The sequence below is a fragment of the Zootoca vivipara genome, chromosome 5 (assembly GCF_963506605.1).
Source record: "Zootoca vivipara chromosome 5, rZooViv1.1, whole genome shotgun sequence".
In the NCBI taxonomy this organism is placed as follows: Eukaryota; Metazoa; Chordata; class Lepidosauria; order Squamata; family Lacertidae; genus Zootoca; species Zootoca vivipara.
Genome location: NC_083280.1, coordinates 3216115 through 3286788, shown reverse-complemented (window position 1 = coordinate 3286788; position 70674 = coordinate 3216115). Strand labels below are relative to the sequence as shown.

At 50.2% G+C, this 70674-nt stretch overlaps 2 protein-coding genes across 3 annotated transcripts; both read left to right on the top strand.

Moving 5' to 3' along the window:
* The first annotated feature begins 20695 nt into the window (after nucleotides 1-20695).
* Nucleotides 20696-49284, top strand: LOC118077440 (protocadherin-16-like). Its single transcript, XM_060274211.1, has 18 exons — nucleotides 20696-20785; nucleotides 32498-32574; nucleotides 34169-35229; nucleotides 35347-35534; nucleotides 35712-35808; nucleotides 35955-36112; nucleotides 36202-37039; nucleotides 38153-38392; nucleotides 39319-39444; nucleotides 39954-40163; nucleotides 40791-41654; nucleotides 42567-42680; nucleotides 43188-43399; nucleotides 43547-43701; nucleotides 44555-44685; nucleotides 44988-45274; nucleotides 45803-45941; nucleotides 46215-49284. The coding sequence occupies exons 1-18, from the start codon at nucleotides 20696-20698 to the stop codon at nucleotides 48779-48781; spliced, it is 7554 nt and encodes a 2517-aa protein (XP_060130194.1). The 3' UTR covers nucleotides 48782-49284.
* A 4356-nt stretch (nucleotides 49285-53640) lies between these two features.
* On the top strand, nucleotides 53641-60885 carry LOC118077831 (leucine-rich repeat-containing protein 15-like). Of its 2 annotated transcripts, none has more exons than XM_060274267.1 (2): nucleotides 53641-53717; nucleotides 57895-60885. In XM_060274267.1, the coding sequence occupies exons 1-2, from the start codon at nucleotides 53698-53700 to the stop codon at nucleotides 60608-60610; spliced, it is 2736 nt and encodes a 911-aa protein (XP_060130250.1). In that variant the 5' UTR covers nucleotides 53641-53697; the 3' UTR covers nucleotides 60611-60885. The 2 variants fall into 2 exon arrangements, with proteins under 2 accessions (XP_060130250.1, XP_060130251.1); XM_060274268.1 differs by lacking the exon at nucleotides 53641-53717 and adding an exon at nucleotides 57396-57627.
* The last annotated feature ends 9789 nt before the right edge of the window (nucleotides 60886-70674 follow it).

The following is a 70674-nucleotide window of genomic DNA, read 5'->3' as shown; positions in this document are numbered from 1 at the left end:
GTTTGAATTCCTCTCTGGTGATTTCCCTTTTCCATTTTTTGTACATATCCCTTATGATATGATATGATCGTGAAGCTGAGGCTCCAATACTTTGGCCACCTCATGAGAAGAGAAGAATCCTTGGAAAAGACCCTGATGTTGGGAAAGATTGAGGGCACTAGGAGAAGGGGACGACAGAGGACAAGATGGTTGGACAGTGTTCTCGAAGCTACGAACATGAGTTTGACCAAACTGCGGGAGGCAGTGCAAGACAGGAGTGCCTGGCGTGCTATGGTCCATGGGGTCACGAAGAGTCGGACACGACTAAACGACTAAACAAATCCCTTATGAATCTTAACTCAGTTAAAAGTTCTTTAGACAGCCACCCTGGCTTCTTTAGGCACCTTCCATGTTTCCATCTCATTGGTATTGCCTGAAGTTGTGCTTTTAATATCTCCCTTTTAACAAACCCCCAACCATCATGAACTCCCTTCCCTTTTAGTATTTCTGTCCATGGGATCTCACCCAGCGTTTCCCTAAGTTTTCTGAAGTCGGCTTTCTTAAAGTCTAGGATTTGAGTCTTAGTATGCTTGGTTGCTCCTTTCCGCTGAACAATAAACTCCAGAAGAGCATGATCCTGCCACTTCTACCCCACTAACCAGGTCATCACTATTGGTTAGGACCAGATCTAAAATGGCTGATCCTCTCGTTGCTTCTCCCACTTTCTGGACAATGAAATTGTCGGCAAGGCCTGTGAGGAATCTGTTCGACCTTATGCTCTTGGCTGAGTTTGACATCCAACAAATATCAGGATAGTTGAAATCCCCAATTACTACTATCTCACTTCCTTTTGAATGCTTGGCCATTTGTTCCAGGAAGGCATCATCTGTGTCCTCAGTTTGGCTTGGGGATCTATAGAAAACTCCCACAATGTGTATCTGAAGAAGTGTGCATGCACACGAAAGCTCATACCAATAACAAACTTAGTTGGTCTCTAAGGTGCTACTGGAAGGAATTGTTTTATTTTGTTTTTGACTACGTCAGACCAATACGGCTACCTACCTGTAACTTCCCACAATGAGATCACTGTTATTTTTCTCTCCCTTAATTTTGACCCAGATACTCTCAACTTGGCTTTGAAGTTTTAAATCCTGGATCTCTTCACAGGTATACACATCCTTGACATATAATGCTACTCCTCCTCCTTTCCTGTTTGGTCTATTTCTCTGAAATAGATTGTATCCCTCTATTTCTACATTCCAATCATGAGACTCATCTCACCAGGTTTCAGTGATGCCTATTATGTCGTATTTAGTTTGATGTACCAAGAGTTCAAGTTCATCTTGTTTATTTCCCATGCTCTGTGCATTAGTATACAGACACTGAAGACCATTGATCATTCCCCCATGTCTCTTATTTAAGGATTTTTTCCTCCCACCACTAGGTCTGCGTGCTGTTTGCTCCATTTGGTCCTTGACAATCCAAGAGGCAGAAGCCCTTCTGCTCCCTCCTCAGTTGCTGCACTCCAAGCACTCCAAGATAATAAACTTCATGTAAAATTGCTGTTTTAGGGGTTGTTTTTAAAAGTCTGAAACAGATTAATCCATTTTGCATTGCTTTCTATGGGTAAGCATGCCTTGGTTTTGGAACGCTTTGGTTTTAGAACGGGCTTCCAAAACGGATTAAGTTTGAGAACCAAGGTACCACTCTAATACCCCATTTGTGGAGTCAGTATACACCCCAGTCTACATCCCTTTTCTGGATGAAGCCAGAGACTCTGCCCTAGGGCACAGTCTGAAGGCATGTGGTGCAAGGACCTTGACGGAGCTCAGGAGGTCTGCTCAGTGCCGGGATGGGGACCACTTGGGAAACAGTGGCACACCTCCTGGAGTCCTTTGACAGGAGAAAGGCAGGGTATACCGTATTTTTTCGTGTATAAGACACCCCCTATTTTTGGGGAGTCCAAATTAAGAAAATGAGGGGAGGATTGCCCAAAGTTGCTGAGCTTTCGGGGGGGGATTACCCACAGTTGTTCAATTATTTGGGGGGGTTTTCAAAAAATGGCTCACCCGCTGGACTTATGCTGCCGCAAATGTGTCGCAAAACCCACCTATTGTCTGTCCCCTCGCCGGCAGAAACCACCAATCACCTTCCCAATTGCTGCAGCAACAGCCAATCAACCCCGCCCCTTGCTGCAGCCACCAGTAACACGCACAAGAGCCGCTGACAATCTCCGGCTTGCAGCGGCAACCAATCTCACGTTCCCCCTATGCACTATCTGTGTATAAGATGATCCTCATTTTGAAACATCCTTTTTTTAATTCCAAAAACACCTCGTCTTTTACATGGAAAAGTACGGTATAGCCGAGAGAACGAACAACAGGAATCTGTGGGGAAAGGAGAGCCCTACCTTCCTGGTGTTCTGGAATTGGAAGAGGAGCTCCTCCACGATGACCTCGATGAAGCACAGCAGGTCTTCTGGCCGTGCCCCAAGAGCCATCTGGCCATAGCAAAGCATGACGGTGAGACCGCCATTCCTCTCCCCTGTCTTCTGGAAGGAAAGGGAGGCGAAAGTGAGTTTTGGAAACTCACTTTCGCAATAGGAGGCAAACCACCACTTAGTTGGGACCTCTTAGCAGCTGGGAAAATCTGAGTAGTCAGTAAGTTGCTGTGCATCGGGATCTTCCTGCCTAAATGTGGAACCTGACATTTGACCCTCTTGAATTTCATTTTGTGAGTTTGGGCCCAGTAATCCAATCTGTGAAGGTTATCTTGAATCCCAATTCTGTCTTCTGCAGCACTGGCTACCCTTCCCAGTTTGGTGTCATCTGCAAATTTGTTGAGCACACCCTCGATTCCTTTGTCCAGGTCATTTGTTAAAAAAAAGTTGGACAACAACGGGCCCAGGACAGAACCCCGTGACACCCCACTGGTCACTTTTCCCCCAGGATGATGAGGAACCATGAAGGAGTTCTCTTTGGGTTCGGTCAGTCAACCAGTGAGAAAGTGCAGGACAGTGTAGTGTAGACTGACCACCAGTGCTCTCTTCCACGGGAGCTGCTTTTTTAAAATTAAAATGAACCAGGTGGATCTGCACCTCTTCTCCATAGGGAGGGTTGGAAAATTTCCTTTGTCATTTCCCAACTCACAGAAAAAATCCAGGGGCAAGACACTCCTGGGTTTCATTTCTCTTGGATGGCAGAGCACAAGAGAGTTCAGGGCTGCATTCCGATGTTTTGGACTCTAGCTCCCATTGGCCTCAGCCAGCATGGCCACTGGTCAGGAGGGATGGGAGCTGCAGTCTGTAGCATCTGGAGGGCACCATTTTGGTCACCTCCCCTGTGATAAACTATGGTTGATTATTGTGTGAATGAGCCTTGGACTCATCGGCTCCTGCTCCCTTCTCCTCTAGCACAGTTGCAAAAAGGAGGCTGGAAGCTTTTTCCTCCATGTTTAACTAACCACAGTTTAGTGATGCCCGGATCAGGACACACTGCGGTTAATCTTAACAAAGGCTAACTGAAACAAGCCAACTTCTAACCATGGATTAGGAAACTGGCTCCTTTGAACAAATCACAGTGAATATTAACCATAGTTTGGGGCGTTTGAAGTAACACTAGATGGAAGTTAACAGAAAATGGAAGGAAAAGGTTCTGATCTCCTTCCAGCTGGCTTGGAGAATTGGAGAGTCAGGGGCACATGACTCCAAGGCCCGCTTAGGTTATGGAACTGTAATAATAATAATAGTAATAATAATAATAATAATAATAATAATAATAATAATAATAATTTATTTACACCCCGCCCATCTGGCTGGGTTTCCCCAGCCACTCTGGGCGGCTTCCAATAAAAAGATAAAATAAAATAATCTATTAAACATTAAAATCCTCCCTAAACAGCGCTGCCTTCAGATGTCCTCTAAAAGTCTGGCAGTTGTTTTTCTCTTTGACATCTGGTGGGAGGGCATTCCACAGGGCGAGCACCACTACCGAGAAGGCCCTCTGCCTGGTTCCCTGCAACTTGGCTTCTCGCAACGAGGGAACCGCCAGAAGGCCCTCGGCACTGGACCTCAGTGTCCGGGCAGAACGATGTTAGATCTCCACGCAGTTACTATGCCTTTGTAATAATTCACTTAATTATTATATGGAGGTGAACACAGAGAGTGATACTCAACTATGCTTTCCTCCAAGGAGACCTATGGAAATGAATGGGCCTAACTTAGTCATGTTCATTCAATTCAATGGGTCTACTCTAAAGCACACTTGAATGTGGCCAGCAGGCACTCCCAGAAGGCAGAAGAACCCTTACACGAGAGCAACTTGGGCAGCTCGCCTGCCCCCGAAATGCACCCCTTTTTTAAAAAAAAAGCTACTTGCAGCTGAAACCTCTCCCCTCTTTCTTTCTCTCTGCCTCTCCCAACCTGCCGGCTGCCTTCTCTCTTGGGTTTGGCTCCCTCCCCTCTTCCAAACTCTAAGAGGCTCTTCATTCAAAACCACAGAGAACCCCTGCAACTTCCTGACAGCAGAGCACTCTCCCTTGGGAGGTTGTGGATGACCATCTGTCAGGGATGCTTTAGTTGAGATTCCTGCATTGCAGGGGGTTGGACTAGATGACCCTTGGGGGTCATCGTCCCCATTAGCTTCCACTATTGAAGAAATGCCAACCAGCCATCTGACAACCAACCTAAAAACATGAGTCACTCTACTTTTGTATTGCTTGTACTTTTGTGATGACCAATGAAGAAGAAAAAGAAGAGTATGGATTTGATATCCCGCTTTATCACTACCCGAAGGAGTCTCATACCGGCTAACAATCTCCTTTCCCTTCCTCCCCCACAACAAACACTCTGTGAGGTGAGGGGGGCTGAGAGACTTCAGAGAAGTGGGACTAGCCCAAGGTCACTGTTATGTACTGAGCTGAATCCTAGAACAATAGGATCCAAAATGCAGCAGTCTGCTTGGTCCGCAGGAGCCGCCCAATCCAGCTCCAGGTGGAAGTGAATCAGAAACCTGAATGGCCTGCAGGAGCAGCCCTGAAGTAGGCAATCACGCAAGGCCCATTGTGTATATAGGAGACGTTTTGGTGAAAGAGCCATTCTTCCCTTCTTCTTGCTACTACAAGCCGAATAAAGAGCATGAAATTCACTCTCGACTCCGAGGATATTTCAGTCACCCAGCAGCTGCATGTGGAGCAGCGGGGACCTGAACCCGGTTCACCAGATTACGAGTCCACCGCTCTTGACCACTACACCACACTGGCTGATGAATCCCTTTGACTGACTGACTGACTGATTGACTGAGCAAAGGGATCAAATCAGATCTAGGGTCCGGCTCTAGGTGCAGTCCCGGTGGCCTGCACAAGACGGCCCTGAGGATGAATGAGACATACCCCCCAGAGGAAGTTTTCTGGCCTTCCATACTGAGAGGATGAGCAGATCCAATTGCCTTTTGGGAATGGTAAGGATCCCATCCCTTGAAAAAGAGCATATTTTGAAATGGAGCAGGATGAATTCTCTTCCAAGGCAGCTCTGTTTTTCTAGATCAGAGGAACCCAGGGTCTGTTTCATATACTTTGGCTATGAAAGATTGGGATGGGTCCTTAGTGGCTATTTACATCCACGCCAATTCAAAACACATGGATGGGGAAGGGGCACCAGGCTGGGGGCGGCTAACCTACACGCTTGCTCTGCTCCTTCCTCACTTGACACCCTTACCTCCGACATCTCAGCCTTGCTTGTGTGCCCGAACTCCCGAACTCCCCTGAAAATCTGCGCGAGATGTCCGTACGCTGCCACGCTAATGGCCTCCGAAATTCCCTAGGGAGAATGATGCACGTCAAACGTCAAAGATGCACAATCTAAAGCAGGGTGCTCCAATTTTTCATAGCAAGTGGGCCGCAAGAGTAGATCAGCACAGAACCTGTGGGCCGCACACTGACTTGTTGTGTGGGAGAGGGGAGCAAGGCCAAAATTTGACACCCACACACCCACCTGACCCACATGCTGCCTTCCCAAAGGTAGGCAGGTGAGGCTCTGGGTTTGGGGAAGGAGGCACGAGGCTCTGGCAGGACCTAGAGCCTTCCCACCGTCTTCTTCCCAAAGCTGGGAAAGAGCTAACTAGGCTTTGGGAAGGAAGCTGGAGGACTCCAGGACCCTGGCAGGTCACACATGCCTCCTTCCCAAAGCCCAGGGCAAGGCCTACAGGTGTGTATGGGTGCCTCAAAGGTTGCTGAGGGCCGCCCAGAAAGGCATTGAGGGCCACATGTTGGCTGCTCTGAGCTAACCCCAAATTAAACCAATCTGCCCCAGATGTATAGAATGCTGAAAAGCGGTTCCTACTATGTATAAGGGGCTTTGAGGGTGTGACTGGGGGGGGGCACGAAAAACTTGGAGGGTGGTGTAGTTGGAGGAACGAAGGTCACGAGCAGAGACAATTCAGGAAAGAAGGACAGAGGGCTGGTGGGGACTGGCTGGCGGAGTAAGAGTGGTGGGCACCTAGAGCCTGGATCGTGGTGGTGGGACACTGGGGAGCAGCCTGGGGGAGGGACGAGCTGGGAGGCGCTTGAAGCAGAAGGTTGGAGCCATCAAGGAGGGTTCTGAGGAAGGAGGCTCTTCCAGGAGAAGGCTGGAGGTCGAGAGTCTCGGTGGGACCCCCCGGACATCCCCCACATTCACTCACCTGTCTGTCTGCCTCCTCTTCCAGAGGCAACGTCAGAAGTAACTGCAAGTACTGGCGGACTGTCTCTGTGCTCCTGGAATCCCGCAGTTTGAGTCCATAGTATCGATAGAGGGCATTCTAAGGGTTGGGGAAGGTTTGGGTGAGTCACAGTGAGGAGACCCCACCAATAGAATTTCCATTTTACCTTCTGAAAATGTCAGGCAAGACTAAATAATAATAATAGATTGCAAGTACTAGACAATTGTTTGAATGATTTGTATGCAATTTTACACGTTTACACATAGTTTTCTTACCACGCAAAACTACATTCTATTAATTTAACCACATCTTCTGAATTCCGAGTCATATTACAACTCTTTAAAGGTAAAGGTAAAGGGACCCCTGACAATTAAGTCCAGTCGCGGACGACTCTGGGCTTGCAGCGCTCATTTGGCTTTAGAGGCCAAGGGAACCAGCGTTTGTCTGCTTTCGCAGACAGTTTTTCCGGGTCATGTGGCCAGCATGACTAAGCCACTTCTGGCCAAACCAGAGCAGCGCACAGAAACACTGTTTACCTTCCCACCAGAGCGGTACTTATTTATCTACTTGCACTGTGTGCTTTCGAACTGCTAGGTTGGCAGGAGCTGGGACAAAACAAAGGGAGCTCACCCCGTCGAGGGGATTCGAACCACCGACCTTCCGACCGGCAAGCCCAAGCAGCACAGTGGTTTAACCCACAGCGCCACCCGCACCCCTATTACAAGAATTTGTTGTTGTTTAGTTGTTTAGTCGTGTCCGACTCTTTGTGACCCCATGGACCAGAGCACGCCAGGCACTCCTGTCTTCCACTGCCTCCTGCAGTTTGGTCAGACTCATGTTGGCAGCTTCAAGAACAAGAAGGCCGATTGCCGGAGAACTGATGCTTTTGAATTATGGTGCTGGAGGAGACTCTTGAGAGTCTCATGGACTGCAAGAAGATCATAGAATCATAGAATCATAGAGTTGGAAGAGACCACAAGGGCCATCCAGTCCAACCCCCTGCCGAGCAGGAAATACCATCAAAGCATTCCTGACAGCTGGCTGTCAAGTCTCTGCTTAAAGACCTCCAAAGAAGGAGACTCCACCACACTCCTTGGTAGCAATTTCCACTGCCAAATAGCTCTTACTGTCAGGAAGTTCTTCCTAATGTTTAGGTGGAATCTTCTTTCTTGTAGTTTGAATCGGTTGCTCCGTGTCCGCTTCTCTGGAGCAGCAGAAAACAATCTTTCTCCCTCCTCTATATGACATCCTTTTATATATTTGAACATGGCTATCATATCACCCCTTAACCTTCTCTTCTCCAGGCTAAACATACCCAGCTCCCTAAGCCGTTCCTCATAAGGTATCGTTTCCAGGCCTTTGACCATTTTGGTTGCCCTCTTCTGGACACGTTCCAGCTTGTCAGTATCCTTCTTGAACTGTGGTGCCCAGAACTGGACACAGTACTCCAGGTGAGGTCTGACCAGATCAGAATACAGTGGTACTATTTCTTCCCTTGATCTAGATGCTATACTCCTATTGATGCAGCCCAGAATTGCATTGGCTTTTTGAGCTGCTGCATCACACTGCTGACTCATGTCAAGTTTGTGGTCTACCAAGACTCCTAGATCCTTTTCACATGTACTGCTCTCAAGCCAGGTGTCTCCCATCCTGTATTTGTGCCTTTCATTTTTTTTGCCTAAGTGTAGTACTTTACATTTCTCCTTGTTAAAATTCATCTTGTTTGCTTTGGCCCAGTTGTCTAATCTGTTAAGGTCATTTTGAGGTGTGATCCTGTCCTCTGGGGTATTAGCCACCCCTCCCAATTTGGTGTCATCTGCAAACTTGCCCTCAAGCCCATCATTCAAGTCATTGATAATGATGTTGAACAAGACTGGGCCCAAGACAGAACCCTGTGGCACCCCACTAGTCACTACTCTCCAGGATGAGAAGGAGCCATTGATGAGCACCCTTTGGGTTCGGTCAGTAAGCCAGTTACAAATCCACTGAATGGTAGCATTGTCTAGCCTGCATTTTACCAGCTTCTTTACAAGAATAGCATGGGGCACCTTGTCAAAGGCCATGCTGAAATCAAGATAGGCTACATCCACAGCGTTCCCTTCATCTACCAGGCTTGTAATTCTGTCAAAAAATGAGATCAGATTCGTCTGACATGACTTATTTATGAGAAACCCATGCTGACTTTCAGTGATCACAGAGTTTCTTTCTAGGTGCTCACAGACTGTTTGCTTAATGATCTGCTCTAGAATCTTTCCTGGTATTGATGTCAGGCTGACTGGGCGGTAATTGTTTGGGTCCTCTCTTTCCCCCTTTTTGAAAATAGGGACAACATTTGCCCTCCTCCAGTCTGCTGGAACTTCACCTGTTCTCCAGGAATTTTCAAAGATTATTCCCAGTGGTTCTGAAATCACCTCTGCCAGTTCTTTTAATACTCTTGGATGTAGTTCATCTGGCCCTGGAGACTTGAATACTAAACTAGCCAAGTATTCTTGTACTACCTCCTTACTTATTCTGGGCTGTGTTTCCCCTGCAAACCTATCCAGATCAAAACTATCCAGTCTTAAGGAAATCAGCCTTGAGTGCTCACTGGAAGGACAGATCCTGAAGCTGAAGCTCCAATACTTTGGCCACCTCATGAGAAGAGAAGACTCCCTGGAAAAGACCCTGATGTTGGGAAAGATGGAGGGCACAAGGAGAACGGGAGAACAGAGGACGAGATGGTTGGACAGTGTTCTTGAAGCTACAAACATGAGTGGAGCTTGCTCTGCTTGATATGAGACAAAAATCCAATGTCCTTAGAATAAGAGATTTGCCAGAAAAGGAGGGAGAACAGGATTTTACAACGTACGGTACATAGCCAAGACATTGGCAGACTAGATGGGGGAGAGTCAGGAATTTTTGATGGAATCAATAGAGAGTTACAGCATTCGATCTAATAGATCACGAGAAACTGGTCAGGCTGCAAACTGCTTGGTGGTAACATTTACTTCTAAGAAAATTAAAGATGCTATCCTGCAGAAAAGCTATGAAAGCAGTCTCTCGGATGATGGGTCTCAAGTGACTATGTACAAGGAAACCCCCCAATCGTAAGGCAACAACATCACAGATACCAGTTCATAACAAATGGTCTGAAAAAAGCCAACCTAAGATTCAGATGGGAATTTCCAGAAGGACTTTCCTCTAAATTTAAAGGTAAAAAACACAGGTTGGCAACTGAAGACCAAGCACATGAATACTGTCGCATATACGGCAAAGATTTTGAATTTGATCAGCCATAATAAAGGACAAAAGTGGTAAGGACCTAACAGAAGCAGAAGACATCAAGAAGAGGTGGCAAGAATACACAGAGGAATTATACCAGAAAGATATGGAGGTCTCGTACACCCCAGGTAGTGTGGTTGCTGACCTTGAGCCAGACATCTTGGAGAGTGAAGTCAAATGGGCCTTAGAACGCACTGCTAATAACAAGGCCAGTGGAAGTGAAGATATTCCAGCTGAACTATTTAAAATTTTAAAAGATGATGCTGTTAAGGTGCTACACCCAATATGCCAGCAAGTTTGGAAAACTCAGCAATGGCCAGAAGATTGGAGAAGATCAGTCTACATCCCAATTCCAAAGAAGGGCAGTGCCAAAGAATGCTCCAACTACCGCACAATTGCGCTCATTTCACATGCTAGCAAGGTTAGGCTTAAAATTCTACAAGGCAGGCTTAAGCAGTATGTGGACCGAGAACTCCCAGAAGTGCAAGCTGGATTTCGAAAGGGCAGAGGAACCAGAGACCAAATAGCAAACATGCGCTGGATTATGGAGAAAGCTAGAGAGTTCCAGAAAAACATCTACTTCTGCTTCATTGACTATGCAAAAGCCTTTGACTGTGTCGACCACAGCAAACTATGGCAAGTTCTTAAAGAAATGGGAGTGCCTGATCACCTAATCTGTCTCCTGAGAAATCTCTATGTGGGACAAGAAGCTACAGTTAGAACTTGATACAAAACAACTGATTGGTTCAAAATTGGGAAAGGAGTACGACAAGGTTGTATATTGTACGACAAGGTTGTACATATTAACTTATATGCAGAATTCATCATGCGAAAGGCTGGACTAGATGAATCCCAAGACGGAATTAAGATTGCCGGAAGAAATATCAACAACCTCAGATATGCAGATGACACAACCTTGATGGCAGAAAGCGAGGAGGAATTAAAGAACCTTTTAATGAGGGTGAAAGAGGAGAGCGCAAAATATGGTCTGAAGCTCAACATCAAAAAAACCAAGATCATGGCCACTGGTCCCATCACCTCCTGGCAAATAGAAGGGGAAGAAATGGAGGCAGTGAGAGATTTTACTTTCTTGGGCTCCTTGATCACTGCAGATGGTGACAGCAGTCACGAAATTAAAAGACGCCTGCTTCTTGGGAGAAAAGCAATGACAAACCTAGACAGCATCTTAAAAAGCAGAGACATCACCTTGCCGACAAAGGTCCTTATTGTTAAAGCTATGGTTTTCCCAGTAGTGATGTATGGAAGTGAGAGCTGGACCATAAAGAAGGCTGATCGCCGAAGAATTGATGCTTTTGAATTATGGTGCTGGAGGAGACTCTTGAGAGTCCCATGGACTGCAAGAAGACCAAACCTCTTCATTCTGAAGGAAATCGGCCCTGAGTGCTCACTGGAAGGACGGATCCTGAAGCTGAGACTCCAAGACTTTGGCCACCTCATGAGAAGAGAAGACTACCTGGAAAAGACCCTGATGTTGGGAAAGATGGAGGGCACTAGGAGAAGGGGACGACAGAGGACGAGATGGTTGGACAGTGTTCTCGAAGCTACGAACATGAGTTTGACCAAACTGCGGGAGGCAGTGGAAGACAGGAGTGCCTGGCGTGCTCTGGTCCATGGGGTCATGAAGAGTCGGACACAACTAAACGACTAAACAACAACAACATTCAGGCCCAAATCTCCAAAGGGAGCAGAAGGAGGGGCAGGCGGTGCCATGGGGGGTGGGGGACATAGATAATTTAAATAATCAGGAAAGAGGAGAAGTTAGGCTAAACATCATCATCTACAATACTCAGGACTTACCCTGTTATATCCAGCCTGGGATGTCTTCTGCTGTGCAGGGACAGCAGCTCTGAGGCTGGAGGCAGGTGTAACCTGGGACAAGGCAGAAGAAAATGGTCATGTTTCTTGCCTAGAGAACAGTTGCCATTTATTTGCCACTTATCTTCTCTAAAAAAAACCCCACATGCCTAGAAACAGACTTCTTGCAAAAATCATTTGGAGTAAAATCTATTGCAATCAATTCTTTTTTTTTAAGTAACACTCCTTTTTTAAGTAATAATTTTTATTGATTTTATGCACTAGTAACAAAACAGACAAACAAGCAAACAAACAAACAAAAGAAAAGAAAAAAACAGCAAAAAATTAACACCTATAATTTTACCATTCCTTACATTGTCCTTTTCAATATATGGGGACTTGCCTCATTCTCCCCCTCTGAGCTACATTGTCCATTTTTTAACATTCAGCAGGTTCCTCTTCTAAAACCATACATTTCAAAAAAGAATTTCTTTAATCATATTTTCCTTTTTTAAAAAACAAAACAAAAACCATTTATTAAATTTTCCAATTACAAACCAATTATATCACATCAATTATTTCAGATTATACAATTACATATCAATTAAACCAAATATTATGCCAAATCATAAATATTTTGACTTCCCATGCTTCAAAGTCTGGGGATTCCTCTAGTTATTACCTCCTCTTTTGTCGCAGCTTTTGAGATAAACATCCTAATTTCTCATTTGTTCCAAATATTTAGGACCGTCCGTCAGGGAAGGTGTTAAGTACATCTTAAGGTATAGAAAATAAAAAGTTCTCCTCCCTTTTCGTTCCGTCCAAATCATTCTTTTTTCCTTGATGTGGTATTCCCTCGATTCTCTTATCACTCAGCAGCTGGAATTCCTGGCAGTATCTTCTCCCCCGTCTTTTGAAGCATGTCCATGAATTTAAATCCAATTATTTCTCTTAAATCATGGAACTTGCGCTCGAACAGGGTGGCCTCCAGGAGTTCCGGCCCCCATGGGTGCTCGGCCCAGCCCCCCCCCTCATAGAATCATAGAGTTGGAAGAGACCACAAGGGCCATCCAGTCCAACCCCCTGCCAAGCAGGAAACACCATCAAAGCATTCTTCACATATGCCTGTCAAGCCTCAAAGCATTCAAAGCATTATTGACATATGCCTGTCAAAGACCTCCAAAGGAGGAGACTCCACCACACTCCTTGGTAGCAAATTCCACTGCCGAACAGCTCTTACTGTCAGGAAGTTCTTCCTAATGTTTAGGTGGAATCTTTTTTCTTGTAGTTTAAATCCATTGCTCCGTGTCAGCTTCTCTGGAGCAACAGAAAACAGTCTTTCTCCCTCCTCTATATGACATCCTCTTATATATTTGAACATGGCTATCATATCACCCCTTAACCTTCTCTTCTCCAGGCTAAACATACCCAGCTCCCTAAGCCGTTCCTCATAAGGCTTTGTTTCCAGGCCTTTGACCATTTTGGTTGCCCTCTTCTGGACACGTTCCAGCTTGTCAATATCCTTCTTGAACTGTGGTGCCCAGAACTGGACACAGTACTCCAGGTGAGGTCTGACCAGAGCAGAATACAGTGGTACTATTCCTTCCCTTGATCTAGATGTTATACTCCTATTCAGGGCTGGCTCTATGGCCAGGCTGGGTGGCGCAGGGTGCCACGGCGCTGGCCCGCCAGGGGGGCGCCACGCAGCTGCGCTGCCCATCCGCCGGCCGCTCCGCCGCGCAGCAAGCCTGCCCGTTGCGCAGCAGTGTCCTTGACGACCGCGCTGCACGCTGAGCCCGCCCGCCCGCCCGTCGCGCTGGAAAACGGGGCGGCGGTGGGCGGCGGTGGGCGGCGGTGGGCGGCGGTGGGCGGCGGAGGGATCCGTCACACCATGGCGCCAGGGCGCCAAAGGTGCTTGAGACGGCCCTGCTCCTATTGATGCAGCCCATAATTGCATTGCCTTTTTTAGCTGCTGCATCACACTGCTGACTCATGTCAAGTTTGTGGTCTACCAAGACTCCCAGATCCTTTTCACATGTACTGCTCTCAAGCCAGGTGTCTCCCATCCTGTAAATGTGCCTCTCATTTTTTTTGCCCATTTACATTTCTCCTTGTTAAAATTCATCTTGTTTGCTTTGGCCCAGTTGTCTAATCTGTTAAGGTCATTTTGAAGTGTGATCCTGTCCTCTGGGGTATTAGCCACCCCTCCCAATTTGGTGTAGTCTGCAAACTTGCTCAGGATGCCCTCAAGCCCATCATCCAAGTCATTGATAAAGATGTTAAATAAGACTGGGCCCAAGACAGAACCCTGTGGCACCCCACTAGTCACTACTCTCCAGGATGAGGAGGAGCCATTGATGAGCACCCTTTGGGTTCGGTCAGTAAGCCAGTTACAAATCCACTGAATGGTAGCATTGTCTAGCCCGCATTTTACCAGCTTCTTTACAAGAATATCATGGGGCACCTTGTCAAAGGCCTTGCTAAAATCAAGATAGGCTACATCCACAGCGTTCCCTTCATCTACCAGGCTTGTAATTCTGTCAAAAAAATGAGATCAGATTCGTCTGACATGACTTATTTTTCAGAAACCCATGCTGACTTTTAGTGATCACAGAGTTTCTTTCTAGGTGCTCACAGACCGTTTGCTTAATGATCTGCTCTAGAATCTTTCCTGGTATTGATGTCAGGCTGACTGGGCGGTAATTGTTTGGGTCCTCTCTTTTCCCCTTTTTGAAAATAGGGACAACATTTGCCCTCCTCCAGTCTGCTGGAACTTCCCGTTCTCCAGGAATTTTCAAAGATTATTGCCAGTGGTTCTGTAATCACCTCTGCCAGTTCTTTTAATTCTCTTGGATGTAGTTCATCTGGCCCTGGAGACTTGAATACTAAACTAGCCAAGTATTCTTGTACTACCTCTTTACTTATTCTGGGCTGTGCTTCCCCTGCTGCTCCATATTCTTCAGGTCGGGCATTGTTTTCTTTTTTGGAGAAGACTGAGGCAAAGAAGGCATTGAGGAGTTCTGCCCTTTCTCTCCAGCACCATATGCCTGTTGTCTATGGTGCTGGAGGAGACTCTTGAGAGTCCCATGGACTGCAAGAAGATCAAACCTATCCATTCTTAAGGAAATCAGCCCTGAGTGCTCCCTGGAAGGACAGATCGTTAAGCTGAGGCTCCAATACTTTGGCCACCTCATGAGAAGAGAAGAATCCTTGGAAAAGACCCTGATGTTGGGAAAGATTGAGGGCACTAGGAGAAGGGGACGACAGAGGACAAGATGGTTGGACAGTGTTCTCGAAGCTACGAACATGAGTTTGACCAAACTGCGGGAGGCAGTGCAAGACAGGAGTGCCTGGCGTGCTATGGTCCATGGGGTCACGAAGAGTCGGACACGACTAAATGACTAAACAACAACAAGCCCTTTCTCTGCCCCCTGTTTGCATTTCACCATCTTCTCCTCTAAGTGACCCCACTGTTTCCTTGTTCTTCCTTTTGCTACGGACATACCCATAAAAGCCCCTTTTGTTGCTTTTAACCTCTCTAGCAAGCCTGAGTTCATTCTGTGCTTTAGCTTTTCTGACTTTGTCTCTACATGTGCTTTGTCTCTACATGTGCCCCAAAAGATCGGGGTGGGTTAGGGGGCATCCGCGGGCCAGCAGCCCCTCCCATCAAACCCGGGAGGGTGGGGAGACTGCTTTACTCCCCTAGCAGCCGCCAAATTCCCCATGGAGGTCGGGGATGATGGTACGGGTCAGCCATAACTCCTGACGAGCACGAGCGGAAGTCTTATCTTTCTAACCTAAATACAATTTCTGTTATATTGCCTAAAGCCTATACACTGCTTCCTTAAAGATTAATTAGATCTTGCAATATTTCTTTAAATAGTCTCTAAATTTATTCCAGTCTTCTTTGACCGTCTCCTCCTTCTGGTCGCGGATCCTTCCGGTCATCTTGGCAAGTTCCATATAGTCCATCATCTTCATCTGCCATTCATCAATGGTGGGTATTTCTTGAGATTTCCAAGATTTAGCTATTAATAATCTAGCTGCAGTTGTGGCATACAAAAAGAATATACCATCTTTTGGGGGGATCTCATCTCCAACTATTTCAAACAAAAAGGCCTCAGGGTTTTTTTTTTAAAGGTATTCTTGAAAACCTTTTCATTATAGATTAGTAACACTCCAAACAAGATGGAATAAAGCCTCTGGACTGAGAAACACCCCATTCATTTAAAGCACTTTGTTTCCTGCCATGAACCGACAGAACCTAGGCATTGTGGCTATTCCTATTCTTTATTAAATTCCTGTACTGCCCTTCTTCCAAAGATCACAGGACGGTTTACAATATAAAAGCACCAAAATACATACCATAATGACAAACAGAAAAAAGACCACCCCCAGTCTTCTGATTGATTCAGTTTTCTGTTGCCTAAAGTATTTGCTTGCCTGTTCTGCCAAATGCACATGCCTCACATGCCTGGCAAAGAAACTGCTCTTGAGAGCCTGAACTGTCGGGCTCCCGACAGTTCAGGCAGAGGCAAACTCGGCCCTCCAGCTGTTTTGGGACTACAATGCCCATCATTCCTGACCACTTGTCCTATTAGCTAGGGATGATGGGACTTGTAGTCCCCAAACAGCTGGAGGGCCGAGTTTGCCTATCCCTGTGATAGTTCATGGCAGTTCCCCTCAACTTGAACCCTTCTACATGCTCTCACCAGCCCCAGCCAGCATATGGTCCAGAACATTTAGAGGGCACCAGGTTGGGGGATCCTGGTTCACGCTGCGTAACATCAGACCAGGGTGAATAAAAATCAATGATAAAAAAAATCAGATTTCTTTGATTTAAATTTTTTTTATAAAACAACAACAATAAATTGGATTTCTATAATAACATGCTTTTGGAGGAAAAATCTTTCGAAAGATAGTTTTCTGTTTAAGTTGCATTATAGTCCAAAGGCTATTCACTGGGAAATAAGGATTTGTTTTAAGTTTTTCATATGTGCTAAAATTCAGTCTCCCCTTCATGGATCAATACCTTGTCGCGGCGAAGGGGCTTGAATAACTCAGAGAAGCTATGAGCTATGCCATGCAGGGCCACCCAAGAGGGACAGGTCATAGTGGAGAGTTTTGACTAAACGTGATCCACCTGGAGAAGGAACTGGCAAGCCACTCCAGTATCCCTGCCAAGAAAACTCCATGGACAAAGACAACAGGCATATAAAAGTTATGACGCTGGAAGATGAGCCCCTCAGGTCGGAAGGCGTCCAACATGCTACTGAGGAAGAGCGGAGGACAAGTACAAGTAGATTCAGAGCTGATGAAGCGGCTGGGCCAAAGCCGAAAGGTCGCTCAGTTGCGGATATGCCTGGAAGCGAAAGGAAAGTCCGATGCTGTAAAGAAAAGTATTGCATAGGAACCTGGAATGTAAGAACCGTGGATAATGGTAAGCTGGATGTGGTGAAAAATGAGATGGCAAGAATAAATATTGACATCCTGGGCATCAGTGAACTAAAATGGAAGGGAATGGGTGAATTCAGTTCGGGTGACTATCATATCTACTACTGTGGGCAAGAATCCCGTAAAAGAAATGGAGTGGCCCTTATAGTCAACAAAAGAGTGGCGAAAGCTGTAATGGGATGCAATCTCAAAAATGACAGAATGATCTCAATACGAATCCTAGGCAGACCTTTTAACATCACAGTAATCCAAGTTTATGCACCAACTACCGGTGCTGAAGAAAGTGAAATTGACCAATTCTATGAAGACTTACAACACCTTCTAGAAATGACACCAAAGAAGGATGTTCTTCTCATTACAGGGGATTGGAATGCTAAAGTAGGGAATCAAGAGATAAAAGGAACAACTGGCAAGTTTGGCCTTGGAGTTCAAAATGAAGCAGGGCAAACACCTGGAGCTGACTGTAACTCAGATCATCAGCTTCTTATAGCAAAATTCCAGCTTAAACTGAAGAAAGTAGGAAAAACCACTGGGCCAGTAAGATACAATCTAAATCAAATCCCTTATGAATACACAGTGGAAGCGAGGAACAGGTTTAAGGATTTAGATTTGGTGGACAGAGTGCCGGAAGAACTATGGATGGAGGCTCGTAACATTATACAGGAGGCAGCAACGAAAACCATCCCAAGGAAAAGGAAATGCAAGAAAGCAAAATGGCTGTCCAACGAGGCATTACAAATAGCGGAGGAGAGGAGGCAAGCAAAATGCAAGGGAGATAGGGAAAGATACAGGAAACTGAATGCAGATTTCCAAAAAATAGCAAGGAGAGACAAGAGGGTCTTTTTAAATGAGCAATGCAAAGAAATAGAGGAAAACAACAGAATGGGGAAAACCAGAGATCTGTTCAAGAAAATTGGAGATATGAAAGGAACATTTCGTACAAAGATTACCGTAATAAAGGACAAATCAAGACAAATGGGTTACACCTGCCATCATTGGTAAATTGCTAATTGGAGCCTTATTTCCATTGGTGGGAAAACGGAACCCCACCTGACCCTTTCCCCATAACTTGGGAGTTCTAGCATTAGAACTTCGCATTTTGCCACTTGCAATTTTGCCAGAGCTTCTGCCAGTATGAAGCTGTGAGAAGAGAAGGGGGGCCTGCGGGCTGCGCCTTCTGAAAGCTTTACAACAAGATATATCTGCGTAACCGTATGTATCCTTTAGTTAGAGCAATTTGTATGCTTATGTTTATTATTTGCTATCTCTGTAACCTCACAAGAAATGTGCACTGCTATTTTTAAGTTGTATGTTTTACACTTTTTAATAAAGCCTTGAAAAGGTATGTTTTGGTTTGGACCTTGAGTATTGTTCAGGGTGGGGCAACTAGTCCGGTCCCTTGACCATTTGGTCGCATACTGAGTGTTGGGCTGCACAAGTGAGTGTGCCTGGGTTTGAGTAAAGAAACCGAACCAATTGAATTTCTGCCTGCTCTACTAAGAGTAGTCAGAGGCTTGCAACCTTGTAACAAGGCAGAGAGCTATCCCTTTTAGACTCTCTGGCCAGGTGCAAGTGAGAAAGGGTGGTGGTAGCGAACTACTGGGAAATTGTTTTGACTACGGCTCACAAGAGAAGCGCCGAGTTGTGTGTTTCCCACAAGCTGCTCAAGTCAGGAGATTGGCTGGGACGGGCAAGTGAGAGCCACCGACCATTACAGTCTCCCTGCTTATTTAACTTATATGCAGAATTCATCATGCGAAAGGCTGGACTAGATGAATCCCAAGCCGGAATTAAGATTGCCGGAAGAAATATCAACAACCTCAGATATGCAGATGACATAACCTGCAAGAAGATCAAATCTATCCATTCTTAAGGAAATCAGCCCTGAGTGCTCCCTGGAAGGACAGATCGTGAAGCTGAGGCTCCAATACTTTGGCCACCTCATGAGAAGAGAAGAATCCTTGGAAAAGACAACAACAACAACAACAAAATTCCGTCTATTTTTTTTTAAAAAAAGTTTAATCACATCAGTTAACAAACATGAATACATATGCTATAATCTTATTGTTTTAGTTAAATAAATTGTTTAAATTGTTATTAAGGAAATGATTGTTCATCTCCTTCCAATAAAGTATAGCAGAAAAGTTGCCCAAATATACACAGTTAACTTATTAAACCTCACAATAATTTCATGATTATCTGTCTATGCATTTCTAACAGTATAACCAAAGCAGAAATAATAATTTAAATAATAATTTATTATTTATACCCCACCCATCCGGCTGGGCTTCCCCAGCCACTCCGGGCTGCTTCCAACAGAAATATTAAAATACAATAATCTATTAAACATTAAAAGCTTCCCTAAAGAGGGCTGCCTTCAGATGTCCTCCAAAAGTCTGGTAGTTGTTTTTCTCTTTGACATCTGATGGGAGGGCGTTCCACAAGGCGGGTGCCACTACTGAGAAGGCCCTCTGCCGGTTTCCATGTAACTTGGCTTCTCGCAGCGAGGGAACCGCCAAAAGGCCCTCGGCACTGGACCTCAGTGTCCGGGCAGAACGATGGGGGTGGAGACGCTCCTTCAGGTATACTGGACTGAGGCCGTTTAGGACTTTAAAGGTCAGCACCAACACTTTGAATTGTGCTCAGAAACGTACTGGGAAATTTTTGGTATAACTGTAAAAACTACTCTGAAAATTTATTATTCCCAAAATGAAACCTTCATCTGGTTGTAAATATTAAGCAAGAATGTAAAATCAAGTCTTACTGACTAGTGATTTGAATCACACACACCTGGGGAGGTTGCCGGAGGTGTTGGAGGATGGTGTCCAAAATTTCCCTCTCACCCATCTCTTCCGGCATCTTCTTCCCCGCCCACAAATACTCGAAGTTTTCATCTGAGAGTTCTTGAGAAAGAGAGAGAGAGAGAGGTGAGTAAATGAAGCGGACGAGAGGGAAAGGTACCATATTTCCCCGTGTATTTGCCCAGAGTTGTTGAGCTTTTTCTGGGGGGGGGGTAGCCATTAACCGCTCACCCGCAAACCAATCTCATGCATCAACCAAGTCACCTATCGTCTGCCCCATTGCCACAGCAACAGCCCTTCGACAACAGCCAAGAAACAGCAGACAAATCACCGCTGGAAATCTCCTCCTGGCGGTTACAACCAACCGCCGCCCGTCCCCCCTCAGCACTACCCATGTAGAAGAGGAACCCCCATTTGGGGGATAAAAAACCTCGTCTTCTACACGAAAAAAGAGGGCCAGTTCTTTGTCAGGGGGCTTCTCGACTGTTGCAATGAGTGGGTGCATGCCACATGTGAACAGGGATCATAGAACTGTAGCGCCTGAAGGGACCTGTGGGGTCACCTAGTCCAACCCCCAGCAACGCAGAACAGGGTCAGCCACCCGGAAGTCCCTGCTCCATGTGACACGCCTCTTCCAAAGGAGGGGGGGGGCAAGAGAGTGTTGCAAAGAAGAGGAGGAAGAAGATTGGAATGCTCCACAAGTGTGAGATGTGGGAACAGGATTCAGAAGTGGACCAAGGGCGCCTCGAGGGAGAACCAGAGGATATTGTTGCTCTCCTAGTGAGAGAGGGAGGGCAATGTACACTCTGGGAAAATGGGAAGGGAGGTGGAGGATGTTGGGAAACAGGTGGAAAAGGGAAGAAACAGCAAAGCTGTCTTTAAAAAGTCTGGGGAAAGGGTGGGAGTGGGTTAAAAAATTTAAATGCTTGATGTTAGGACGGATTGATTGGAAAGGTCCGAGACTGGAATGAATTACGGAATTCGCTGAGCCACCTGGGAAATCTAGATCCAGGAGAGGGGGGGGGATGAAATTATTTTTAGTTTGTTTAAAGGTATTATGAGAGAAGTGGTAATATTATAAATTGTGAATCATTGTTGGTAAAAAGTATAAGCTAAGGGGAGAAATAATAGCAAGATTAGATATTGGAATTTTTTTAGAGATATGAATTAATTGTTTGGATGTTAATAATATAAATTGGGGGTTTGTAGATTGGTATTGAATTGAAAGGTATAGAGAGAATTGTAATAAGAGGTTTAAAATATTGTGAAAACTGCTGAAAGGTTAATTTTAATAGGGACCCAATGAGGGTCCACAATGCAATGAAAAAGTTAAGAGTAATATTCTTTTCTTCTTCTTTTGTCTTTCTTGCATTTTTGCTGTTGTTGTTTGTTTTTGTGTTTCTTTTTATGTGTTGATGAACTATTTTGTATGGGTGGATTATTAATGTGAATTGACTGTTTTTGTTCTTTTTATAAAATTAATAAATATATTTCCCCAAAAAAAGAGGGGGGGGGACCAAGAGAGACCCTGGCCTCGTAGGATGGAGGCATTGCCAAGGGGAACCCAAAAGGGATCTGGTTCTGTCTACTCACCTGGCAATGCTGGCCCAGAGGTCTCGGCTTTCCTACCGGTAGGAGCCTCTGCTGCCGATGTTGAAGGCAATGCCAGTGTGGACGGGCACTGCCCCTCCTGCTGCTGCCGCCGCTGCTGCCCCTCCTGCTGCCGTTGCTGCCCCTCCTGCTGCTGCTGCTGTTGCTGCAGCTGCTGCCCCTCCTGCTGCTGCTGCTGCTCCTCCTGCAGCTGCTGCTCCTCCTCCTGCTGCTCTTGCTGCAGCTGCTGCTCTTGCTGCAGCTGCTGCCCCTCCTGCTGGCACTGCTGCCCCTCCTGCTGCTGTTGCTGGCGCTGCTGCCCCTCCTGCTGGTACTGCTGCTGCTGGCGCTGCTGCTGTTGTTGCCGCCGCTGCTGCCCCTCCTGCTTGCGCTGCGGGTGCTGCTGTTGTTGCTGCCGCTGCTGCCCCTCCTGCTGGCGCTGCGGCTGCGGCTGTTGCTGCCGCTGCTGCCCCTCCTGCTGGCGCTGCGGCTGCGGCTGTTGTTGCTGCCGCTGCTGCCCCTCCTGCTGGCGCTGCGGCTGTGGCTGTTGTTGCTGCCGCTGCCGCCCCTCCTGGGCAGGATAGATTTTGTTTCGGTTTTTGAATTTTCTCCAAATAAACGACATCCTGCAAGAAAGAAAGGAAACGGCCCGCATAAGTCAATGGAAAGTGAAAAGGCCTGAAGTTCGACCTTGAAATCCAGGCCATTTCAGGAGGTGTTTGGACCCGGTGTCACCTGTGTCCTTGGACTCCAGGTCTGGGCGGATGGAAGCCAGGGAGGGGCCTGGCAAGAAGGGCAGCTGGAAGGGGCTGATTTGCCCCTTGAAAGCCCTCCAAGGCCTCGGGCCCACGGGGTCGCCTCTCCTGCTGTGCCCCAGAGGATCCAGCTGGCCTTTCCCCCAAGACGGAGCTGCTCCGCCAGGCCGTGGGGCAGGACGCAGGTGGACTTTCTTTCCTCCGCAATTGTTCTTATACAGCCTATTAAGTTTGCCTGTTGTTTCAATTGGATCGAATGATCAGCCGTTACAGCAATTTAAACCCACCTGATTCCAACCTATCTATCACACTCTTCCACCAATTGGTGCTCTGTGATCTAGACAAACTTGAAAAGAGCCCCCCACTCTTTGGTGGGTATCTCCATTGGAAGTCATTTCAATTGATATTTATAAAGATAATTATGAACAAAAATCTAGAATGGAATAAAAAGGTACAATCTGGAAATATGGAGTAGGATGAATTTATCATTCTTAGGAAGAATTGTGGCAATCAAGATGAACGCATTGCCAAAAATGTTGTTTGTATTCCAGACAATTCCGCTTTCCAAAATGGCAAAAAGATATTTCAAAATTCATCTGGAAAGGGAAGGACCCAAGGATAAAATATAAAATACAGCCATAAAGACAGAGGAGGATTCTCCCAGATTTTAAACTTTATTAAGAAGTGGGCTGGGTTACTTGGTTCCGGGATTGGATCAAATTAGAAAATACAGATTTGTTTTCTTTTGTTTTTCCTTTTTCCTTTTTTATCAAATTTAATACAGATACCAAAAGAAAAATTACAAATAAGTACAAATAAACCTCAGTAAGGTAAAGGTAAAGGGGCCCCTGACCATCAGGTCCAGTCGTGATCGACTCTGGGGTTGCAGCTCTCATCTCGCTCTATAGGCCGAGGAAGCCGGCGTTTGTCCGTAGACAGTATCCGGGTCATGTGGCCAGCATGCAAAGCTGCTTCTGGCGAACCAGAGCAGCGCATGGAAACGCCGTTTACCTTCCCGCCGGAGCGGTCCCTATTTATCTACTTGCACTTTGATGTGCTTTCGAACTGCTAGGTGGGCAGGAGCTGGGACCGAACAACAGGAGCTCACCCTGTGGCAGGGATTCGAACCACCGACCTTCTGATCAGCAAGCCCTAGACACTGTGGTTTAAGCCACAGCACCACCTGGGTCCCTAAACCTCAGTAAAGACATATACAAATATAAAAAATTACATAAAAAGATATTACACCAAACCTTCCCCCTATCCCACCCACCACCTTATCATAAACAAATAATCCAATTTAACATATATTAAACTAAAATGCGACTTGCTTCCATCTATGCTGGACTTTGATTATACATATGTTGTCTTTTTTGTTGTGTTGTTATACTGTACTTTATTTTATAATATATTTTATGTTTATTTTGTTTTATTCCCCCCCCTTACAAGCTTTACCATACATATACCATTATTTCTGTCTCTGAACAATGTTTCAACTATCCTGATATTTGTTGGATGTCAAACTCAGCCAAGAGCATAAGGTCGAACAGATTCCTCACTGGCCTTGCAGACAATTTCATTGTGGGGTAGAAGTGGCAGGATCATTAGGTGGGAGTGGTCATGCTCTTCTGGAGTTTATTATTCAGCGGAAAGGAACAACCAAGCATACTAAGACTCAAATCTAGACTTTAAGAAAGCCGACTTCAGAAAACTTAGGGAAACGCTGGGTGAAATCCCATGGACAGTAATACTAAAAGGGAAGGGAGTTCATGATGGTTGGGAGTTTGTTAAAAAGGAGATATTAAAAGCACAACTTCAGGCAATACCAATGAGATGGAAACATGGAAGGTACCTAAAGAAGCCAGGGTGGCTATCTAAAGAACTTTTAACTGAGTTAAGATTTAAAAAGGATATGTACAAAAAATGGAAAAGGGGGGAAATCACCAGAGAGGAATTCAAACATATAGCCAGCACGTGTAGAGACAAAGTCAGAAAAGCTAAAGCACAGAATGAACTCAGGCTCGCCAGAGAGGTTAAAAGCAACAAAAAGGGCTTTTATGGGTATGTCCGTAGCAAAAGGAAGAACAAGGAAACAGTGGGGTCACTTAGAGGAGAAGATGGTGAAATGCAGACAGGGGACAGAGAATGGGCAGAACTCCTCAATGCCTTCTTTGCCTCAGTCTTCTCCAAAAAAGAAAACAATGCCCAGCCTGAAGAATATGGAGCAGATGATTCAACAGGGGAAACACAGCCCAGAATAAGTAAGGAGGTAGTACAAGAATCCTTGGCTAGTTTAGATGTATTCAAGTCTCCAGGGCCAGATGAACTACATCCAAGAGTATTAAAAGAACTGGCAGAGGTGATTTCAGAACCACTGGGAATAATCTTTGAAAATTCCTGGAGAACAGGCGAAGTTCCAGCAGACTGGAGGAGGGCAAATGTTGTCCCTATTTTCAAAAAGGGGAAAAGAGAGGACCCAAACAATTACCGCCCAGTCAGCCTGACATCAATACCAGGAAAGATTCTAGAGCAGATCATTAAGCAAACAGTCTGTGAGCACCTAGAAAGAAACTCTGTGATCACTAAAAGTCAGCGTGGGTTTCTGAAAAATAAGTCATGTCAGACTAATCTGATCTCATTTTTTGACAGAATTACAAGCCTGGTAGATGAAGGGAACGCTGTGGATGTAGCCTATCTTGATTTCAGCAAGGCCTTTGACAAGGTGCCCCATGATATTCTTGTAAAGAAGCTGGTAAAATGCGGGCTAGACAATGCTACCATTCAGTGGATTTGTAACTGGCTTACTGACCGAACCCAAAGGGTGCTCATCAATGGCTCCTCCTCATCCTGGAGAGTAGTGACTAGTGGGGTGCCACAGGGTTCTGTCTTGGGCCCAGTCTTATTCAACATCTTTATCAATGACTTGGATGATGGGCTTGAGGGCATCCTGAGCAAGTTTGCAGACGACACCAAATTGGGAGGGGTGGCTAACACCCCAGAGGACAGGATCACACTTCAAAATGACCTGAACAGATTAGACAACTGGGCCAAAGCAAACAAGATGAATTTTAACAAGGAGAAATGTAAAGTACTACACTTGGGCAAAAAAAATGAAAGGCACAAATACAGGATGGGAGACACCTGGCTTGAGAGCAGTACATGTGAAAAGGATCTAGGAGTTTTGGTTGACCACAAACTTGACATGAGTCAGCAGTGTGATGCAGCAGGTAAAAAAGCCAATGCAATTCTGGGTGCATCAATAGGAGTATAGCATCTAGATCAAGGGAAGTAATAGTACCACTGTATTCTGCTCTGGTCAGACCTCACCTGGAGTACTGTGTCCGGTTCTGGGCACCACAGTTCAAGAAGGATACAGACAAGCTGGAACGTGTCCAGAAGAGGTCAACCAAAATGGTCAAAGGCCTGGAAACAAAGCCTTATGAGGAACGGCTTAGGGAGCTGGGTATGTTTAGCCTGGAGAAGAGAAGGTTAAGGGGTGATATGATAACCATGTTCAAATATATAAAAGGATGTCATATAGAGGAGGGAGAAAGATTGTTTTCTGCTGCTCCAGAGAAGCGGACACGGAGCAATGGATTTAAACTACAAGAAAGAAGATTCCACCTAAACATTAGGAAGAACTTCCTGACAGTAAGAGCTGTTCGACAGTGGAATTTGCTGCCAAGGAGTCTGGTGGAGTCTCCTTCTTTGGAGGTCTTTAAGCAGAGGCTTGACAGGCATATGTCAAGAATGCTTTGATGGTGTTTCCTGCTTGGCAGGGGGTTGGACTGGATGGCCCTTGTGGTCTCTTCCAACTCTATGATTCTATGATTCTTTGTATATATTTTTAAACATTCCCAATTCTTTAATAGACTTTGTTTTGATTGTCCTCTAATAAGTTCTGTCAATTTTGCTGTTTCTGTGTATTCAATAAACTTATTTTGCCACTCAATTATTGCTGGTATTTTATTTCCTTTCCAATTCCTCGCAAGACGGCCTTCTTAAAAGAGCAATGCAAAGAAATAGAGGGAAACAATAGAATGGGGAAAACCAGAGATCTGTTCAAGAAAATTGGAGATATGAAAGGAACATTTTGTACAAAGATTACCATAATAAAGGACAAAAGTGGTAAGGACCTAACAGAAGCAGAAGACATCAAGAAGAGGTGGCAAGAATACACAGAGGAATTATACCAGAAAGATATGGAGGCCTCGTACACCCCAGGTAGTGTGGTTGCTGCTGACCTTGAGCCAAGCATCCTGGAGAGTGAAGTCAAATGGGCCTTAGAAAGCACTGCTAATAACAAGGCCAGTGGAAGTGATGATATTCCAGCTGAACTATTTAAAATTTTAAAAGATGATGCTGTTGAGGTGCTACACCGATTATGCCAGCAAGTTTGGAAACTCAGCAATGGTCAGAGGATTGGAGAAGATCAGTCTACATCCCAATTCCAAAGAAGGGCAGTGCCAAAGAATGCTCCAACTACCGCACAATTGCGCTCATTTCACACGCTAGCAAGGTTATGCTTAAAATTCTACAAGGCAGGCTTAGGCAATATGTGGACCGAGAACTCCCAGAAGTGCAAGCTGGATTTCGAAGGGGCAGAGGAACTAGAGACCAAATTGCAAACATGCGCTGGATTATGGAGAAAGCTAGAGAATTCCAGAAAAACATCTACTTCTGCTTCATTGACTATGCAAAAGCCTTTGATTGTGTCGACCACAGCAAACTATGGCAAGTTCTTAAAGAAATGGGAGTGCCTGATCACCTCATCTGTCTCCTGAGAAATCTCTATGTGGGACAAGAAGCTACAGTTAGAACTGGATACGAAACAACTGATTGGTTCAAAATAGGGAAAGGAGTACGACAAGGCTGTATATTGTCTCCCTGCTTATTTAACTTATATGCAGAATTCATCATGCGAAAGACTGGACTGGATGAATCCCAAACTGAAATTAAGATTGCCAGAAGAAATATCAACAACCTCAGATATGCAGAGGACACAACCTTGATGGCAGAAAGTGAGGAGGAATTAAAGAACCTTTTAATGAGGGTGAAAGAGGAGAGTGCAAAATATGGTCTGAAGCTCAACATAAAAAACCCCAAGATCATGGCCACTGGTCCCATCACCTCCTGGCAAATAGAAGGGGAAGAACTGGAGGCAGTGAGAGATTTCACTTTCTTGGGCTCCATGATCACTGCAGATGGTGACAGCAGTCACGAAATTAAAAGACGCCTGCTTCTTGGGAGAAAAGCAATGACAAACCTAGACAGCATCTTAAAAAACAGAGACATCACCTTGCCTACAAAGGTCCATATAGTTAAAGCTATGGTTTACCCAGTAGTGATGTATGGAAGTGAGAGCTGGACCATAAAGAAGGCTGATCGCCGAAGAATTGATGCTTTTGAATTATGGTGCTGGAGGAGACGCTTGAGAGTCCCATGGACTGCAAGAAGATCAAACCTATCCATTCTGAAGGAAGCCAGCCTTCAGTGCTCACTGGAAGGACAGATCCTGAAGCCGAGGCTCCAATACTTTGGCCAGCTCATGAGAAGAGAAGACTCCCTGGAAAAGACCCTGATGTTGGGAAAGATGGAGGGCACTAGGAGAAGGGGACAACAGAGGACGAGATGGTTGGACAGTGTTCTCGAAGCTACGAACATGAGTTTGACTAAACTGCGGGAGGAGGTGGAAGACAGGAGTGCCTGGCGTGCTCTGGTCCATGGGGTCACGAAGAGTCGGACATGACTTAACGACTAAACAACCACTACAACAATTCCTCGCTACGAGCACTCTTGCCACTATGAGCACAAATTCTCTTATTTGTGGGGATCTCATTTGTAACTAATCCCAGCAAATATGCTTCTGGCTTTTTTAAAAATGACTTTTTATAAATCTTTTTTATTTCTTCATGGGCCTCATTCCAGAAAGGTCTTATTTCTTTGCACCCCCACCAAATATGATACATTGATCCTACCTTCCTCCCCCACAACAAACACTCTGTGAGGTGGGTGGGGCTGAGAGACTTCCGTGAAGTGTGACTAGCCCAAGGTCACCCAGCAGCTGCATGTGGAGGAGCGGAGACGCGAACTCAGTTCCCCAGATTACGAGTCTACCGCTCTTAACCACTACACCACACTGGTTCTCTTTCAGATCTGGCAAAGAGATAGAAACTGTGCCACTAAGAAAAAAAAACCCTGTGCCAATGCTAAGGCTGAGGTTCAAAGAAGAACCAGAGAACTAAAAAACACCTGGTGGATAAAAGAAAAGCTCAAGAGATCCAGCACTTAGCTGATACTCATGATGCACAGAGTTTCTTCAAAGCCACAAAGACCATCTATGGGCCAATAAATCATGGCATATGCCCCCTACGCTCAGCAGACGGTAACACACTTCTAAAAGATAAAGAAGCTATTGCACTGCCCTGGAAAGAACATTACCAACATCTCCTTAACTGCAGCTCCCCCGTAGCTGCTGAGGTCTTCTCACAAATGCCACAAAACAAGTTAGAGATGAGCTTGCAGCATCTCCAAATCTGGGAGAGTTGTGTACAGCTATTAAATACCAGATGAAAAACAACAAAGCCAGTGGACCTGACGGGATACCTTCCGAAATCTTCAAAGTGGGCGGAATTGAACTTACACAACAACTTCACAAGCTCATTGAAAAAATCTGGGAAAGAGAAGAAATCCCAGCAGACTTCAGAGACGCCAAAATTATCAATCTCTTTTAAAAAGGTGACAGAACTGATTGTGGACACTACTGAGGCATCTCTCTATTAGCTGCGGCCGGCAAAATTCTTGCAAGGATCTTAGCAAACCGTCTCGTAACAATATCCGAGGTGACCCTTCCTGAATCCCAAAATGGTTTTCAGTCTTCTAGGGAAACAGTGGACATGATTTTCACTGCTTGACAGCTTCAAGAAAAATGCAGAGAGCAAAACCAACCCTGTATATGGTGTTTATTGACTTGACTAAGGCTTTTGACACTGCAAATCGTAATGCCCTATGGACTGTCCTTCTGAAAATTGGCTGCCCAGATAAATTTGTAAACATCATTCGGCTCCTCCATGATCATATGACAGCAACAATCGCAGATAACAATGGCTCTCAAAGTGAACCATTCACAGTGGGATCAGGTGTTAAACAGGGTTGTGTTATTGCCCCGACTCTATTCATTATTTTCATTGCCATGATCCTACACTTTGTCAATGGGAAACTTCCCACCAGAGTAGAAATCATATATCGAACAGAGATGGAAAGCTCTTCAATCTGAGCAGGCTGAAAGTGAAGAGTAAGGTTACCGTAACTTCCGTCATAGAGCTTCAGTATGCTGATGACAATGTAGTGTGTGCACGCTCAGAGGATGACCACCAAACCATCCTAAATATCTTTGCAGAAGCTTACGAAAAGCTTGGCCTATCACTCAACATCCAAAAAACCAAAGTGCTGCACCAACAAGTACAAAATAACCCCTCTGCAGCGCCACAAATCTAACTCAATGGTGTAACATTGGAAAATGTCAATCACTTCTCCTACCTAGGCAGTTACCTTGCCACAAGGGCCAACATTGATGCCAAAATCCAGCATCGCCTGAGCTCTGCAAGTGCGGCTTTCTCCCGATTGAAGTGCAGAGTGTTTGAGGACCGGGACATTCGCAGGGAAACCAAAATGCTTGTTTACAAAGCTATTGTACTACCAACCTTACTATATGCTTGTGAAACATGGACCACTTATAAACACCATCTCAAACTCCTCAAAAGATTCCATCAATGGTGTCTCTGAAAATTTTTACACTTCACTTGGGAAGACAGGCGAACTAATATCAGTGTACTGGAAGAAGCAAAGATCACCAGTGTCGAAGCAATGATTCTTCAACATCAACTTCGTTGGACTGGTCATGTTGTGCGGATGCCTGATGATCGTCTTCCAAAGCAACTACTCTATTCCAAACTTTAAAATGGAAAGTGCAATGCTGGTGGTCAACAAAAGAGGTTCAAAGACTCTTTCAAGGCAAATCTAAAGAAAGGTAGTATAAACACTGACAATTGATAAACACTGGCCTGCGAGCGCTCCAGTTGGAGAACAGCCTTTACCAAAGGTGTCAGCAAATATAGTCCAGCAAATAAAGAGAGAGAAAATAACCCAGGAATGCACTTTAAATAAAAGGACATAATAATAATAACAACAACAACAATAATAACATATTTATTATTTACACCCTGCTCATCTGGCTGGGCTTCCCCTGCCACTCTGGGTGGCTTCCAACAAACATTAAAATACATCAAATATCACAGATTAAAAACTTCCCCAAACAGGGCTGCCTTTAGGTATTTTCTAAATGTCAGGTAGTTGTTTATCTCTCTGGCCTCTGATGGGAGGGCGTTCCACAGGGCGGGTAGACACATTCTACTCATGTAGACCAGGCATCCCCAAACTTCGGCCCTCCAGATGTTACGGGACTACAATTCCCACCATCCCCGGCCACTGGTCCTGTTAGCTAGGGATCATGGGAGTTGTAGGCCAAAACATCTGGAGGGCCGCAGTTTGGGGATGCCTGATGTAGACACATTCTACTCATGTCAAAACACCAGGCAGGGCCCACAAACAACCCAGAGATACATTTTAAATAAAAGGACCCATTCTACTCGTGTCAAAACACGCTGCCCAGGTTAACAACCAAAGGAAGCCCATTGGATATTACCTCTCACCACTAACTCCTCGACTCCTCAGAACTCTCACAGAAGAGGGCCCCTCCTCCCCAGCTTTCCTAGGCATGAGGTCACAGCAGCATTGTGACATCATCAGGGGGGAAATTGCAGTAAAAACAGCACAGCACAGGCCATTTCATTAAAAGCACATTTTAAATTTATATTCCATGTACTGTATGCTTTGGTTACCATTGAATTGTAGAGTCAAAAGGGACCCTGAGTGTCATCCAGTCCAACCCCCTGAAATGCAGGAATCTTTTGCGCAACATGGGGCTCAAACCCACGACCCTGACATTACAAGTCTCGTGCTCTATCAATATAGGGTGGCAATGACCAGGGCCAGAATAATCCTGGTCAGGCCATGCAGGCCCTAAAAGCAAGAGGAACTCCATTTTCTAAATCTCTCTGCCTCTGATAGAAAGTAAACCAGACAGCACTTTGCACACAGGCACAGCATGTTTGCACATCTAATGCAAAGATCTAACCACACACAGCACTTCTAAGAAATTCTAGCATAAACCACAAGAGCAAGAGGATGCAGCCCACCGCAAATTCTAAGTAGAGCACAACCACAATTGTGCCTGTAAAATTCCAGATAGACACGTGTATGAAAGTACCAGGTACATAACGCCACTTAGTGGAGTTAGGTAAATGACTTTGCATCTTGGGGTGCTCTCTCTTGATTGGTTGATGAAGTACTGCAGAAAGGCTGATCTTCACTTCACTCTGTCAAAAAGGTATAAAAGCACTCTGTGTATGCCCATGGGTCGGGCAGAATGAGGAATGGTTTTTTCCCTACTGCTCCATATTGTTTTGCCGACAAACCAATAATAAAATTGTTCAACTGCCTGAGATTTCGTCTGGTCAATTTGGGAAGCCAGTCATCCACCTTACATCAACTGAGCTGGAGTCTTGTTCAAAATTTTAGGCCTTTATAGATCCCTGCAGCCTTATAGCAAAGGATCCTCAGATTATTGGAATTCTTTTTTTAAATACAGTTATAAAATATTTTGTACTTCTTTGTTTTTACCACCTGAGGGACTGATTTGTTTCGGGGTGGGGGCTCCAGATCAGCTGGCTTTGCTCTGATCGTTCCTTTTTTAAGCCCCCTGTTTCCTCTCATTCGTTTGAGCAGCTTGCCCTGTTTTGCTGTCCGGAGGCCTAGCACGTGGCGCTGGGGAGTTTATTGTTGCCAGGGTTATGGCTGCCTGGCCGTCTCCATCTTGAGGTTGGCCACATGGTCCGGCAGCGGCAGCCATTTTAAGAGTGACACATTTTTAGGTCCCCAGCGCTGTTGGCTTTTGGAGTTCTTGCTAGCGAATTACAATTGTGCAGACGGACTGCCTTTCACAAGCAGGCTCTTTTGAGCTTGCATATTTTATCTCTCTTTCATTTTGCTTCTTTGCCTTATTCTGTGCTTGTTTAATTTGATTTAGGCTTGCTCAATACCAGAGGGCTATAGTACTGGGGGCTGGTTCTTCAATCACAGCGAACACTGCTTCTCTGGTTACAGGTAGGTAGCCGTGTTGGTCTTACGTAGTCGAAACAAAATAAAAAAAATCCTTCCAGCAGCACCTTAAAGACCAACTAAGTTTTTATTTTGGTATGAGCTGTCGTGTGCATGCACACTTCTTCAGATACACTGAAATAGAAGTCCGCAGACGCTATATGTAGAAAAAGGGTGGGGAGGGGGTATCACTCAGAAGGGTGGTGGAAATGGGTGATTGACTGACTGATAGCTGTTGACGACTAAACGACTGTAAATGGTCTTGCATGAAAAAGCAAGGGGTGAGATGGCTGAAGATTGCTTTATCATGTATAATGAGTTAAGAATCCAACGTCTCTGTTCAAATCAACGTCTCTGACATCAGGAATTACAAGACAGAGAAACCAGTAGGAGAACACTTCAATCTCCCAGGACATTCTATACAAGATCTCAAAGTAGCTGTCAGTCTTACTACAAAAGAATTTCAGAAATAAACTGGTTACAGGTAGGTAGCCGTGTTGGTCTGGATCGAAGTAAAATAAAAAAATTCCTTCAGTAGCACCTTAAAGACCAACTAAGTTTTTATTTTGGTATGAGCTTTCGTGTGCATGCACACTTCTTCAGATACAGTGAAATGGAAGTTTCCAGGCACTTATGTAGAGAAGGGGTGGGGAGGGGTGGGGATGGGGAGGGGGGATCACTCAGAAGGGTGGTGGAAATGGGTGATTGACTGACTGATAGCTGTTGATGACCGCAAACGACTGCAAATGGTTTTGCATGAAAAAGCAAGGGTTGAGATGGCTGAAGATCGCTTATCATGTATAATGAGATAAGAATCCGATATCTCTGTTCAAACCAGGTCCCTCCATGGTTTTGAGCTTGGTGATAAGTTGCAATTCAGCAACTTCTCTTTCCAGTCTATTTCTGAAATTCTTTTGTAGTAAGACAGCTACTTTGAGATCTTGTATAGAATGTCCTGGGAGATTGAAGTGTTCTCCTACTGGTTTTTCTGTCTTCTGGTTCCTGATGTCAGATTTATGTCCATTTATCCTTTGGCGTTAAAGCATCTGGCAAAAAGTACTCTTTGAAGCAGCCTCCCACAAAGCACTTCCTGAAAGGACACTTTTGTGAGGTGCCTTAGGAGACTCCAGTGCTTGAGTGATGTTTAAATTATGGGGGAGGCTGCTTCAAAGTGCTTTAAATGTCACTTAAACCATATTAAGAGGAGGGTGCTGCTGCCTCAATGAGCGCTTTTGCAAAGGGCTTTCAGACACATTTCTTCCCCACCCCCCATTCAAGTATGAAGCTTGGGGGGGGCAGGGCTGTCCTAAGCCATTTGTGCCAAAGCTGTTGCAGGTCCCCAAGTACTTAACAGTCAGGCTGACAGGCGCTTAGCAACCCTGTACAATAGGCTTTCAGAGGTGGGAGGGGCTGCCCAATTGTCAGTCAAGTGACACCACATGCTGACTGCCTGTCAAATTTGGCTTGCAAGGCTACTGCTAATCAGGATCTGCTCCATCGATCCAAACAGGTCCCCCACCCCTATAATAAATGCAGAGAGTGGCAGGCGCTCAATAGAAGAGTTTCTGTGTCCCAAGTACATCTCTATTTGGGGGTACAGGGGGGCTGTTTCCCACTCCAGCAGGTCTCCACTCCCCCCTCTGTTCTTGCCTCCAGGCCACTTGGACAGCGTGTTCTACTCCATCTCCTCGGGGGACCCGCACGGCTACTTCTCTGTGGACCCAGAACTGGGGGAGCTGCACACCAGCCTGCCCCTGGACGACGAGGCTCAGCCCCTCCTCCTCCTGGAGGTCCAAGCCCGCAGCGGCTCCCCTCCCGCCTACAGCAGCGCTCGGGTGCAGATCAGCATCACGGACGTGAACGACAATGCACCCGCCTTCCTGGCCCCCTCTGACTCGGTGCTGCTACCCGAGGGGGCTGCCCTGGGCACGGTGGTCTACACCCTGCAGGCGGAGGACCGTGACAGCGGGGTGAATGGGCAGGTGCGCTTCGAACTGGCCTCAGGAGGGGCCAGCGCTTTCACAGTGGAGCACTTCTCCGGGAAGGTGCGGCTCGCAGGGGCCCTGCAGCGGGAGACCAGTGCCCCCTACAGACTGGTCATCCTGGCGCAGGACGGCGGGGTCCCCCGGCTCAGTGCCACCTTCACCCTCTTGGTTCACCTGCAAGCAGCCGATGAGCACAGCCCCATCTTTGACACAATCACCTACCGCGTGGAGGTGCGCGAGGGCGTGCCCGTGAGCACCCGCTTCCTGCAGGTGCGAGCCCTGGCACGGGAGCCCAGTGCCCCATTGGCCTACCACCTGCGGGCCGAGGGGGATGCAGCCAGCTTTGGCATCGCCCCAGACACTGGCTGGCTGTACGTGCGCAGCACCCTCGACCGGGAGGTGCAGGAGCTGTACGTGCTGACGGTGCTGGCGGTGGCCGGGGAGGGCGAGGGTCGCCAAACTGGCACCAGCACCGTGCGCGTCACTGTCACGGATGAGAATGACAACAGCCCCCGCCTGAGTGAGGAGCGCTACTTCTTCACTGTGGCTGAGAACAGGCCGGCAGGCAGCAGCGTGGGCCGGGTGACGGCCAGCGACCGGGACGCGGGACAGAACAGCCGCCTGGCCTACCGCCTGGTGCCATCCGAGGGGAACTTCCTGATCCACACCCAGACTGGTGAGGGAGCAGAGAGGGAGTGGGAGGCACTTCTCAGCAGGGGCTCCCGTGTGGGAGCCGGGGGAGGGAGCAGCCAGGGGTCTCACCTGCGCTGTGCTTCTTCTCCTCATCCTCCAGGGGAGCTGAGCCTTCGGAGGAGCCTGGACCGGGAGCAGCAGGCCAGCTACCAGCTGCAGGTCGTGGTTCAGGACGGGGGGACGCCACCACGCAGCACCACTGGCACCGTCTACGTCACTGTCCTGGATGAGAATGACAATGCACCCACCTTCCTGCACGTGGCCGAGGGCCGCGAACTCCTCCTCCAGGTGGGTGCTCAGGCCTGGCTCATGCCTGGGCGAGGGATCCAAGGGGCACTGGCAGTTCCCCAGAAAGGCCAGGGCCCGAGGGGTAGGATCATGGAGTAGGGAGGTGGCATCACCCTCTGCGTGTCCAGGCAATGGCGGCCAACTCCAGCTCCCCCCCCCTCTGCTGTACCCTCTCAGGTTCTGGAGGAGAAGCCGGCTGGGCTGCTGGTGGCTTCGCTGAGGGCCAAAGACCCAGACGAGGCAGAGAACGGCACTGTCTTCTACTCGCTGTCAGGTAGAACAGATCCCCTTGGGCTGTGCTCCTGGGAGGCCCCACAATGCCCAGAGGTTTCAGGCTTCCCCTCCTTCTCCAGGAGGGTTTCCTGGGCCTGCCCTTGGCTGCCCCCCTCCCTCAGCGCTTCTCCCTTGGTCTCCCTGCAGGTGCCTGGGCAGAGCGCTTCTCCCTGCACGTGGCCACCGGGGAACTGCGGACAGCCACCCGGCTGCGCCAAGCAGAACGGGGCGAGTACGCTTTCACAGTGACAGCAAGCGACCGAGGTGCTGCCCCCCAGAGCACAACAGCAGCCGTGCGCATCCAAGTAGGAGACCTCTTTTGCCTCGGGCGTGGGGCTGGGCCTGCCCCAAATACCCCCTAGGCCCCTTCCTAACCTCTCCCCTCCCTCTGCAGGTGGTGTCCACAGCCCGCCTGCTGCCCCGCCCTGACACCACGGTGCTGACCTTTCACCCCTCGGAGGGCCTGCAGCCGGGCTCTCTCATTGGCTGTGTGGCCCCCCCAGAGCCACCTGCACCTGGGCAAGTGACCTACATGCTGGTGGGGGGCAGCAGCGGGGACGGCCTCTTTGTGGTGGACCCAGGCACGGGGAACATCTACGTGGCCCAGGAGCTAGACTACGAAGCAGGGATGAAGCACAGCCTGCAAGTGAGCATGGAAGACGTCCTGCAGGGCTACCCCAGCCAGCGCCTGGTCTTGGTCGAGATCCATGTGCAGGACAGCAACGACCACGTTCCCACGTGGCCCCAGGACCCTGTCACTGTGGTGGTGTCTGAGGGGGCCACCCCTGGCACATCCCTCTTCACCTTCCAGGCCCTGGATGGGGACGGCCCAGGACCCAACAGCCAACTGCGCTACAACCTCTTGCACCAGGAGGCCCCCCAGGCCCCCTTCCAGCTGGATGCGCGCAGCGGGGAGCTGAGCCTGCAGGGGGCACTGGACCGCGAGACTCAGTCAGCCTACCTGCTGGTGGTCCAGGCCACAGACCAGGCTCTCAACGCTAGCCAGCGCCACTCGGCGGCTGTCACTGCCCACATCTTCGTCACGGACGAGAACGACAACGGGCCTGAGTTCTGCACCCCCTCGAGAATTGACATCCCTGAGGACCAGCCCGTGGGCTTCCTGGTGCTCCAGGTGGTGGCAAGGGATCGGGACCTGGGAGAGAACGGGAGGGTCAGCTATGCGCTCCGAGCAGGGAACCTGGATGGGCGATTCCACCTCAACCCCAACACAGGTAAGGCGGAGGGGGTACCAGGCCGCCATGCAGGGGAAGGGGGGGATTTGTAGTCTGTGTGTGCAGGGTCCCACCATGCATTCCCAGGAGTTGGGAAATAGCACTGCATCAGGATGGAAGGGATGTCCTTCAGTTATATGAACAGTCCTCCCCCCACGAGATTTTTCTGTGTTCTCCCGCCTTTTGCACACCCTGCTATTTTGACTGGGCGCTCTGCTGATTGGCTGGTGGCGGCAGCAGTCCCTCCTCCCTGTCCTGTGGGGTCATCTTGCAATATGCCACCAATAAATGGTCCGTCTGTCTTTCCGAGATGTGGTCTGTACACAGTCCCCACGCCCCATGGCATGTAGGGACCTTGTATGTCACCAGGAGCAAAAGGACAAGTCTAGGAAAGAAAGATAAAACAAATCACCCCAAACTTAAGGTCTAAGATCCTCTAGTGCAGGGGAAGGCAACCTAAGGCCAGATTGAGAAGGCAATTGGGCCGCATCTGGCCCGCAGGCGGTCCGGGAATCAGTGTGTTTTTACATGAGTAGAATGTGTCCTTTTATTTAAAATGCATCTCTGGGTTATTTGTGGGGCATAGGAATTTGCTCATCTCCCCCCCCCCCCAAATATAGTCTGGCCCACCACACGGTCTGAGGGATGGTGGACCGGCCCATGGCTGAAAAAGGTTGCTGGCCCCTGCTCTATTGTGAGATGGGTGGTTCTTCTGCACCTTTTGCTTGGCTGGGGGGGCTAAGCCTTTGGGGCAACAGCTCCTTATGATGGTTCTGGCAGAAAACAAAGGGGGAAATTCCATCTTTTGGTTGTTCTAGAATGCTACTGAGATCCTTTTCAGTGATTGTTGACAAGGGTTTCTGGATAACAACTGCTTTATTCTCTTCCTTCTCGGAATTGGACTTTTGCAGAAGAATACTTTTTTACATAAAAATATGAAACTCCTCCTTGCACTCCAACTGGAGTAACCTGGCCAGAAATTTGAGGGCAGAGTCTTGCAGAGTTGATTCCCAGAACTATGAGATCCCTGCAACCCCCTTTTGTAGGTCTTGATGCAAAATGTTTTCCTGCATCATCTCAATCTCAAACGTTAGCCTCCTGCTCTCCTCCCAGGCGCCCTATCCATCGTGAGGACACTGGACCGGGAGGAAGTATCCCAGCATAACTTGACAGTGGTAGCCACGGACCACGGGTCGCCACGGCGCTCTGCCACGCAACTCCTGCATGTGCATGTGCTGGATGTGAACGACCAGGCGCCTGCCTTTGAGAGAAACAGCTACGAAGCCAGTGTGGCAGAAAACCTGCCCCCTGGTGTTCCGGTGCTGCAGCTGCATGCCACCGACCCCGACCTGGGTAAGAGCCTGGCCCTCTGCCTGTGGTAATCTGCAGGGTCATCCACCCCAGAAGTGGAAGGGATGGGGAGGAGTGTCTGGCCAGACAATGGGGTCACCCAGAGAACACAAGCCCCCTTTCCATGGGGGCGCATTGTGGCATATTTGTGCCAAAGGCCACCTGCTGTTTGTGAAACTTCAGACCTCTGAACTCCTGGGCATCAGTGGGTGGAGAACCTCTGCCAGCTTGGGCTGAGGGTACCTGAGTGGGCCAGGGGAGGAAAGGTTGGACTTGACTCATGGAGACTGTTGGCCAGCTGGTCAGGACATCTCAGCCTAACCTCCCTCACAAGAGGGTTGTTAGAATTAAATGGTGATAATCCTTGGAGCAAAAGGAGGGTGCAAATGCAAGGCAGGCCACAGAGGAGGCTGGCAGGCCCTTAGCCAAGATGGCTTCAGCCCAGCAGACCAACCCCAACTAAATAGCCAGAATGCCCAGTGTTGGGTTGGCCACCCGTCTGTGGCAAGCACAGGTGCCCCTGGCCTAGCTGGTGCCCGCCTGTGGGTGCCTGCTGGAGCACCTCCTCTTGCTCCAACCCTCCCCACTCCCCATGTGGCAGAGACCTTGTGTGCGCCTTGGTACCAAGGTGGCATCTGGGGTTGGACTAGGAAGCTCCCCGTTTCCATGTCAGGCTGATCTTGAAAGGCTTCTGAAGCGCAATTTAAACACGCCAGCCTCTGGCAGCTGCCACAGCTGGGGCCCCAGTCTCTGCCCTGCTAACACTCTGGCTTTGTTGGGGTGGGGAGGGTAAGCAGTGGGGCTCTGAGGGGGGGGTCAGCCGAGTGGGGTTGGGAGGGTCTGGAAGAGGGGCCCTTGTGCCCAGAGCAGAGCAGCTATGTGGGGGAAGAGTAGGGCCCATGCTCAGCCTCCCTTGCATATCTCTCCAGGATCCAATGGGCAGGTGTCCTATGGCGGCATCTCTGGGGACGAGTTCTCCATCGACCCCCACACAGGTCTGATCAGCACCCGGCGCTCCCTAGACCATGAGGAGCGGGCAGAGCACTTGCTGACAGGTAAGTGGGGGAGAGGGGGGGTCCTCTTCTGGGACCACAGGCCAGGGGCTCCTTCTATTTCCAAGACACACCCAGGCCCCTTCTGCCTCGGAGAGCACACAAGGACAGGCCAGCTCTGGGTGCAGCATTTGGGCAAAGGCAGTCCTGTGGTGGGACTTGCTCAAGTTCCTTTCTAGTGTTTTAAAATCTGAGTCAGTTTTATAAAGTGTTTATTAAATGTGTATCCCATTACAAACTTGTATCAATTGGCATTGTATGGAATTTGTTGTTTTTGCTGCCTCTGTGTGTTTCTGCTTTGCTGTCCTGAGGTTTCTCTGTTACAATGAGTTAATCCGCACCTGGCAAATGGAAGGAGCTGAAGGTGCTCCCAGAAGCCCCTTTCAATGTGCACAGAGGGCCAGGTATAGCCGGTGTGCCCCTCCCAGTGCCTGGCAGCCCCCTTACTCCCTGTCCCCACCCCAGGAGACTTTCCCCTGCTGGCTCACAGCCTGCTCCCCCTCCCCCCACAGTGTACGCACGGGACAAGGGGCTGCCCCCTCGCCAGGCCAAAGCCACGGTCCGCATCCTGGTGGCAGATGACAACGACCATGCACCCACCTTCCAGGCTGAGGCTTCTTCCCTGGAGGTCCCAGAGAACCAGAGCCAGGTGGAGCTGACCACCGTGCGGGCCACGGATCACGATGCAGGAGAAAATGGGCGCCTCACCTATCGCCTGGCAGGTGAGGGGAGGGAGGGAAACTCCCTGCCTGGGATGATGCAGGTAGAAGGAAAGGTTTCCCACCCCACCAGGGGAAGGGGCTCCTTCTCCTGGTCCCCCTTCATTTCAGAGTGGGTCCATGCAGCCTCCATTTCCTACTTTGGAGCCGTATTAAGCCTTAGAGATTTTATTTATTCATTCATTACCATACATTAAAATTTATACGTTGCTCAATTGTGGAAAAACAACCTCAAAGTAGTTTACAAAAAGATGAAAGAAGAAAATCAAGAAAAATTTGCAGCGATGTTTTAAACCCTACAAAAAGTTAAAACACTAGAGCAGATAAAATCTACATCAGCATTTCTGAGCTTCCCTGAACAAGAATGTCAAAAGGAATATAGGGAAGCTGCCTGTTTGATAGCAGTAGGCAAGGAGTTCCAGGCTAAGTTCTTTCAAATGCTGAAAGGGGATTATGGGGTGTCAGTAGTGTCAATTCCATGAAGTGGGTAAGGCAATCTTTTGCAAACATGTTGGGCCCCCTTCAGGCAGGGGAGGGCAACTGAGAAGCCAGCATTAGGGGTAGTTTGGGCAGCCATGTGCCGGTCCAGGAAAGCTTCACCCTCCTCCTCCTGCTGCTCCTCCCTTTCAGCTGGAGACTCTGAGGAAGACTTCGCCTTGAACCCCGTCTCCGGCCAGCTGTCCACAGCACGAGGCCTGGACCGGGAGCGTGTGGCCAGCTACGCCCTGACTGTCCAGGCCTGTGACCACGGCTCCCCCCCACGCTGCGCCAGCCTGGCGCTCCACGTGGAAGTGCTGGATCTGAACGACAATGCCCCTCACTTTGCCCAGGAAAGCTATGTGGCCGAGGTGCCCGAGGACTTGCCCGTGGGGGCGCTGGTGCTGCAGCTGGAGGCCAAGGACCCGGACGAAGGGCCCAATGGACGCATCTCCTACTTCCTGGCCAACGAGTCGCTGGGCACCTTCCAGGTGGAGCCTCAGACAGGCCGCCTCACCACCACACAGCCACTGGACCGGGAACACCGAGACTCTTACCGCTTCGTGGCTGTGGCCGTGGACTCGTCCCCACTGAGCCCCCGCAGTGCTTCCGTGCAGGTCACGGTCAGCGTCCAGGACGTCAACGACCACATCCCGGCCTTTCCGCTCAGCCCACTTTCTGTCACGCTGCCCCGCAACATGCCCACCAAGCGGGTGGTGGCCACGCTGCGGGCTGAGGACCATGACGCGGGCGCCAACGCCTCCCTCCTCTACCGCCTGGCCGCCCCCAGCCCCGCCTTTGCCATCAACACCTACACAGGTGCCATTCAGCTGCTGCAGCCCCTGGGCACCCTCACCCAGCGCCAGCGCACTGTCTTCGTCCTGGCCAGCGACCTGGGGGAGCCCCCGCTCTCCTCCATCGGAGTGGTGGTCATCCACCTGCAAGACGAGGGCTTCCGGGGGGTCCGCTTCCCCCGCAGCACCAGCGATGTGACGCTGCCAGAGAACGCTGTGGCAGGTATGGGCAAGGGGATAATGATAATGATAATGATAATGATAATGATAATGATAATGATAATGATAATGATAATGATAATGATAATGATAATAATATTTGTACCCTGCCCATCCGGCTGGGTCTCCCCAGCCACTCTGGGCAGCTTCCAGCAAAGATTAAAATACAATAAAATGTATTTTATTGAGCATAAGAAACTTCAGAGTTCTCACAGGGGCTGAACAGTTGCCCATAAAATGTGTCCTTAATGTTGTACACCACTCTGGGATCTTTTGATAACGGGTGGAATAATGATAATGATAATGATAATATAGGAATCCCACAAGCAGGACCAGAGCACAAGAGCAACACTCTCCCCTCCGGCGGTTTCTAGCAACTGGCATTCAGAAGCAGGGCTGCCTCTGACCGTGGAGGTGGGCAGGGCCGTCTTAAGTATATCTGGCGCCCTGGCGCCGTGGTGCGACGGATCCCTCCGGTGCCCCCGCCCTGCCCCGTTTCCCAGCGTGGCAGGCGGGCGGAGCTGGGCGGCCGGAGCTGGGCGGGTGGGCGCAGTGCAGAGCGCAGCGGGCGGGCAGGTGCAGCTCCGTGGCACCCCCTCCCCCCTGGCGCCCTGCGCCACCCAGCCTGGCCGTAGGGCCGGCCCTGGAGGTGGGCATAGGCATCCTGGCTAGTGGCCCTCAGGAGCCTCCTCCTCCTCCTCCTCCATGGATTTGCCTAAGCCTCTTTCAGGGCCATCCGAGTTGGTGGCCATCCCTTCCTCTTGTGGGAGGGAGTTCCATGGTTTAACTCTGTGCTGCAGGAAGAAGTGCTTGCTGTTACCTGTTCTGAATCTTCCAATAGCAGCAAAGCAGGTTTCCTTCTGGAAGGGGATGTTCTTTTTCTAAAGGCCTGCCCCCTGGCTCCCTCCCCCTGCAGGCACCACCGTGCTGAGCACCCCAGCCACCCACACAGCCGGCTCCTCAGGCCGCATCAGCTACAGCATCATCAGTGGCAATGAGAAGGGCGCTTTCCACATCCAGCCCAGCTCAGGTATGGAGGGGCCCGTGAGGACAAGGCCAGACAGGCCCCACAGGGTGTGAGGAGAGGCCTTGGGCCCTGTTGTTCTCAGGCGGCTTCATCTCTGGGTCAAACGGCCCCCATGAAAGCCTGCTTTGTCCTGGAGGAGGTGAGAGCTGAAGGCTTTTCGGGGGCCGCTCCCTTCCTTCCTGGCTCCCCTTCTTCTCCACTACTTGCTTGGACGTGTTCCTGCTGCAGGGTGCAAGGGCCTCTCTCCTCCTTGATCTGGCCATTTGGGTCCAGCTTTTCTCGCTGCCCAGGGACCTTGCTGGCAGGCTGCCCTTGCCAGACTCGGAGCGCAGGCCTCCATGGCAAAGGAACCCAAGCAGCCCCCATGTTGCTCTCAAGGGTAGGCGAGGAGGAGCCTCGGCTGCGGGAGAGGGAGAGGGTGGCCCCTGCCACACAGCTTCCCCTGGGGACCCTCCCTGCGTGGAGAGAGGGTGGCGCAGGTGGCCAATCTCCCCCTTTCTGCCCTGGCAGGCCTGGTGTCCGTGCAGAATCCCCGCAGCCTGGACTTTGAGCTGAGCCCCCGCTTGCGCCTAGTGCTGCAGGCAGAGTCCGCCTCCTCCTTCAGCTTCATGGCTGTGAACGTCAACCTGCAGGACGTCAACGACAACCACCCGCGCTTCCGGCTGCCCAACTACGTGGCCTTCATCTGGGAGGCCCAGGGCTATGACTCGCCTGTCATCCAGGTGGGAAGGGAAGGGGTGCTCTGGGGTGGCTGGCTCTTTGGCTGAGCAGCAATGGGGATGGGGGGGAGTTCTGGGGGGGGAGTCCTGGGGGGGCCATTTGGGCCAGGTCCATGCGGCGGCAGGACTCTCCATGCCTTCTCACGGCAGGTTGTGGCAGATGACTTGGACCAGGGTCCCAACGGGCAGGTGACGTACACCATCAACCAGACGCTGCCCATGAATGGGCTCTATCGCATCAACAGCCAGACGGGCGCCATCACGACAGCGGCCATTCTGGACAGGGAGATTTGGGCCCAGACCCGGTGAGTCTGCCCTTTGTCCTCCCCACTTCCAGCCATGGAGGCCATGGATCGACTATGGCCACAAGCCTCGCGAGGAGCCCATGTGGGGCTCTGTTGATGTTGGGTAGAGGGAGAGAAGTGGTGATTAAATTGTGTGTGTGTGATGCTTTTAATAGTTTTGATAGATGTGTTTCTACTGCGGGGTGAATCTCTTTGGGATTCCTCACAGGAAGCAACTCTGAACTGAACTGAACTGAACCATGGAGAGGCAGCCAATCCACAAAGGGCAGGGATTGGGGGATTGGGGGACGGGCAGGGACAGATCTACTATGAAACTAATGAAGCTTCAGCTTCAGGGCTCTTAATCCCAGAGGGACCCCAGAAGCAACTTTAGTCCACGATGCTTAAATTTTTGGGGTCTAGTAGACCCAATCTGAGCTGCATTGATTTGGGCCTAAGTTTTTGTTGTATGTATTTCAACAACACCAAAGTCCAAGAGTCAGTAGCACAGATGTTGTAAAGGTGTCAGTTCTATCAATGAAGAAGAGAACAGGGCTTACCCAGACCTCGTTGCTGGTTGCCAAGGGCCCCCTGTGACATTTCAAGCTTCAGGGGCCCAAAAAGGTAGGTCTGCGACTGGGCCAGGCCGGGCCAGTTCCCTCTTCTGCCACCGCCATGCGCTCCCTGGAAGAGCAGGGGTGCCTGTGGGGTCCTCCTGAAGGCTGCCAGTCCACAGGATGCCAAAGGGGGAGGGGCACCAGCCCCCACAAAGGCACCCTGTGGGCCTCTCCTTGGCCCTGACCCCCATTCCCCAGGCAGACATCATCTGTGCCTTCTGGTCCCTGAGACGCTCATGCTTCCCTCCCGCCCACAGCCTGGTGCTGACTGCAACAGACCGAGGAAACCCTCCCCTGGTGGGCTCTGCCACCCTCACGGTGCTGGTGATGGATGTGAATGACAACAGCCCCACCATCCCTGCCCCCTGGGAGGTGCGAGTGCCTGAGAGTGAGTAGATGGAAGCCCCCCCTTGGTTGGCTGGTGGGGGAGGGGCGTTGTGGGGAAGCGGGGCGCTCTCTGCAGGGCTCCCCTCAAAAGCGGGCCCAGAGGGTGTCACCTGGGAAACTCTTGCAGAACCTGAAGACATGAGCACCTCTGAGCGTGTGCAGAGATTCTTTCTCTTAGTGCTGGCACAGAGCCCTCCATTGAGATGGGGGAGGAGAAGCCTTGCCCCCCTGGGCAACCCCAAACAGCTTCACATGGCCTTTGCCCCCGGCAGGCCCAGCTCTGACCCCCTCCCCACTCCACAGATGCCCTGCTGGGCACCGAGATCACCATGGTGACGGGCAACGACGTGGACTGCGGGCCGCAGCTCTCCTACATGCTGGTGTTGGACAGTGGCACCGCTGGCACCTTCAGCATCCTGCGCTACGGGGGCCGCATCACTCTGCTGGGGCCGCTGGACTATGAGCAGCGCAGCCGATATGCACTGACCGTGCGCGCCTCAGACTCTCAGCACGAGACGGAGGCCAACGTCACGGTGCTGGTGGAAGACGTCAACGACAACCCTCCGGTCTTCTCCCAGGCCCTGTATCAGGTGTGCAGCCTTCGCCCTCGGGCTTCTCCCCTCAGGGGCCGCACGTCCTTCGCCAGGCAGGGCAGAACCTGTCAGAAGGCCATTCCCAAAGCGATCTGCCTAGGAGAGTTCTGCAGCGGTTCCACACAAATGCCGTGTGGAAAAATGCAGAAAAGAGGCTCAGAGCATAGGATTCAGAGGGCGGAGCAGCGACAGCACCTTCAATTACAAACCTCGATGCAAATCGCTATGTTGCTGCTTTAGTTTAAACGTCACTTACGCCAAATATGGAAAAGTATCTGGGTGTGAGTTGCCCCCTTCAGCTCAACATGGCTCAGTCATGTGCCAGAGAGACCACGCCTCCCCCCCGACACCCTCCTCATTGCCCTCATTCTGCTCTGCTCCCCCTTTGGCTCCTCGCACAGGCACCCAAGGGAACCCAGGAGGCCCTGGGGGGGGGCAGCTCATGCCAACATGTGGGTTTTCTCCACAACCCTGGAGGGCAAATAAATGCCAAGGAATGACTGGTAACCCCCTGTGTCCTCCCAGGTTGTACTGCCAGAACACACCCGAGCCGGCAGCCCCATCCTGACCCTCAGCGCCACAGACCTGGACTCGGGCGCCAATGGGGAGGTCACCTACCAGCTGGCCAGGCCAAGCCGCTTGGTCTCCATCCACCGGACCAACGGTAGGAAGGCAGCAGTGGGAGGAGGCTGTATCCACAGAAAGGCCCCTGTGAGATGCGTGGGAGGGGCAGGGGCAGTTCTGAAGTGGGGGGGGGGACTTTGGCTGAGCTCTTCCTTCTCCTCCTTTCTCCTCTTCATCTCTCTCCTCTTCTTTGTCCTCTGTGATGTTCTTGCTCCTCTTTCTCTTCCTTCTTCTTCTCTTCCTTCTTTTCCTTTTCCACCTCCTCCTCTTCCTCCTCCTATTCTTCCTCACTGCCCTTTCTCTGCCCTCCTAGGGACCTTGTTCACCACGCAGCTCCTGGTGCTGGACCCGGGGTGCTCCACACTGGACATCCTAGTGGAGGCTCATGACCGGGGCACACCCAGCCTTTCGGCCTGGACCACGGTGCAGATCCAAGTGCTGGATGTGAACGACCACGGGCCTCAGTTCTTGAAGCCGCACTACAACGCCTGCGTGTCAGAGGACCTGCACCCGGGGACCACCCTGCTCACCCTGGAAGCCATAGATGCCGACGTGACGCGGGAGAATGCGGCCCTTGACTACACCATTGTCAGCGGGAACAGTGGCCACGCCTTCCAGTTGGAGGGCCGTTCCGGGGGCGCCAGCGCCCTGGTGCTGGTGGAGCCCCTTGACTTTGAGGCCGTGGCGGTCTACAACTTGACGGTGGCCGTGTCAGACCGGGGAGTGCCTCAGCACAGCGCCGTGGTGTCCGTACTTCTCACTGTGCTGGACGTCAATGACAACCCCCCGGTGTTTGGACGCTCTGCCTACCACGTGGCCGTGAGCGAGGGCACCGTGCCCGGGGCAGAGCTGCTGCGTGTGGGAGCCCAGGACCCTGACTCGGGGGCCCACGGCCAGGTCCGCTACACCATCAGCTCCGGGGACCCTGGCGGGCTCTTCCAGCTGCACCCATCCACAGGGGCACTGCGCCTGGCGAAGGCACTGGACTGCGAAGCCCAGGCCCTGCACAGCCTGGTGGTGCGGGCCTCGGATGGAGCAGGCGGCCACTTTGCCCTAGCGTCCGTCACTGTGGAGGTGAAGGACGTCAATGACAACCTCCCCTACTTCCCCCTGGAGGTGCTGAGCTGCAGCCTGCGGGAGAACCTGCCGCCAGGGAGCCTGGTCACCACTGTGCGGGCCGTGGACCTGGACGTGGGAGCCTTTGGGGAGCTGTCCTACGCCCTGCTGCCGACCGAGGGGAGGGAGGCCTTCGCCATCAACAGCAGCTCCGGGGAACTGCACGCGCTCCAGCCCTTTGACTTTGAGCGCACGAAGGCCATCCAGCTGCGGGTGCAGGCCACGGATGTTGGCAACACGTCGGCCACGGCCACTGTACGTATTCTGGTGACTGGGGAGGATGAGTATGACCCCGTGTTCCTCAGCCCAGCCTACAGCTTCGAGGTCCCCGAGGGTGCCCAGCGGGGGCAGAGCATTGGGGCCGTGGTGGCCACAGATGAGGACGAAGGCCCCGACGGCGTGGTGCTCTACACGCTGCTCAAGCAGTCTCCCTTCTTCGGGATCAACCAAACCAGTGGCACCATCTACCTGCGTGTGGACAGCCAGGCGCCCTCGGGGGGGCCTCCCAAGCAAGAGCCCCGGGAAATGGTGCTGGAGGTGCAGGCCCACAGCCCCTTGCCCGCCTCGCGCTCGGCCTCCACCCAGGTCACCGTGGACGTGACGCACACCTCCTTCGGCCTGGTGCCTGACCTCAACCTGCTGCTGGTGGTGGCCGTGGCCGCCTCCCTCGGCGTGGTGGTTGTGCTGGCCACTGTGGCCATTGTGCTGGCCCTGGTCCGCTCACGGCAGAGCCGTGGCCCCAAGGAGGTGGATCTGGCCCATGTGCAGAGCGGCTCCATGCAGAAGCTGGGCCACAGCGAGCCAGCCCTGCCCGGCGGTGACTGCCTCTACCACGAGGCTCTGCCTGGCTATGGCACGGAACCGGCCGGTCCCTACACCCGGGGTGGGTCTCTGGACCCTTCCCACTCCAGCGGGCGAGGCTCAGCCGAGGCAGCCGAGGATGATGAAATCCGCATGATCAATGAGTGCCCCCGCATGTCCAGCGTCACCTCCTCCCTGCAGGAGCACCTGGCGGCTCGCGGACCTGACTCCGGCATCCAGACGGACGCAGACCGTCTCTCTGACGTCTCCTGCGAGCCTGCCACCCTGGATGCGGCTCACTGGTTCAAGAACCGGAAGGGGCCCGGTGGCCTGCTGCTTCCCGGCCAGCCCCCCCAGCTCTACCGGGAGGACGGGGGCAGCAGCGGTCCCTACCTGGGGGCCGGCTGTGGGCTCAGCGTCTCCTCCGCCCCCAAAGACTACTCTTTTCCGGAGGACGGGAAGCCATGTGTGGATGGGTCCTTGACAGCCATTGTGGCCAGTGATGAGGAGCTTCGCGGCAGCTACAACTGGGACTACCTCCTCAACTGGTGCCCCCAGTTTCAGCCACTGGCCAGCGTCTTCACAGAAATTGCCCGCCTGAAGGACGAGAGCTCCCTGCGTAAGCCCTTCCCCACCAAGCCCAAGCCCCGCATCGACCCACCTCCACTCATCACCTCCGTGGCGCACCCGGGCGCCAAGTCAGTGCCCCCCAAGCCGGCCGTGGGGCGAGCCTTCCCCCACCTGGCCACAGCCTCCTCCTCCTCTCTGCGACGCTCCCCCATCAGCCATGAGGGCTCCCTCTCCTCGGCCGCCATGTCACCCAGCTTCTCTCCCTCTCTCTCCCCACTGGCAGCGCGATCCCCCATGGTCTCACCCTTCGGGGTCTCCCAGGGGCCCTCGACGTCCGCCATCAGCACCGAGCATTCCCTGGAGGCCTCTGAGGAGGCCGAGCTCCGCATTTAGCTTGGGACTCTGGAAAGGGTGTTGACTGAGCACAAGCCCCCTCCCCGCACTCCTGGAGCCGAGACTGGGACTTTGCTAGGCTGGCTCCTGCGTCTGGGGAGCTCTGCCTGCAGGAGAGTCGTGGGTTGCAGAAACTGCCCTGGCATCACCGTCCTCACCTCTTCCTCGATGCAAAGGGATGCTGTGAGGGGCAGAATGCGTCCCTCTCCAGGCAACTGGCTGGCAAAAGTGGTGGCAGGACATGGGCTGCGCTCCCAGGGGGGCATTCCATGTGACAGATCTCATTGCCATCCTTCCACTGCCCCCGACCCATGTACAGACGCTACTCACAGGAAGACACACACCACCTTCTCAGTATTGTTCCACCCCCACCCACCCCCATGTGGCACTGCTCCCCCATGCACACGGAGCTGGCTGGGCTGGGTCTGCTGAAGGGGCGTCTGGCTGAAGCCGCTGTTGCCTCTCAGGGCTGTCACTGCCCCCTCCAGACCCGTGAGATGCTGCTGCTGTTTCAAGCTGCTCCTGTAGAGTCAGCAATTGCAATGGGACTCAAAGGCACCCCAAAGCAGCAAAGGGGGCAGCCAGCATGGAGGGGCCTCTTTGCTTGACCAAAGCATCTCTCTCTCTCTGCCAAGGTAGGTGCAACTTCTGCCCTTCACAGTCCCGCACCGTGCCACCAGCTCCCCTTCCATGCCAGGGGCCCCTGTGCCTTCCTCCCACTGCTTGCTTTGCACAGGCATATGCATGCCTTGGGGGGCTGGTTTCCCCCCCCCAACACACACACACAAGCAAATCTTAACCTAGGAAGAGGGCACCTTCACTTTGCTCGCTCACACTGGGTGCTGCCCAGGAAGGGCAGCACTCTGACAGCTTGGCACTGGGTGTGAGGGCCATGGGGTCTTGGGGTGATACAGCACCAATAACCTTCTTGTCCGCATTGCTCTTTGTCTGAGACTGAAGCAGGGGACCCCAGACTCCCCACAACTCTCCTTCAAAGCAATACCTCCCCCCCCTCAGCACAGACTGGCCACTTGCAATAACCAAGTGCCCCTCCCTTGGCTTCTTTTTTTCAGTGAGGGGAGTGAATGGTACTACAGTAGCAATAATTAAACAACCCTGTCTGTCCACCCCCATCCTGCCCTACAGGCACATACATGAGAATAAGGCAGGGGTCCCCAAACTTTTTCAGCCGGGGGCCGGTCCACCGCCCCCAGACCCTGTGCTGGGCCGGACTATATATTTTTTTTGGCGCAAGGACCCCTGCTGCGCCCCACCCCACCCCATGTTTCTCTCAGGGTGGGCAGCAGAGAGAGAGAGTCCGGAGGGACAGAGACTCCATTTTCCAGAGTTGTTAAGAGGCGGCTCAGCCCCCCACGGGCACACCTCTCCCTCGGGTGTGGGGTCAAGGAGGGAGATGCTGCCTTCACTGAGCGAAGACTAGGGGTGTGGGGTCAGGGAGGGAGATGCTGCCACATTCATTCAAAGCAGTCCAAAGTGACACCATTAATTCTTTATAATACAGTATTGCTCTAAAAACAGATGGCAAAAAACTATAACTGTACTGGTCTTTGGCGTCTGGAGAGGGGAAGGGGGAACTTTGTATCTGAAAGTTTAAAACTGAATTTCATCATCATAAAAAACATTGGAAGAGACAAATGGCTTTAGCCACGTTTCATGGGCAGCCCTACCTGATTCCCGTTGAACTTACTGCAAAGTAACTGAGCTCTTAGCCTGGCACTGAGAGAGGGGGGAGCCACCCAGCTGCCTTAAGAGATGAATGAGATAAACACCGGGATGAAAAAACACACAAAAAGCGGGAGATTGATATTTTGGGGTCCTAGGGCAGATTAGGCAGGTCTCCTTTGTCAGTTGCTGCCCAGGGCTGCGGAGCCAGGAGGAGAAAAGTCAGTGGAGCTGCCTTCTGGACTCGGCTCTGGGGCTGAGGAGCTGACTGAAGCAGCCGAGCGAGCGGAAGCAGCCAAGCGGAGGCAGGAGGGGCGAGCCAGGAGCTCCGTTCAGAGCCTCTTAAAGGCGCAGCGCCGCTTTTTCCCACCGCCTTCCTGGGCACCCCCTGGGCTCCTCTGCCTGCTCTTGCAAGCCCGAAAAGGCTCCTGTCCTGCTGCTGCCTCTCGCAAGCGCAGGCACAAGAGCCGCAGTTGGGGGAGGCAGCAAAGGGGCGGGGAGGAACGAGCAGCCCGGCTCCTGCCCAGCTTCGCTGCTTTAAAGCGAGCTGCGGAGGAGGGAAGGTTTCTCCTCCGGGCTGAGAAGCTGCGCTGCGTCTCTCTTCTTCTTCGAGGACTCCGCACCACGCCTCCTTTTTCTTTCCCCAGCCCTGGGTTCCGCTCAGTAAAGCTTCGCCATCAGCGCACACACCGCGGGACCAGCAAGAGCTGTGCGCGCGCTGGTGGGTGAAGCTCGACTGAGCGGAACCCAGCACGGGGAAAGGAGAAGGAGGTGCGGCGCGGAGTCCTCGGAGAAGGAGAGAGACGCTGCGCCACTAGGAGGAGGAGCAGCCACAGGCGGCGCCCAGGAGGAGCCCGTGCCATGCTTCCCTTCCTTGGCGCTGCTGCTGCGCTCAGGACAGGCGCAGGCTCCTGGCGGCGAGGAAGAGGCGACGCAGGGGGGTAAAATGGCTCTCGCTGGGAAAAATTTTAAAAAGTGCATAATGACCATGCCGATCCCCAGACCTTTCGCGGGCCGGATTGGGAGGCCAATTGGGCCGCATCCGGCCCCCGGGCCGTAGTTTGGGGATGCCTGGCGTAGGGTTTGGCCTGTTTGTCCAATATAGAGAGCTGAAGGGCACTGTTGGCATTTGATGGCATACACAATGTTAGAGGATGAGCAAAAATAAACTGGAAATAAACTGGAAAGAGAAGTTGCTGAATTGCAACTTATCACCAAGCTTAAAACCAAAAAGAAAATAACAGAACACCACTAGTCATCACATACAGCTCCCAAGCTAAAACAGTACAACGCATCATCAGAGATCTACAGCCTCTCCTGGACAATGACCGCTCCCTTTCTCAAGCTCTGGGAGGAAGACCTTTCATTGCCTACAGACAGCCACCCAATCTTAAACAACTCCTCACCCACAATAATACAACCACCAGACTTAACATGGACTCTGGTACCAGAGCCTGCAATAAACCCAGATGCCAACTTTGCTGCCACATACACCCAGACAACACCATTACTGGCCCCAACAACATCCAACACACCATCTCAGGACTATTTAATTGCTCATCCTCTAACATTGTGTATGCCATCAAATGCCAACAGTGCCCTTCAGCTCTCTATATTGGACAAACAGGCCAAACCCTACGCCAAAGGATAAATGGACATAAATCTGACATCAGGAACCAGAAGACAGAAAAACCAGTAGGAGAACACTTCAATCTCCCAGGACATTCTATACAAGATCTCAAAGTAGCTGTCTTACTACAAAAGAATTTCAGAAATAGACTGGAAAGAGAAGTTGCTGAATTGCAACTTATCACCAAGCTCAAAACCATGGAGGGACCTGGTTTGAACAGAGATATCGGGTTCTTATCTCATTATACATGATAAGCGATCTTCAGCCATCTCAACCCTTGCTTTTTCATGCAAAACCATTTGCAGTCGTTTGCAGTCATCAACAGCTATCAGTCAGTCAATCACCCATTTCCACCACCCTTCTGAGTGATCCCCCCTCCCCATCCCCACCCCTCCCCACCCCTTCTCTACATAAGTGCCTGGAAACTTCCATTTCACTGTATCTGAAGAAGTGTGCATGCACACGAAAGCTCATACCAAAATAAAAACTTAGTTGGTCTTTAAGGTGCTACTGAAGGAATTTTTTTATTTTACTTCGATCCAGACCAACACGGCTACCTACCTGTAACTTAAAACCATGGAGAGACCTGGTTTGAACAGAGATGTTGGATTCTTATCTTATTATACATGATAAAGCAATCCCCTTGATTTTTCATGCAAGACCATTTGCAGTTGTTTGCAGTCATCAACAGCTATCAGTCAGTCAATCAATCAATCACCCATTTCCAGCACCCTTCTGGGGACTTCTATTTCAGTGTATCTGACGAAGTGTGCATGCACACGAAGGCTCATACCAAAATAAAGACTTAGTTGGTCTTTAAGGTACTGCTTCTCTGGGTCCTAGTGCCCCAACTAGTTTTCAAGATTCCACTTCTACCATGAGTCTATTGCTGGCAGTGGCTGCTTCTCCCTAGCAAAGAAACTTATATAGTCAATTAAACACTGCTTATATTCCCACTTATTTATTTGATGGTCTCATTTGGTGACCCTGATGTTGGGAAAGATTGAAGGCACAAGGAGAAGGGGACGACAGAGGACGAGATGGTTGGACAGTGTTCTCGAAGCTACGAACATGAGTTTGACCAAACTGCGGGAGGCAGAGCAAGACAGGAGTGCCTGGCATGCAATGTCACGACTAAACGACTAAATAACAACTATATTTCAACTGCGTCAGACCAACACGGCTACCTACCTGAATCTAGACAATTCAGGTCTGTGAACCTTTAGAAAAGGCTCTCCTATACTGAGATGCTTAAATGTTTCTTGGGTTGCCCTTCAATCTTCCTGCCCACTTGCCACCTTTTCCTGCCTCTCCAGTGTGTCCTGCCCCACCCTTTCAGAACCCCTGTGCTGGGGGGGGAGGGGGGTCCCCTCCAACTCCACCATTCTACAATCCCAGAGGGACGCTTCCCAGTTAAAAGCTGGGCCCAGAATTGGCTGATGCTCAGTTTTGTGACAGTTTTAGGACCCTTTATCTCACCAGGCAGACCTGCCCAACATCTGCGCAGACGGATCTCCACCTCCCTGGCACTGGATGCCTCCCTCAGATAAGGCAGCAGGCGATTTGCTTGGCAGCCTGTGCACGACTCTCCCGGCTCAGCGAAATGTCCGGCGACCGATCTGGGTAAGTGCTGAAAGGCTCCCTGGGGCTTAGAAGGAGCTTCCTCCCTGCCCTTCTGCTCTGCTCTTGGCTCTCAAAGGTTCAGGGGGACCGGCTGACCCACAAGATTGCCAATGCCAAAGCTCACCTGCTTCCACTCGGCCGCCTCCTTCGGTGGAATCGGCACTATTCCAGGTGCCCCATAATCCCTGTCCGGCATTTGCAAGATCTTGATCTGTTGGTGTGGCAGCACCTGCCCTGTGGAACTCCCTGCCTCTTGAGATCAGGCAGGTGCCTTTGCTGCACTCTTCTGTTGTTTAGTCGTTTAGTCGTGTCCGACTCTTCGTGACCCCATGGACCATAGCACGCCAGGCACTCCTGTCTTGCACTGCCTCCCGCAGTTTGGTCAAACTCATGTTCGTAGCTTCGAGAACACTGTCCAACCATCTTGTCCTCTGTCGTCCCCTTCTCCTAGTGCCCTCAATCTTTCCCAATCTTTCTCAATCTTTCCCCTTCATGGATCAATGCCTTGTCGTGGCGAAGGGGCTTGAATAACTCAGAGAAGCTATGAGCTATGCCATGCAGGGCCACCCAAGATGGACAGGTCATAGTGGAGAGTTTTGACTAAACGTGATCAACCTGGAGAAGGAACTGGCAAGCCACTCCAGTATCCCTGCCAAGAAAACTCCATGGACAAAGACAACAGGCACTCTTCTGAGCACCTGCTAAAAGCATCATTGTTGAGGCAAGCCTGCCTGAATGTTAAGAAATGCTGGTGTGAATGTTAATCCATTTTAACTTCTTGTATGTCTGCCTGATTTTCCTGTTTTATCTTTTTGTAACTGCTTTGAATTTTTTTTAAAAAAAGAAAACAAAAACAGTATAAACTTTGTGAACTAACTAACGGATCTCCATCTGTCAGCTCCCTTGCTGTACATATGTGTGTGTGTGTGTGTGTGTGTTTTGTGTGTTTGTGTGAAGCTAGAGCAGCTGCTTTGCATTCAGAATGTGCAAGTTTCAGTCCCCTGGCTGAAATTTGGGAGAGCTGCTGCCAGTCAGTGCCGGAAATATGGAGCTAGATTAGAGGGAAGGCAGCTGGCCGTGCTCTTTGGAGAGGGAAGGACCTTGCTGGAGGGGAAAGGGTGGTCTGGAACATCAGGCTTCTCCTCAGTATTTTAAAATGACAGTTGTTTCTTCCTCTTTGCCAGAAGTCCTGCCTTTTGGGTCGGAAGGCTGGCTGTGGGGGGAATGGAGGCTCAGGGGTCTGGATGGGAGAAGGCTTTGGCCCGAAGGCAGGGGGCCGGGCCTGCTGCTTGTTTGGACTCCCCAAGAAGACCAGCTGCCTCCAGCCTTCTCAGACCCGCCTTCAGCCCGGACGTTCATTGGGGAACCCATTTCTTCATTTGTGGGCTCAAATCCTGCAGGATCCGGCCATCAGTGGCTCCAAACCACAACGACAGCCTTCTGCCTCTCCTGTCAGAGCCTCACAAAGGAGGGAGGAATTCCACTTGCAGGCTTTTTGGTGAACGAGTTGCCATTCTATCCCTCCTTTTTCTGACCGGGGTGTGTGTGTGGTGGTGTCCGTCCTACTTGGCCCTCTTCCCTCTCCTCATTTAATCCTCCCATCAACCCTGTGAGGTAGGTTAGGCTGAGAGGCAGTGATTGACCCCCATAGAGGGGCAGGAGAGCTAGGGGGGGAATCACATTTGGTAACCAATGTGTCCCTTTGGTTGCAATTAGTACATGGGTAGAGAAGTCTAAAAATCCCGGGATACACCTTTTCACCAATTTGTGAACTATATTGGCCTTCTTTTCATCTCCCCCACCCCACTACCAAGATCACATCCAGTGAGCTTTATGGCCAGGTGGGGGATTTGAAGCCTGGTCTACTCAGCTCTACCCACTAGACCTTCTCCCTCAGGCCATCTGGTGGCCCCTGTGAGAAGAGTGCTAGAGCCCAGTCTAGTCAAGTTGCATGGGATCAATTTCAATCTGTTATCTCCGAGGATGTGGACAGGCTGCTTGGACGAGTGAAACCAACCACCTGTCTCCTTGATCCTTGCCCATCCTGGCTTATAAAAGCGAGCCGGGAAGGGCTGGGTGATGGGCTTTGTGGGGTGGTGAATGCTTCTCTCTGTGAGGGAGCCTTCCCAGACCCACCAAAAGAGCCGGTTATTAAACCACTTCTTAAAAAACCATGAGGCCATGAGGCCAATATGGCCAACCATGAGGCCAATATGGCCAACTATCGCCCAGTCTAAAATCTTCCATTCTTGGGCAAGGTGATTGAGTGAGTGGTTGCTGAACAACTCCAGGCACGCCTGGAAGAAGCAGACTATTTGGATCCCTTCCAGTCGGGATTCAGGCCTCATCATGGGACTGAAACTGCCTTGGTCGCACTGGTTGATGATCTCCGGCGGGCTAGGGACAAAGGTGAGAGCTGTTTCCTAGTTCTGCTGGATCTCTCAGCGGATTTTGACACCATCAACCATAACATCCTTCTGGACTGTCTAGAGGGGTTGGGAGCTGGGGGCACTGTCATGCAGTGGTTCCGCTCCTTCCTCCTGGGCCGTGTTCAGAAAGTGGTGGTGGGGGATGAGTGTTCAGACCCCTGGGCTCTCACTTGTGGGGTGCCTCAGGGTTCCATTCTCTCCCCCATGCTTTTTAATATCTATATGAAGCCGCTGGGAGAGATCATCAGGGGGGTTGGGCTGGGTGTTCATCAGTATGCGGATGATACTCAGCTCTACCTCTCTTTCAAATCAGAACCAGTGAAGGTGGTGAAGGTCCTGTGTGAATCCCTGGAGGCGATTGGAGGATGGATGGCAGCTAACAGATTGAGGTTGAATCCTGATAAGACAGAAGTACTGTTTGTGGGGGACAGGAGGCGGGCAGGTGTGGGGGACTCCCTGGTCCTGAATGGGGTAACTGTGCCCCTGAAGGACCAGGTGCACAGCCTGGGAGTCATTGTGGACTCACAGCTGTCCATGGAGGCGCAGGTCAATTCTGTGTCCAGGGCAGCTGTCTATCAGCTCCATCTGGTACGCAGGCTGAGACCCTACCTGCCCGCGGACTGTCTCGCCAGAGTGCTCTCTACGTGGGGCTACCTCTGAAGGTGACTCGGAAACTACAGCTAATCCAGAATGCGGCAGCTATACTGGTGACTGGGAGCAGCGGCCAGGACCACATAACACCGGTCCTGAAAGACCTACACTGGCTCCCAGTACGTTTCTGAGCACAGTTCAAAGTGTGGGTGCTGACCTTTAAAGCCCTAAATGGCCTTGGTCCAGTATACCTGAAGGAGCGTCTCCACCCCCATCGTTCTGCCCGGACCCTGAGGTCCAGCGCCAAGGGCCTTCTGGCGGTTCCCTCATTGCGAGAAGCCTTCTCGGTAGTGGCACCCGCCCTGTGGAACGCCCTCCCGTCAGATGTCAAAGAGAAAAACAACTACCAGACTTTTAGAAGACATCTGAAAGCAGGCCTGTTTAGGGAAGCTTTTATTGTATTTTAATATTCTGTTGGAAGCTGCCCAGAGTGGCTGGGGAAACCCAGCCAGATGGGCGGGTGTCAGAGGTTATTACGGCTACTCCTGAGTAACGACTTTCCACATACTTGTCTTTTAAAAGTCTTTATTGGTGCACATTATTTACGGTGTAGTGAGCTGTCGGTTTCATGTCCTCTCATTCCGTTTCAGACTCCGGCACTGCCCCTTTCCGCGACTTTGACCAACATAACAGCCTTGGGACAGTGAATCTCCTCCCCTTTCACCTCCCCCTTAATTCCAGTGCCAGGGGAAAGGGTCTACGGAGACCTGGCACTCTCTCTCCGCTTCCTGACTAGCCCCTTCAGACCCCGCGCTTTCATGGCTGCTTGGGGACGAACTGCTCCTGATGAGAGGGGGAGGTTCTCTATAATCTCTCCCCCTTACAGCGTGGTATAAATAATATATTATTATTATTATTATTATTATTATTATTATTATTATTATTATTAACCTCACCCAGCAGGACTCTTCTTACCTTTCTGATGGCCCTTTTGCCTGGAATGAGCTCTGTGAGGGAAAAGAGCAGATTGGGAAGGAGCTGGGGGTGGGCAGGATGGACCAGACCCCGGGAATCAGGATGCTGCAGCTGCAGAGAGGCTTGCCAGATGTGCGCTCTCTTGGTGAAAAGGCTAATGGACACCTCTTGCTTTCTTCCAGGATGGTGCCCACAGTGGCCTTTGGCCTCCTCCTCTGCCTGGCCTTTGGAATTGGCCAGAGGCCGCCCGCCTGCAAAGGGGACTACGACTGCCCAACGGCCAACCAGGAAGTCTTCACCAAAGTAAGGGACGTAACGGAGATCCCAAAGACCGCCAGCGCCATCATCAATGAAATGATCTTTGTGGAAACCAGCCTAACACAGATCAAGGACGGAGCCTTCCGGAACATGCCCGGCCTGCAGAAAGTCCTGTTCATCGGCAACAAGATCAAAACCCTAGAGGTGGGGGCCTTTGATAACTTGGAGAAACTAGATGAGCTGGAAATCACGGGGGCCGAGCTGGACGACCTCCCTGTGGGCATCTTCCGGTCTCTTCCTCGCTTGAAGAAGCTGAATCTGCGGGACTCTCAGATCAAGGGCCTCCAGAAAGGACTATTTGAGGATCTTGGGGACCTGGAGGAGATCTACCTGCATTTGAACAAGATCCCTTCTCTCCCTGAAGGCGTCTTTGATGGGCTCTCTAACCTGACCTTTTTGCACCTGGCCAAGAACAAGATCGCTGCCATCCCAGAGGACGTCTTCAAGGAACTTTCTCGGCTGAAGGTCCTTCGGCTGTACGAGAATGAGATTGGAGACCTCCCAGAGGGGAGCTTGGACAGCCAGCAGGACCTGACAGAGCTCAACCTCTACAAGAACAAGATCCGCACACTGCCTCCCAGGGTGCTGAGGAACAAGCCCAACCTGGAGAAGCTTTTCCTGGAGCACAACCTCTTGGAGACCCTCCCGGATGAGGCCTTCTTTGGACTGAGGAAGCTGAAGCAGCTGACCCTGGCTACCAACCGGCTGAAAGGTCTCCCTGGTCGGCTGTTTGGGGAGATGCCTTTGCTCACGCAGCTGGACCTGAGCAAGAACGCTTTGCAGGCTCTTCCAGTGGGGATCTTTGCCAACCTCACGGGGCTCACAAAGCTCACCATGTCCCAGAACCAGCTGGCAGGCCTCCCTCTCGGTGTTTTAGCAGGCCTCCACAAGCTCTCTGAGCTCAACGTGGAGGCAAACAAGCTCTCGTCTCTGGAGGGTCTCCTGCCACCTTCCCTCCCGGGGCTGAAGACCCTGAGGCTCCGCCAGAACCAGCTGGAGACCCTCCCTCTGGGCCTGTTGGACAGCTTCACAAAGCTCACCTCCGTGTATCTCGGGGAGAATCCGTGGAGGTGCGACTGCCTCCTTCTCTACCTCCACCGATGGATGAGCAGCAATCCCAAAAAAGTGAAGGACGTCGCAAAGGTCACGTGCGGCAGCCCCAAGGATCTGCTGGGCCAAGCGGTCAGCTCCCTGGCAGAAAGTCAGCTGGTTTGCCCAACAACCGTGCCCATTTCAAGCACTGCTCTGCCCACAACCACTTTCCCTCCTCCTGTCACAACAAGGATGAGCACAACACTCCCGCCACCTCCTACCACTGTTGCTGCAAGCACCACCGTTTCTGAGCCTGCCACCTCCACAAATGCAGCCACCACCCTCAGAACCACAGAGGCTCTGACCTCAACTCCCGAAATCACCACCCTTGAGAGTCTCATGGAAACCTCACAGATCATGACCACCAGTGGGGCATCCTCTGAAACCACCAGCACAGGGGCTCCAACTACAACTCCTCACATCTCTGCCATCACCACTCAAAGTCCCACCTCAGCCCAGACAAGCCCTGAAATGGCCACCACCGCTGAGATCTCAAGCACAACCTCTGTGTCCATCACGGCCCTGGCCACAAGCCCCGAGGCAGCCATGACCACCGCTCCCCTGCCACCCACAACTCCTCAGATCACAACGACAACAAAGGTTCAGACCACGGCCCCTGAAATGACCACAGCAGGCTTCACAACTGGGATGTCACACACCACCCCTTCTGGTGCCACCACAACCCCTCAGATCACAATGACAACAAAGGTTCAGACCCCGGCCCCTGAAATGACCAGTGCCAGGACTGCGGCTGCCACAGCAGGCTTCACAACTGGGATGTCGCACAGCACCCCTTCTGGTGCCACCACAACCGCTCAGATCTCCACACCCATCGCCAGGACAACCACTGCAACTTCTGACGCCTCCACAAGCAGCCCTGGTACATCGGCCACCACACCTGTGCTCCCTGGGACAACCAGCAAGGCAGTCGCCACCACACCTTCACCACTTGAGACCACCCCTACAGAGACATTCTCTTCAGTGGCGGCTTCCACGATGTGCCTTGACAACGCCAATCTTCCAGGTGGATGCAGGTCCGGGTCTTTGTCTCCAGAACCTACAGCCAGGCTGGACCCGACCACACTTCCTGAGATGCCCCCGTCGCCCACCTCTGCTGCGACACAGGCTCACCTGCCCACCACTGCCTGGGGAAGCACCTCTCCAGCTGCTGCCAGCTGCATCTTTTGCTCATCAGCTGTCACGCCAGCCAGGCCTTCCCTTCCTCCGAGCCCAAGGACCAGCCCTCCAGCCAGCCACCCTCAGCCCCCGTCCCAGAAGATCCAGGCCTGGGGCTCTAGGCTGAGTTCCAACTACCGCTACTGCAAGGTGTCTGCGATGATGTATTTGTCCATGCTGTGCCTTGAAATCTGCTGCACCGTTGCCTTGGCCAGGTGTGTGTATGCCCTGCACAGAGCCACGCGCTCCGTGGACTCGCCAACTGTGCCGGTCAAGCTGGTGAAGGTGAAGCCCAGAAGGGTGAAGCTTTGATGGTGTTTGGCCACAGGAGAGACCTTCATAGGATGCTAGAATCGCAGGGCTGTAAGGGAGTGCAATGCAGGAATCGCAGCTAAAGAATCCCTGACAGGTGGTCGTCCAAGCTCTGTTTAGAAACCTCCAATGAATCCTAGAATGGTGGAGTTGGAAGGGATCCCGGCGGTCATCTAGACCAACCCCCTGCAATGCAGGAATCGTGGCAAATTAAATGAGGGAGGTGAATAGGGTTGCCAGACTCAATAGAGGACAGGACTTCTGTGCCTTTAATTGCCCTGCTCTCTTTTGAGTCTGGAAACCTTAAAGAGAAATCAGCAGACCCTTTTTTAATTTCCAAGCAAAGGGTCTGCTGGTTTCTCTTTAAGGTTTCCAGACTCAAAAGAGAGCAGGGCAATTAAAGGCACAGAAGTCCTGTCCTCTCCTGAGTCTGGCAACCCTAGAGGCATAGCTGCCAAGTTTTCCCTTTTCTTGCGAGGAAGCCTATTCAGCATAAGGGAAAATCCCTTAAAAAAAGGGATAACTTGGCAGCTATGCCTAGAGGTGAAGCAGCAGGGGGTGAGCAGAGACTTTGGGTTGGGGGGGCTGACATTGCTTAAGGGGTGGATTTACACACAGGAGGGGGGGGAATGCCATAAGTAAGTCAGAAATTAAATTCTTTATTATAGCAAAAGAAAAAAATACTATGTAAATATCACATAGAAATGTTTTGCTCTCCGGCGCCATCTGGTGTTACATGTTTATAACGCATTCAAAATGTTGTCCCCCCCCCCACCTAGCTGAGTCCTCGGTGTCTCCCTCCCTCACCAGTGTAACAATATGCTCAAATCGTAGGCTTATCTTAGGTACGACCATCTATTAAAGTCTGGCCACAGCTGTTTAGGGGTGAGGGCAATTAAGCAGCCCAATGGGAAGGGTGTCAGACGGGACCTGGGAGACCAGGGTTCGAATCCCCACTCAGCCATGAAGCTCACTAGGTGACCTTGGGTGCCAGGCCCTGCCTTCTCTCAGCCCAACCTGCCTCACAGGGTTGTTTTGAGGGTGACCTGGGGGGGGGGAGGAGAACCATGTGCCCCCCCTGAACCCCTTGGAGGCAAAGGTGTGATATAAATGGAGTAATAATAATAATAATAATAATAATAATAATAATAATAATAAAATAATTTATTATTTGTACCCAGCCCATCTGGCTGGGTTTCCCCTGCCACTCTGGGTGGCTTCCAACCAAGATCAAAAATGCATTAAAATGTCACACATTAAAAACTTCCCTAAACAGGGCTGCCTTCAGGTGTCAGTAAGTGAATTAATTGCTGAAATAAAGAAAAGCACAGGCACATTGGGTGAATGCATCACCTGGATCAAGACCCAGCCTTTGCCTGAGCTGGGCAGGGGCAAGACCTTTGCTTTGCTAGCTGACGTTTCAGCTGAGCTTGTCCTGGGATGCAGGTCCTGCTGAGTGGGACCCCAAGGGACTCTCTCCCAGGCACATTTGCACCCAGAGTCAGGCTCCGCTGACAGCCTTTGCCAGGAGATTATTCCTGGCCAGGTGCCTGGGCTCTTGCTGAAACCCCCCCTCCCCGCCCCCCCCCCACTTCCACAGAATAGCTCAGGCTCCCTAGGGCAGGGGGAAAATTTGTAGTTAGGATCCTAGAATGGTGGAGTTGGAAGGGACCCCCAAGGGTCATCTAGTCCTGCTTCCTGCAATGCAGGAATCACAGCTGGGGCAGTCATTCAATGCAAGGCTGGCAAAGCATGGGGAGCAAGGAGGCAACCCCAGCATTATTATTATTATTATTATTATTATTATTATTATTATTATTTATTACCGGGTATCATCATCCCCGGGCATCTGGAAGATTCTCACCTTGCTTTTTTATCGCAAGACACAAATCTGTTTGTAACTCTACAAATGGCAAAAAATTTAACTTCTGTTTTGACATATAAGAAACGGAATGGATTGTTATATACAACTTGAAATTCTTTTATTATATCCTTATCTAATTCTGTATATCCTTTTAGTTATTTTACCTTTTAATTGTAAATCAAATCGTGCGCATTTCTGTTTTTGTTTTATTATGTCTGTGAGCTTAAAGCTGAAATAAAGTGATTTGGATTTGGTTATTATTATTATTATTATTATTATTATTATTATTATTATTACATTCAAGATTAAACTGAGAAAAAGTCATGCACTTTAAAAGCATTTAAATCCCGTCTCTTTCTGTGGTCTTGGTGGTGTTCCCTTGCAATAACCAGAAATGCCAGGGGCTCGTGAGGAAGGGTCACAGCAACTGCAGAAAGAGGTGGGTTATCTCCAGGCTGCCCTGCCTTAAGGGGCACCCCTGAGAATAAGCAAAGGGCGCCTCAATAGTTCTCTCTCAATGACTCCTGCCTGGAGGCTTTAGCTGTGCGGCAGCGCCTCCTAGTGGACAGAGGGCGAATTCCGTAGAGGGAAGGATTACTCTTGTTTCCAGCAAAAATCCTGGAGTTAGAAAGTCATGGAATTGTAGAGCTGGAAGGGGACCCTCAGGGTCATCTAGTCTAACCCCCTGCAAGGCAGGAATCTGTGTTAGTAGTTGTTAAGACAATTCCCGCCCCTGGATAAATATATTGTTGAAGGACAAGTCCCCCCTGCCCCCCCACCTTTTTAAATAATAGTACAATATCCCTCTCCTGCCCACCTAGCAGTTCGAAAGCACGTCAAAGGGCAAGTAGATAAATAGGTACCGCTCCGGCGGGAAGGTAATCGGCGTTTCCATGCCCTGCTCTGGTTAGCCAGAAGCTGGCCGCATGACCCAGAAAAACTGTCTGTGGACAAAACAGCGGCACCCTCAGCCAGTAAAGCGAGATGAGCGCCGCAACCCCAGAGTCGTCCGCGGCTGGACCTAACGGTCAGGGTCCCTTTACCTTTACAATATCCCTAAGCCAAGCCCCTTTCTTAGAATTCTTATGGGCCTCTTAACAAGATAATGACCCTTTTGCTCCGCATTGCAAGCTAAGCAACAAACGCTGTAATCGGATTTGAATTAACTGAGCAGAAGGTGGGAAGAGACTCCAATTTAGGAACATAAGAGCCTGATCAGGGATCAGGCCAATGGCCCTTCTAGTGCAGCATCCTGTTCTCTCAGTGGCCAACCAGAGGCCTCAATGGGAAGCAGGTAAGGAGGATCCAGGTGCAAGAGGGGCTCTCCCCTCCTGCTGTTTCCAGCAATTGGCATTCAGAAGCATCGCTGCTTCCAACTGCGGAAGCAGAGCAGAGCCATCCTGGCTGGGGGCCCTCTCCTCCTCCATGAATTTGCCCAATGAAAGCCATCTAGGTTGGTGGCCAGTCCTGTCTCCTGCAGGAGGGAGTTCCACAGTTTAACTATGACTCCCAGCTATTCTGTGGCCTCAAAATACACCAACAGGAAACGCCTTGAGGTCCAGCTGCACGATCAGTCGCTGCTGGAGGAGCACAATTGCAAGAACAGGCTGGGCAATGATAGGACCCTGTTATGAGAATTATAAGGTCTAAGATATAAAATAAATGTACCAGGCAAACACATAAAAAAATAAAATAAAATAAAATAAATAAATACCGCATGTCTGAAACAGTACAGGAAAAAAGTCCTGAAACCATTTTGTCTCTCCCAAATGGACCTCAAATGTTTCTCTGCAAGGACAAAGGAAATGGGAAAACCTCCCCATTGTCTCTTTGCTCACAAATCCTGTCATGAGGGCCTATCTGTGTGAGCCTGTGACCTGGACTCAGGAATTAAGTATTGATCATCACAAAAGTCCCATGGACTGCAAGAAGATCAAACCGATCCATTCTGAAGGAAATCAGCCCTGAGTGCTCACTGGAAGGACAGATCCTGAAGCTGAGGCTCCAAGATTTTGGCCACCTCATGAGAAGAGAAGACTCCTTGGAAAAGACCCTGATGTTGGGAAAGATGGAGGGCACAAGGAGAAGGAGACGACAGAGGACGAGATGGTTGGACAGTGTTCTTGAAGCTACCAACATGAGTTTGACCAAACTGCGGGAGGCAGTGCAAGACAGGAGTGCCTGGCGTGCTATGGTCCATGGGGTCACGAAGAGCCGGACACGACTAAACGACTAAACAACAACAACATCACAAAAGAATGGCCAGGCTCTACAGGTAAACCCATCAACAGGTTTCCTGCCAGACAGAATTTCTGTAGACTGCCCCTTCAGTGATGTATGTAAGAAGTGGTTTTTTTTGGGGGGGGGGGTCTTGAGCTACAGAGGTTGGCAATTTCAAAAGTCTATATAAGTCTATAAGGGCTTGCACACCATTGTTCTGGGTTCCTCCTCCCTCTGTGTGTGGTGAGTGAGCACCCTGTTGCAACAGTTGAATAAAGATCAGGCTTACTAGCTGCTTTGCTTCTCAATATTCTCTGGTTGTTGTTGTGTTGTTTAGTCATTTACTTGTGTCCGACTCTTTGTGACCCCATGGACCAGAGCACGCCAGGCACTCCTGTCTTCCACTGCCTCCCGCAGTTTGGTCAAACTCATGTTTGTAGCTTCAAGAACACTGTCCAACCACCTCGTCCTCTGTCGTCCCCTTCTCCTTGTGCCCTCAATCTTTCCCAACATCAGAGTCTTTTCCATGGAGTCTTCTCTTCTCACGGGGTGGCCAAACTTGTATTCTCTGGTTGGCCTCTGTTATTTTCTCCTACCGATAGAGAACCTACAAAGGGCTCTATATGGGCTCTTGGGAACTCCATAAGGGAAAAGGAGCAGGTTTTTCTTATAACAGACCCCAATACCAGCTACTCAGGGTTGCAATACCACTGACACCCTAAGTTTGCTGATTTCCTGACACTTATCCACTGGCTGATTGCAAACAAACAAAGAGACGAACAGAAACTTCAAAGCAGTATACAAAAAAAAAGGGGGGGAAGCACCAGGAAAATTTACAATACTTTAAAACATATGGAAATGTACAATACTAAATAAATTAAAATTCACATCCACTTTCCAAGCATCTCGGTAGCCTTGTTTAAACATGAATATTTTTAGCAAGGAGCCAGCAGAGGGCGCCATCTAGCCATGTATGCTGGCTGCCCCGCTCCGCAGGGGTGAATGTTGCAAGCGTTAGCATGCTTGGGAGCCCAGTGCTCTCCCTGCAAATCCTTTCCTCCTGTAGGTAGTTTCAAGCAGAGTCGTACTCGAATCTGGCCTGTTGGTTTCCATATGCCTCCTCTACTCAGGGCTGCAAGTGCACAACATGTCCAGGGGTCCTCTCTTAGATGCTCACCCTGGGATTCAATTTGTGAAGCAGCCCTCACAGGCCAAGGGACTCCATCAGACGAGGCTCAGGACTGCATTGCCGAACCCTCAACTCCGACAACATCTGGAAAAAGCAGAAGCCAAGCCGGGGGGGGGTAGAAGATGCAAGAGGTCGAGCAGGTAACCAGAGCCAGGTGGGCTGATGTCTGGCAGCTCATTCATCTGCAGCTCCAGCTCTTGGGGGTGGCTGGGTTGCTCACTTCAAGGGGCTACTGGCAAGCGGAGCTGAACCCAGGTGAGAGGGGCTGCAAGGCCACCTGGACTTTGAGGCGGAGGCAGGGGGGAGCATCAGCACAACATCATCACATCCGTGGTGGGTGGGGTGCTCAGGAGACAGGTAAAGGTAAAGAGACCCCTGACCATTAGGTCCAGTCGTGACCGACTCTGGGGTTGCGCGCTCATCTCGCATTATTGGCCGAGGGAGCCGGCGTATAGCTTCCAGGTCATGTGGCCAGCATGACAAAGCCACTTCTGGCAAACCAGAGCAGCGCACGGAAACGCCGTTTACCTTCCCGCTGTAGCGGTTCCTATTTATCTACTTGCATTTTGACGTGCTTTCGAACTGCTAGGTTGGCAGGAGCTGGGACCAAGCAACGGGAGCTCACCCCGTCACAGGGATTCGAATCGCCGACCTTCTGATCAGCAAGCCCTAGGCTCAGTGGTTTAACCACAGTGCCACCTGGGTCCCTCAGGAAACAGGTAAGGACCTGTAAAGGCTACAGGTGGGTGGAGAAGCATCTTTTCGGGAGGTCTGCAGATAGAATGACACCCCCCCGCCCCGCGTGAGGAAAGGGGGGTGGGATTTTTTTTTAGAGAAAAGGTGAGTAAGGACTCCTCAATTCTGTTTGCCCTGCTGCTTTCCTCCTGTGGTTTAGCTCTGAATCGGAACAACGGCCAACTGGGCTTCTTCTCGCAGACTGCCGTTTCTTCCAATTTAACGCTAAAGAGCAGGTTTTCCAGAGGCAGAGACAAACAGAAAATGGCCCTCTGCTTCCTGCGCACGGGACAAGGGGAAGCGTAGACGATCCCAGAGAGAAGTGACATGATAGGAGTTTATAAAATTATGCACGGAATGGAGAGGAAAGTTTTCCTCCTTCTCTCCTAACCCTAGAATTGGTGGGCATATGAGGAATGTTGGAAAATTCAGGATGAATACCTGGAAAGACTTCTTCACGCAGCCCAAACTGCGGAACTTGCTTCTGCAGGAGGCAGTGATGGCAACCAACTTGGACGCCTCTGAAAGAGGCTTGCCCTTTGCCCCAAGCAACCAACTAGTTATGATAACTAGTGGGAAATGTGGCTCAGGCATCCCTGATGATTCTGTAATGAAGCCGAGCAAAATGTCCTGCCTTTGTCCCCCCAGGAACCATGAAAGTCCCTTCCCTTGTTTCAAGGCAGCTCTGAAAGGGCACAATGGCAAAGAGGCCTAACGCTGGGGCGGGTGGAACGCCCCCCTCCCCGCCCCCTGGAGGCGGAGGCCATGGCGGGGAAGAGATCCTCAGGTTATAAAGCAAAAAAGCCCCAGGATGCCCTGCCAGGGACATAGCTCTGCAGCTGCGTGAAATCACTCCCCAAACCAGCCGTGCAGAGGAAACAGGAACATCTACACAGCATAAGCTGATTTTTTAGAAATGATTTTGGCAAAATGCACCCATAATTTCTTTTAAAAAGAGAGGACTACATCTCCTCCCACGGCAACAACACGGCCATGTTCCAATAGCGATCTTTCTAAATGTAAAGAATGATACAGTTGGGATTGCTGTTGGGCAAGGTATCAGAATAAAATGATGCTGTGCTTGCACTGGACGGTTAAGATAACCAAATATCTAATGTCACTTGTGGGAGTTTATTGGTTTGCTCATGCTTGTTCGTATAAGAAGCAAAGGACTACCATAATTGAAAAAGAAAAAGAAAAAGAAAAAGAAAGGGAAAGGGAAAAAAAGAGTTTGGTTTTTCTTTTCCATTGGAAACTTTGGTTTTATGGGCAGTGTTTTCTGCAGTTGCTGTTATCCTTGCATTCTAATACCAGAGTTCCAATGCAAGGCCTTGCAGGTCTCTTCAGGCTTGGGCAATTGAGAATCTCACAGCGGTTGAAGAAAACTGTTTTCAAAGGCCTGGAAACGATGCCTTATGAGGAACGGGTTAGGGAGCTGGGTATGTTTAGCCTGGAGAAGAGACGGTTAAGGGGTGATATGATAGCCATGTTCAGATATATAGAAGGATGTCATATAGAGGAGGGAGAAAGACTGTTTTCTGCTGCTCCAGAGAAGCAGACACGGAACAATGGATTCAAGCTACAAGAAAGAAGATTCCACCTCAACATTAGGAAGAACTTCCTGACAATAAGAGCTGTTCGGCAGTGGAATTTGCTACCAAGGAGTGTGGTGGGGTCTCCTTCTTTGGAGGTCTTTCAGCAGAGGCTTGACAGGCATATGTCAGGAATGCTTTGATGGTGTTTCCTGCTTGGCAAGGAGTTGGACTGGATGGCCCTTGTGGTCTCTTCCAACTCTATGATTCTATGATTCTATGAAAATCTATTAATCCTTTATTCCTAAATTGCTTGTTGGCATCCTCAAAAGCAGGCATCAGCAAACTCGGCCCTACAGCTGTTTTGGGACTGCAGTTCCCATCATCCCTGACCACTGGTCCTGTTAGCTAGGGATGATGGGTGTTGAAGTCCCAAAACAGCTGGAGGGCTGAGTTTGGGGATGCCTGCACAAAAGTGTTAAGGAGAGTCAGCTGTGGGGAGCATCAGTTGATTTTAGCTGTAATGGTGCGTTATTTTTTAAAGCATGCTATTGACCTGTTACCGCACTGACTGGCAGCAGCTCCCCGGGGTTTCAGAGAAGAGCATTCCCAGTCCTGCCTGCAGATGCTGCTTGAACCTGGGACTTTCTGCATGCAGGGCAGGGGCTCTCCCACTGAATGATGACAGCTTTTTACCCATTTTATGTTACGTATGCCCTGAGGCGGTTACACAGAAGTGTGCGTGGAGTACAACGAAATCGGTAAAATGCCATAAAGTACAATCCAGACACACAAATGGATTCCTTGTCATTCCACTCCCTTCCTCAGCAGTACACAAAGGAGAGAATAAACAAAAGGCAGTTTCCAAAGGCTTTGAGAAACAAAGGGGTTTTCAGCAAGTGGCAATAGCCCGTTAAGAGCCCCCCAGCACCCAATCCCACTCAATGACCCTTGTCTCTTGCCCTGCACTCTCCAGGCAAAGGCCTGTGCATCAAAGCTCTGCATTCGAGAGGGTTTTTGTTTCTGCCCTGAGAAAACCTGCTCTTTGGTGCTCAATTGGGACAAACAACATCGATTTGGGTTTTCCATGGATTGCTGTTTGCTCCGACTGTGCTTTAAAGAGCGGGTTTTCACGGGGAAGGCAGAAAGTGAGGAGGAATTAAAGAACCTTTTAATGAGGGTGAAAGAGGAGAGTGCAATATATGGTCTGAAGCTCAACATCCAAAAAACCAAGATCATGGCCACTGGTCCCATCACCTCCTGGCAAATAGAAGGGGAAGAAATGGAGGCAGTGAGAGATTTCACTTTCTTGGGCTCCATGATCACTGCAGATGGTGACAGCAGTCGCAAAATTAAAAGACGCCTGCTTCTTGGGAGAAAAGCAATAACAAACCTAGACAGCATCTTAAAATGCAGAGACATCACCTTGCCTACAAAGGTCCGTATAGTTAAAGCTATGGTTTTCCCAGTAGTGATGTATGGAAGTGAGAGCTGGAACATCAAGAAGGCTGATCGCCGAAGAATTGATGCTTTTGAATTCTGGTGCTGGAGGAAACTCTTGAGTCCCATGGACTGCAAGAATATCAAACCTATCCATTCTGAAGGAAATTAGCCCTGAGTGCTCACTGGAAGGACGGATCCTGAAGCTGAGGCTCCAATACTTTGGCCACCTCATGAGAAGAGAAGACTCCCTGGAAAAGACCCTGATGTTGGGAAAGATTGAGGGCACTAGGAGAAGGGGATGACAGAGGATGAGATGGTTGGACAGTGTTCTCAAAGCTACGAACATGAGTTTGACTAAACTGCGGGAGGCAGTGGAAGACAGGAGTGCCTGGCGTGCTCTGGTCCATGGGGTCACGAAGAGTCGGACACGACTAAATGGCTAAACAACAACAACAATACAATTTCTAGATTCCTAAAGGAGGTTATAGAAGAAGACATGAAGCTATTGAAGAAAGCATATAGTATTCTGCTAAAATGGGAAACGAAAGATGAGGAGGTTAACTCGGTCATGATTAAATGGGACACAATATACAATTTGAGGATTGGGAAAAACTGTGGAAAGTAGATTTGAAATTTACAGATTGTTCCCTTTTGAAGGAAAATTATATGAAAATGATGTACAGGTGATACGTCACTCCAGTAAAAGTGGAAAAAATGTACAAAACTGGGTCAAACATATGTTGGAAATGCAAGGAAAAAGAAGGTACTTTGTATCATATGTGGTGGGAATGTAGAGAAGTCAAAAAGTTTTGGGAAATGATTTACAATGAATTGGAAAAAAAATGTTTAAAATTACATTTGTAAAAAATCTAGAAGCATTTTTGTTAGGGATTTTAGGAAAAGACCTGCCAGGGAAAACAAAGAACTTATTTATGTATGCTACAACAGCGGCAAGAGTCTTGTTAGCACAAAGATGGAAGACTGAGAAAATCCCAACAAAAGAACAATGGCAAGAAAGACTGATGAGTTATGCGGAACTGGCAAAGTTAACATACAAACTACGGGAGAAGGACAAGCGTGA

Excerpts from the sequence above, each read along its gene's own strand:
- LOC118077440 (XM_060274211.1), top strand. The coding sequence starts at position 20,696 with ATGCTCCACAAGTGTGAGATGTGGGAACAGGATTCAGAAGTGGACCAA. Across the intron at positions 43,702-44,554 it reads GAGATTTGGGCCCAGACCCG|CCTGGTGCTGACTGCAACAG; the intron begins GTGAGTCTGCCC and ends TCCCGCCCACAG. Across the intron at positions 44,686-44,987 it reads GGAGGTGCGAGTGCCTGAGA|ATGCCCTGCTGGGCACCGAG; the intron begins GTGAGTAGATGG and ends CCCACTCCACAG.
- LOC118077831 (XM_060274267.1), top strand. The coding sequence starts at position 53,698 with ATGTCCGGCGACCGATCTGG. Across the intron at positions 53,718-57,894 it reads ATGTCCGGCGACCGATCTGG|GATGGTGCCCACAGTGGCCT; the intron begins GTAAGTGCTGAA and ends GCTTTCTTCCAG.